Genomic DNA, 72,089 nt, shown 5'->3' on the forward strand with positions numbered 1-72,089 from the left:
GTGGTTGATAGTGTTTCTGTGGCCCATTGTGCTTGGGTTGTGGATTGCTCTGTTCAGGTATTTCTGTCATAATATTTCCTGTCTTTCTGTCATGGTCTTGACTCCAGATATGTGGTGGACATTTTGAATGTTGATGAAGCATGGTTTTCTGAATGGCAGTTTTATTGCTTTGTTCTGTATTCTTTGTAGTCTGTTCATTTGATGTGTGGAAGTTGTAATCCAGGCAGGGACATATTCAAGGATTGATCTGATCTAACTGGTGTAAACTTTTTAAATGGTTTCAGGTGCTGCTCTGTGTTTCCTTTCACAAAGTGCTTTTAAGCGATTGATCCTCCTTCGGTTCTCAATATGGGTCCTCCATAACATGTTTCTTAGAAATGTTAACCCCAGGAACTTGGCATCTTTTTCCATTTCTTGGGTTTCTTTGGTTTTAGGTTTGCGTTTCTGGTTAATTAAGATGCACTGTTTCTTTTTCAGTGTTTAGTTTCACTCGCCACAAGTTTGACCACTTTAAAAAAAAAAATTGTAAGCACTTGATGTGTTTTGTGGAAGCTAGTTGTTGTGGACATTTGGAGCTGGTTCAGTAGCAGAAGTCGTCAGCAAATTGTGATTCCTGTCCGACGTAGGGTGAAGTGGGGGGGTAGTAAATGCCTGAGATGTAGATGTTTCATAGAAGTGGGCTGAGGACTGAACCTTGAGGGACTCCAGCTTTTGGGGTGAATGGTGGCTGTGGAAACTTGGCTGTTTTGGAGGAAGCTTGGGATGATATTTCTGATTGAGTGCGGGAGTTGGAGGTTGTCTGCTAGTTTGTGGCACAAAATTATCCTTTTGACCAGTGTGATTTATATACTTCAATGGGCAGGACCAGCAGCTGCTGTGGGAGGATATGCAAATAAAATATGAACTGTCATTGGTCTATTATAATCAGATCAGATTAGTACATAATGGTCTGGGCCAAAACTCGACCCACCCAAAACGAGCAGAAATTCCAGCCGTTTATTTTTATTTCTTTAAACAGCTCTTACACAAATTAGAGCGTTATCACAATTTCAAAGTGTAATTTCGAGCCTCTGCACAGCCCTTTTACAAATAACTCAAAGCCATATCAGACGCAATGATTGTTCAGTTGGAAGTGCAAAGAAACATTTGCTGCCTTGCAGCCAGCTACTGCACAATCTCTCTTGCTTTTGCTTGTCATTGCCTAAAGTGAAACCACAGATGAACGGGTAAGCTCTCATGCCATGTTCAAGACAACTCAGAAATTTTTGTATTGTAGAAAGATTGTAGAAAGATCAGGTCCACGTTTCCCACTTGGAAAGTATCAGAATCAACTAATAGGAAGCTCAGCGCAGAAAAACAAATGCAAATTTTAACTGAGGCTTTGCAGATGGGTGTACCTAATAAACTGGCCACAGTGTATATCTGGTGTCATTTCATGGGGACTGAGGAATACGGAGTGTTGCTGGCCCATTCAATTGGCCTCAATGCAATACACTGTATTTGAATTACATATTGGTTTCTAGAGAAAACGATTATTTGTGCCGAGGTAAAAGTGGCGTTAGAAGTACTCGGTAGGGTCTGTAGAATCTATATATGGTTTTATTTCATGGGGGACTGGGGTCTAGATGGCACATCTAGGGCCACCGTGACGTCATTCATCTCTACTTCATTTCTGAGTGTTATTTCCTTTCTTTGGTGGAAAAATTTCCATGCCTTACATTTTCCAGTTGTTTCGGTCTTCTACTCAGACTACTGCAGCAATGGCACGCCCAGGCCCAACGCAGCGCCAGAGAGCAGAGTGCCATCATAGCCATGAAGACGCAGAGGCACAGAAGAACTCTGCTTGCGGCTTTTACTTCCTGGAAGGAGCGTTTGCTCTACCAGCAGAGCTTAGCCAGGGCAGCAGCACGCCACTGGAGACAGAGGGCACTCGAAAGCAAGGCAGCCAGCCACCGCGTCACCTGTCTGACCTGGTATTCCTTCACCCGGTGGAGATGGGCACTGCACAGACGGAGAGACAGGTATTAAGTATATCAAATAAGTAGACAAATAAATTCTGTTTTAAGGTGCAGAAGATAACTAATGTACCATACACTGTATAATACAATTTGAACATCCAACATACTAATTTGTAGCAGGAAGACTCAGTTTGAGCTGTTAGCGCACCTTTCATATTCCGACTTGAAAAGTATCAGAATCAACCAATACGAAGCTCTAAGCAAAAAACGGTTGACTACATAGTGTTAAATACTTTTTCATGATTGGCTGCTTCATGTCATATAATCATATTGACGTCCATGTTGTGCTCCCTAGGTGGCAGCGGGCGAGGGTGCTGGGTAGGGAGTGGGCGCGGCGCGCCAAACAGAGCGTGGATGACCAGGAGAGGGCGATGGAGCTCCTTCAGCAGAGACAGAGGAGAGACGTCACAGAGAGGTTCTACTACTGGATCACAGCCCATCAGTCCTCACTGACCAGTTTGGTATTCCACAACCAGACTCTGTGCAAGAGGTGTGATGATGGAGAAATGTGTGTGCTGTGTTGCTGTGTTGCCTGACTCAAACTGAATTCTTCCACTGCTCTATGTTCGCTACATATTTCAGTCTGAGAAAGCCATTGTTGAAGTCGTTTGTGTTGACGTCAAAATGAGGGGTGTTGTGCAAAACAATGGAACATTATAGCCACTTGGTTCTCAAACAATGGCAACATCACATATTAAACAGTCCCTCTGTTCAACGTGTTAGAGAATGAATGTATCAAAGCCAATGATGCTATACCCAAGTGTGTTCTGGCTCTGGCCCAACCCATCGGTTTCTGGGACCAATCAGAATGGTTAGAATGTGTTTGCGTTCTAGAAATCGTCAGGTAGGTACTCAGTTCCAGACTCATTGCGGAGACTAAACTAAAGTCCGTGGGCGTGGCATAGCGTTTGGCCGGAGCAAGGGTCAGAGAAAATGTAACTAATCGTTCGTTCTTGAATATGAAAAGGAACATTTGCCCGACAATAACAAAGCAGTGTGCCATGCATTTGCAGTACCAGTTTGCTACTTGATTTTTCTCAGAATTCCATGTACTATATTTCACAAAGGGACATTCCTCCAATAACTTTTGAGTGGATTGGACAAGTAATTATGTGTAGCATTCAGATTTATTCTCACCTCTTTTCACTTCTCTCTCTCCCACGCAGGGTTTTCCAGAGCTGGCAAGCCTACACCGGCCCTGCCCTAGCACGTAGGCACAAAGGTGCCAGGTTCCATCTTGGCAGAGCCAGGAGGCTGGTGGCCCTGTGTTTTACCCACTGGAGGAGTGAGCTGGAGCAGGCTCGAAACAGACTGAAGGTCCTGGAGCAGAGACTGAAACACATACACTTCAAACTCACTGCTGTCACCATGAACCACTGGAGAACAGCCACTAGAGGGTGCATAGTGCTCAAACACTTCAACAGAGGGACAATACGTCAGGTGCAGCATCCCTTCCCTTTATACACACAGGTCCCATCTAGACACAACCCTAAGGGTTTAACCCTTTTTGCACATGCACATTTGAGAGGACTGCTGAAAAACATAGAATTAGATGATTGTCAAATAATTCAATATCAATGATTTGCATTCTATTTCTATGGGCGAAAACAACCAGCCACACCAAGCCAATCCGAGAAAAAGGAGCTAGGAAAGAATTTACAATACTACTATATTTCTAATCCTAATCAAATTCTTTCAATTTCAAACAACTTCTCACTGGATAGGCAGGGGTAGAGGTTGTTTCTGGACAGAGTCGTATTCACATATTTAGCAGGAACTAAAGGAAGGTGACATCTTCATGAATCAAAATCAAAATGACTTTGGTGTCAACCTAACAAGACTCATTCAATCTGTATTGTGCTTTCCCATCAGTAAGTAGCCAGTGTGTGTTTGTTTTAGTGTTTTGATCACTGGAGGGAGAGGACACGCACATCCAGAGCAGTCACTATACTGTGTGTACAGAGAGAGAGGAGAGGGGCACGTGAAGTTCTGCTATGCTGGTGGAAGTGGACCAAAGGTAGCGACATGATTTGTAATGTATCATTCTCTAACACGTTGAACAGAGGGACTGTTTAATATGTTGCCTTTGTTTGAGAGCCAAGTGGCTATAAGGTTCCATATTTCAGCGTTTCTCAATCCATTTCTGATGATCCCCAGGATGTATACATTTTTGTTCTAACCTGCACTAGCAAACCTGATTCAAGGGAATCAGCTTGGTTATTGATGAATTAGTTAGGCGTTTGGGTGTGCTAATGCAGGGCTGAAATAAAAAGGTCCACATCCGGGTGTGCAACCAAGGAATGGATGTAGAAATGCTGCCATATTTCAATGTGTCGCATTCACATGGGTGAAGTATGGCAGCCATTTTGTGCTGAAGCGCTCCCAGGTCCCCACCCACACACGGCCTGTTTGTGTTGGTCAGAGTCTAGATGCCAGAGGCAGATGGAGGAGGCAGTGTGGCTGTGGCTGGAGGGTCGCAGAGTGACCAGAGCCTTCCAACTGTGGCTCAGAGTCCACCATCGCCACCAAGAGGCCTCACGGCTGGGCCGGGCTCAACTAATGCGCAGGTAGGCTGTTGGTTTTAAGTATTCACCCCACTTGGATTTTGGGGATTTAATTAAATTTAGATTTTTTTGTCAATGAATTACACAAAATATTCTGTAATGTCAAAGTAGAAGAAATTCAAAAATAGAAAAAAATAACAATTAATGAAAAATATAACAAGTATTCACCCCCGAGTCAATACAGGTTAGAAACACCTTTAGCAGATTACAGCTGTGAGTTTTCTTGGGTAAGTTTCAGGCAGGTAGCCTAGTGGTTAAGTGTTGGGCCAGTAATCGAAAGGTCGCTGGTTTGAATCCCTGAGTTGATTAGGTGAAACATTTGCCGATATGCCCTTGAGCAAGGTATTTAACCCTAATTGCTCTTGTAAGTCGCTCTGGATAAGTGCGTTTGCCAAATGACTCAAATGTAAATGTAATAGCTTTACACACCTGGATTGCGCAATATTTGCCCATTTAGTATTTGCAAAAGTCTTCAAGCTCTGTCAAGGTGTTGGGGTCATGGCTAGACTGCAATTTTCAAGTCTTGCCATAGATTTTTAAGCAGATTTAAGTCAAAAGTGTAACTTGGTCACTCAGGAACATTCACTGTCTTCTTGGTAAGCAACTCGTGTAGATTTGGTCTTGGGTTTTTGTCCTGCTGAAAGGTTAATTCCTCTCCCAGATTCTGGTGTAAAGCAGACTGAAGCAGGTTTTCCTCTAGGATTTTGCCTGTGCTTAGCTGCATCCCGTTTCTTTTTATCCTGAAAAACTCCAGTCCTTGCCGAGGTTAAGCATACTCATACCATGATGTAGCCACCACCATGCTTAAAAGTAAGGAGGCAGGTACTCAGAGATATTGTATTGGATTTGCCCCAAACATAATGGATTTAGGCCCAAAAGTTTATTAATTTGCCATGTTTTGGGATATTTTCCGTTTGTGTATTTGTGTTATTTTCACTCCGTCATTTAGGTCATTATTGTGGAGTAACAACAATGTTGTTGATCCATCATCAGTTTTCTCCCATCACAGCCGTTGAACTCTGTAGCTGTTTTAAATCACCAATGGCCTCATGGTGACATCCCTGAGCAGTTTCTTTCCTGTCCTGCAGCTCAGTTCAGAATGACTGTATCTTTGTTGTGTCTGGGTGGTTTAATACATCATCCACAGCATAATTATTAACTTGACCATGCTTAAAGATATATTCCATGTCTGATTTGAAAAGCTCCCTGGTCTTTGTAGTAAAATCTGTGCTTGAAATTCAGTACTTGACTTTGGGACCTTATGGTATGTATGTATGGGGGACAGAGGAAGGGATAGTCATTAAAAAAATCATGTCAACCTCTATTATTTCACACAGATTTAGTCCATGTAACTTAATATGTGATTTTTTAAGCCAAATTGTACACCTGAACTAATTTAGGTTTACCAAAACAAAAGGGGTGAATACTTTTGCAACAACTGTTTTAGTTATTTAATTTGTTAACATTTTAGGATTTTTCTTATCACTTTGACATTATGGGATATTTTGTATAGATCAAGGACAAATAAAATCACAACTAAATCCATTTCAATCCCACTTTGTATGCAACATTTTTTGAAAAATTCCAACTAAAATGTCATTTGAAATGTAATCCCAAAAGTAATTATTTATCATGAGGGCCATAAACAATAACTAGTAATTCTGCATAATCCCAAGAAATGTAATGACGATTTGCGGGCAGTGGGTTTAGAACAAGTTCAGAGCGTCTACTAGATGACTAAAATGTATCGGATGCCAAGCAGTGATGCAGCCAGTCAAGATGCTCTCATGATAATTCCTTAGTGATGTGGACACCAAGGAACTTGAAGTTCTCCACCCGCTCCACTACAGCCCCGTTCATGTGGATGGGGGCGTGCTTGGCCTTCCGTTTCCTGTAGTTCACGATCAGCTCCTGTCGTTGAGGGAGAGGTTGTTGTCCTGGCACCACACTGCCAGGTCACTGACCTCCTCCCTATAGTCGGTCTCAACAGTGCCTAAAATTAACATCTGCCAAATGCAGGTAGATTTTAGCATTGGCGGGTATTGTCTATTTCATCAGCCATGTTGGCAGGTGGTCAGGGCTCCACAGTGCGAGCATTTCACTCGCATTTGTGAATAAAAATAGTAAAGTATGATCACATTTCGAGTAAAATAAATGCTTCAGTAGCTGTTTTCAAAGTATTTCTGTCATTTTGTTTCATAGCTGGTAAATTAATCGCACAAAGTAAAATAACTACAAATCCTATGACCTATCCCACCTCTGCCTGGCTTGGTGCTGTGCGCACATGAAGAGCTGAGTGAAAGATTCATTTTTAGAAGCGCTGCGCACAGGCATAAAAGTTGGTCTAATTTACTTGAAATGAAAGTCTACAAAAGTGGGACTTTGTCCTTGTGTTTGTCTATTTCCATTGTTTTGTCAGGAAGTCCAGGATCCAGTTGCAGAGAGAGGTGTACAGTCCGAGGTTCCTGAGCTTAGTGATAAGCTTGGAGGGCACTATGGTGTTGAATGTTGAACTGTAGTCAATGAACAGTATTCTCACACACTACAGCAGTGGTTCCAAAACTTTTTATAGTCCTGTACCCCTTCAAACATTCAACCTCCAGCTGCGTACCCCCTCTAGCACCAGGGTCAGCGCACTCTGAAAATGTTGTTTTTTGCAATCATTGTAAGCCTGCCACACACACACTATACGATACATTTATTAAACATAAGAATGAGTGTGAGTTTTTGTCACAACCCGGCTCGAGGGAAGTGACAGAGCTCTTATAGGACCAGGGCACAAATAATAATAATAATAATCAATCATTTTGCTCTTTATTTAGCCATCTTACATATAAAACCTTATTTGTTCATCGAAAATTGTGAATAACTCACCACTGGTTAATGGGAAGGGTGTGCTTGAAAGGATGCACATAACTCTGCAATGTTGGGTTGTATTGGAGAGAGTCTGTCTTAAATAATTTTCCACACACAGTCTGTACCTGTATTTAGTTTTCATGCTAGTGAGGGCCGAAAATCCACTCTCACATAGGTACGTGGTTGCAAAGGTCATCAGTGTCTTAGCGCGATTTGCCAAGGCAAGAAACTCTGAGCTCAGCCCAATCCAGAAATCCGGCAGTGGCTTCTGATTAAATTACATTTTCACAGAACCCCTTGTTGCAGTTTCGATGAGGCTCTCTTGTTCAGAAATTGGTAAGTGGACTGGAGGCAGGGCATGAAAGGGATAAGGAATCCAGTTGTTTGTGTCATCCGCTTCGGGAAAGTACCTGCGTAATTGCGCACCCAACTCACTCAGGTGCTTTGCTATATCACATTTGACATTGTCCATAAGCTAGAGTTAATTTGCACACAAAATAATAATACAAGGATGGAAAGACCTGTGTGTTGTCCTTCTTAATGCAGATAGAAAAGAGCTCCAACTTCTTAATCATAGCCTCAATTTTGTCCCGCACATTCAATATAGTTGCGCAGAGTCCCTGTAATCCTAGATTCAGATCATTCAGGCGAGAAAAAACATCACCCAGATAGGTGTCACGCCCTGACCTTAGAGAGACCTTTTTACGTCTCTATTTTGGTTTGGTCAGGGTGTGATTTGGGGTGGGCATTCTATGTTTTTGTTTTCTATGATTTTGTATTTCTATGTTTTGGCCGGGTATGGTTCTCAATCAGGGACAGCTGTCTATCGTTGTCTCTGATTGGGAACCATACTTAGGTAGCCCTTTCCCTCCTTTCAGTGTGGGAAGTTAACTTTGTTTGTGGCACATAGCCCTTAAGCTTCACGGTTGTTTTGTATTGTTTATTGTTTTTGTTCGCGTCACCTTTATAAAAGGAATATGTACGCTCACCACTCTGCGCTTTGGTCCTCTTCATTTGACGGCCGTGACAATCCGACTTGAGTCCAAGTCATGTGACGCGTGCCCACACCTCTGGGTTATAGCCCCCATCTCACCTAATCTGCATCGGATGTGCTCATAAATGCACTGCTACTCACTGAATGTTTCAGAGATAAAGTTATGGTAGACTACTGCCTGCATTTCATCAAATGCTCGCAGTCAAACAACCATTAATAGGCCTACTGCACACCTCTGGTTATTTTCCTCTGTTTGGTCGGGAATGTGTTCACACCATTATGATTGAACCATGGTGCATTGTTTAGTGCGCTCCCGAATGCGGATAGTGTTCACACCAGTCCAAACGAACCGAACGAAGGGGGAAAACCGCTCCAAAACAATTTGGTGTGAAAGCCCAAATGGTTTGAAGGCGTGTGCTTTGTCAGTGGCTGTGATGTAGCATTCAGCCAGGAGTTGATGGACAGTCGGAAGATTGAATGAAATGGTAGTGTAGGCGGGACATCCCAGCTTCAAGTGGTGTCAGATTTCAGAGTTCGCTTTCCCCTGCTTAGATGTCGCATGCATCAAGCAATGGTTGCGTGCCACGTCATTGACTGTGCCATCGACTGACAGATTTATATAACATGTAGAACCACGCTAGTCCCCTCTTTAGGGGACTTAACATCTAAGAAGTTTTAATAATAAGTATTTATTGAATCTGCTTCCATTGTCCTCCAAGTGGCCAAATGTCATATGTAACTTTTTAGTCCCATTACAGTTGAAGTTGTAAAACGGCATCACATTGCTTGCCCCTGGATTCTTTGATTATGGGCATGGCAAGACCTTTACTTCCCAATTGGTAATCTCGATGCTGTCTTTTTTGTCCCGTATAGGTCTTTTCAGGTCTGGCGAGGGGTAGTGAGGGAGAGCCGGTCAACTTTTCAGACGACAGAGTCACGGCTACGCACCCACCAGACCCAATCAGCTTTCTGTGTCTGGAGGAGGCGCACCGTGTCCCATAATCTCTTAAGTGACCTGGTCCAGAGAACAAAATCCAGGCAGAGGAGGAGTCTGCTGAGATCATCACTCCACACCTGGCACCAAGAGGTATCTTTTGGGAAGAATCATAATGGAGTTGATAACGTGATTTGGATTCTTTCATTAGACCAGTCATTATTGGGTTAAGTCCAGAGGAAGCTGATGAATGACAGTATACCATGTGTTTGATAAGGTTTCATTAATTCCATTCCAACCATTCCTATGAGCCTGTCCTCTAAATGAAAGTGACACCAGCCACCACTGGTTGAGCCCTTCTGTCTTTGCATGGTTATGCTACTGCACAGAGATGCATATAATATCAATAGTCCTATTTCTATGACCTGCTGTCACCTTTATGATGTGTAGCAGGTAAGTAGGTAATGTCCAATTTGTCTTTGTTTTCCACCTGCATCAGGTCCAGTTGTGTAAAAGACGATCTCTACACCTCTCACAGAAGTACTTTGCCTGTTGGGTGAACAGAATTGGCATCAGACGCATTGAAAGGAAGAATCAGTTGGAGGCTAGACTGAGGTACGTCTCATGGCTGTGTGTATATGTATCTGAATGGAGACAAATGTTACTTTTAGTCTGTATACAAAAGTAGTTGGTGTAAGCAAGGTAAATTAATGTTTATTAAATCATTAATATAATTGAACCTTTGATAACACCTCTCTCTCTCACTTCCAAAGGGAGTGTCTACTGCGGTGGCGTTTATGTGTGCTGCTGAAAAGAGCTCGGAGGAGACTCGCCCAGGTGTTGTGGGTCAGCTGGAGAGACCAGACCGCTGCTGCACTCCTACTCACGACCCTGGTAAGAAAGCAAAGTGCTGTCCCGCACATTGGGACACTTATAGAAGTGGACTTATTAGGAATCACCTTAGGTTACAGTGACACTTTTTAATGAGCCACCTGTTTTGTAATGTATTCGCTTCACTTAATGGTTATTATTTATGCATTTAAAGTTGTCATGAGCTGTTATGAATGCTTACTGCATATGTTATAGTGCATATAATGCCTTACACCTGCCTTACACCTGTGTGTAAGGCATTGTAATTCAGTTTCCTTTGTTTGTTTGTGTGACCACTCCTCTCTGCAGCACACTGACCGACTGCAGCAGGGGGCGTGGCTGACTTGGAGGAAGAGACGCATCAGAACCCGGGTGTCTGAGACCTTTGCTGCGCAACTGGACCACGCCCTCATTGCGCAGGTGAGACAGAGCAAGTTCCCATGTGTTTTTGTATAGAGGACTAGCCATTCTCTTATTCTATAATTATACCGGAGTCAGCATTATTTAAAATCTCCCTGGTTAGCCTATAACTTTACCAAAGGTCTTTTTTTTTTCTTGTTAAAGGAGTAGTTCACTATTTAAAATCTTGTTAACTTTGTTCCTCACCCTGAAAGTAGTCCATGGTTCAGTTCTTTTAAACATCCATTACAAACGTCAACAAACCTTATCCTCCACAAGCTAACAATCAATGGAAGTGCTGGGGGCATGTGAGCATGTTTAAAAAAAGAATGTCCAAATCACCTGAAGTCACTTCAAATCAACTCCATATTTGGTTTGATGTTACTTAAAGGTGATTTGGCCATAAAAAAATAAAGAACATTCCCCCATCACTTCCATTGATTGTTAGCTTGTGGTGGCTGAAGTTTTGTGGCTGTTTAAAGAAAACAACCATGGATTACAGTTTCTCCTGGCCCATAGACTACTTTCAGAGTGAGAAACCATCTAACATCATGCTGTAAAATAGTGAACTACTCCTTTAATAGTTATTACAACAAATATCTGAATTTTTTTATGGTAACTAAAATCTCTAAATGTATAGAGTTCTTTGGTTCTCCTGTCGTTCTACCTAGAGCCTTCTATTTGCAGAGTTGTGACAGGCTCTGATTGTACCTGGTTGATCCATCAGCTACTGCATATCAAACATCACTGTGGTTGAAGCAGGTCAGTGGCAGTGCCCCGCTACAACAGCTAGAGCGTTTGTTTCTGTGTTTCCTACTGTAGGTGTTCAACATGTGGCGGCAGAAGCATGCTCTTCGCTCCACAGCGACCGACACGTGACCTATAGTATAGGGAGAAGTAGCTGTCTACGCCTGTCCTCTGCTCCGTCAACCCTTGACCTCTTACCTCTCCCCCCAACTACTAGCTAATATATGGTAGGGGAGATCACGAGTAGTGTGTGACTTTTCACCATACTACCAGCACAGCACTTTATATTTCAAAATAGAGGTTCACTTTTTGGTTTCTTGGGTGAATGTCATCTGGCAACAGTCATTGCTCACATTTCAAATGTATTGTTTTGAAAGCATGTGCCAACCATTCTCATAGATGTTGGCTTTTACCTCCTTTGACATTGGAGAGCTCCTTTGAATGTTCTTAGAAGTGGGGAAACTACTAACACGAGGGGAAACTAATGAGAACAGCTTCGAGACATAATAGATACACTGTTCATATGTCACACGATTAATCCTGGAAAGCAGCACACTGTGCGTGAGTGACACTATCATAACTAATTTAACTCCAGTATTTGAAATTCTTTCACAATAAATACCATTCTGTGTAGACTTTTGTTTTTGTGTTTCCCAATTGAACTGTGATTGTCTTAATGATATAACTTTGAAATTGTAATCAGAATATGAAACAATCACAATATGTCCCATATGTAGAAATAAGCAGACAAAACACAATACTTAAATGGATAGGTAGGTAGAAGGTGGATATGTAAATAAATGGATGAATGGTTAGGTGGATAGGTAGAGATATTGATAGGTAGGTAGAGGGTGGGTATGTAAATAAATGGATAGGTAAATTGTTAGGTAGAAAAGGGGGGTGGGTATGTAGGAAGGTTTTCAATAGTTTAGGCAGCAGCCACTGAATAAACCTGTAGTTGGAGTTATGATTACGTTTGAATAAGAACATGACTTGTAAACATGGTTGTGGTAAAAAAAAACACTTTAAGGGTGAAAACATACAGTAGAACTACAGTACAGTATAAACCTATTCTCTGGACCACACTGCTGTCTGTCACCATTATCCTCACCATGTCTCTTTTCTTCTAAACATAGTCCCCTCTGTCTGTTCTCACCTTTTCCTCACACTCTTTTTGCCTTTTTCTGAGGAGCCTATTTCTCTTGCTGGCTGTTATTTTCCACTCCCTTTACTAGCTTTTTACCTGCCTTTGCTTCTTTTTCTTGTTGCCTTTCCCTTCCTGAATTAAGTCAGTTTGTATGGCAATTTGCATATACTCCAGAATGTTATGAAGAGTGATCAGATGAATTGCAAAGTCCCTCTTTGCCATGCAAATGAACTTAATCCCCAAACAACATTTCCACTTCATTTCAGCCCTGCCACAAAAGGACCAGCTGACATCATGTCAGTGATTCTCTCGTTAACACAGGTGTGAGTGTTGACGAGGACAAGGCTGGAGATCACTCTGTCATGCTGATTGAGTTCGAATAACAGACCGGAAGCTTCAAAGAAGGGTGGTGCTTGGAATAATTGTTCTTCCTCTGTCAACCATGGTTACCTGCAAGGAAACACGTGCCGTCATCATTGCTTTGCACAAAAAGGGCTTCAGAGGCAAGGATATTGCTGCCAGTAAGATTGCACCTAAATCAACCATTTATCGGATCATCAAGAACTTCAAGGAGAGCGGTTCAATTGTTGTGAAGAAGGCTTCAGGGCGCCCAAGAAAGTCCAGCAAGCACCACGACCGTCTCCTAAAGTTGATTCAGCTGCGGGATCGGGGCAGCAGGCAGGTGTGAGTGCATCTGCACGCACAGTGAGGCGAAGACTTGGAGGATGGCCTGGTGTCAGGAAGGGCAGCAAAGAAGCCACTTCTCTCCAAGAAAAACATCAGGGACAAACTGATATTCTGCAAAAGGTACAGGGATTGGACTGCTGAGGACTGGGGTGAAGTCATTTTCTCTGACGAATCCCCTTTCCGATTGTTTGGGGCATCCGGAAAAGCTTTTCCGGAGAAGACAAGGTGAGCGCTACCATCAGTCCTGTGTCATGCCAACAGTAAAGCATCCTGAGACCATTCATGTGTGGGGTTGCTTCTCAGCCAAGGGAGTAGGCTCCCTCACAATTTTGCCTAAGAACACAGCCATGAATAAAGAATGGTACCAACACATCCTCCAAGAGCAACTTCTCCCAACCATCCAGGAACAGTTTGGTGACGAACAATGCCTTTTCCAGCATGATGGAGCACCTTGCCATAAGGCAAAAGTGATAACTAATCGATATTTTGGGTCCATGGCCAGGAAACTCCCCAGACCTTAATCCCATTGAGAACTTGTGGTCAATCCTCAAGAGGCGGGTGGACAAACAAAAACCCACAAATTCTGACAAACTCCAAGCATTGATTATGCAAGAATGGGCTGCCATCAGTCAGGATGTGGCCCAGAAGTTAATTGACAGCATGCCAGGGCGGATTGCAGAGGTCTTGAAAAAGAAGGGTCAACACTGCAAATGTTGACTCTTTGCATCAACTTCATGTAATTGTCAATAAAAACCTTTGACACTTACGAAATGCTTGTAATTATAGTTCACTATTCCATAGTAACATCTGACAAAAATATTTGAAGACACTGAAGCAGCAAACTTTGGAAATTAATATTTGTGTCATTCTCAAAACTTTTGGCCACACATTGAATAATTGAAGTTAATAATAATAATAACAATTTATTACATTTGTCAAGCAATTTATTAGACAAGAATAATCTCAAAATTCATAAAGGTTTTAAAAAAAGTACAAATAAATAAAATTGAGCCTTTAGAAAGTATTCACACTCCTTGACTGCTTGAATTTTAAATTGATTCAATTGTGATATTTTTCCACTGGCCTACACACAATACCCCATAATGTCAAAGTGGAATTATGTTTTCATACATTTTTAGAAATTAATTAAAAATGAAAAGCTGAAATGTCTTGAGTCAATAAGTATTCAACCCATTTGTATTGGCAAGCCTCAACAGTGGCCTCAACAGAGCAAATGAAACAGCGCCCCTCTGTGTAGCCCATATATTTGATGCTGTCAGGTCAAAAAGAGTATGACATTGTTGCTGCCTGTAGAACCTAATGCAAGGGAAGCCAGCAAGCATTTGGCCTCCCTTGATTAAAAAAATAAACTACAATAATAGACAATCAGTGTTGAGCTAAGTGACCTCAGCTGTGAATGGTCCTGGTGCACCAAAAAAATTTAAAAAAAAAAAAGTGTCAAGGGAAGCCAGTTCGGATTTGGCTTCACACCAATCACATCACATCAGAAGCCAAACTTCATTAACAGAAAATCTTTAATTGTTTCATCTCGTTGTTGTCCTAGATTGCTAACTAAAATCGTCCCTTTCCTAAATTAGCCATTGATGGAGATAGGGGTTTGGACTTGAGGTTTTACTTAATACTCCGTACTGGCCAATAATCATAACGGCGATTCTGATTCAATGATAAATTCATACATTGTGCCCCTGGCCTCAGAGGATGGAAGTTCAACATGAAGCTAGATGTAGTAGGCTTAATGTTAACTAGCTGGCCTGTCATATTTAAGCCAGGTAGCCTAGGACAACAAAAACTAAGAGTGTGTACTGTATGAGATTCATAGACCGTTTAGGCAACATGAAAGAGGAGGATGGCATTTCTCTACAAGTAGGATGAGTCAACATGATTTTTGTACTTGCAAGCACATGTGCACACATCAGTACCGTGGACAGCTACATCGTATTTTGTTTACGTTGATTGGACTACATCGTTTGTGGTATCTTTTAGTCTCTGTATTAGACTAAGCATAGCTGATTAGATGATGTTGAAATGTTATAGTTAAAATGGTGCTGGAATAGTGGAGGCAGGCACTTGTTTTCTTTGTGTCTTGCGGTAACTCTCCGTGTTTCTAAATCGATAGTTGTTTAGTAGTCCGAAGATGTCGGAAACATTAACTTGCTTGACCATGCTGTAGGTCATGTCACTGTTTGTGACATGCAATATGTTTTATGATGAAACAAAGGTGTAGTTGAATTAATTCTGCCACTGTCTTCTTATTGTCTCGGCCTTAGGCCTATATATCACGATGTCAAGGCATATGAACTAACAGGTTATACTGTAGTGCAAACAACGCAATTATCACAACATATTAGGTTGCAATATGGCTTTTATTCCTGGCTTGGCTTCCCCGTTGATTTTACCCACACACTGCTACTGTGCCTCAATAAATTCAGGAGTAAATATTTGCTTAGCAAGTCACATAATAAGTTGCACGGACTCACTCTGTGTGCAATAGTAGTATTTCTCTGTACCCCACAAGTCTCTCAGTCGAGCAGTGAATTTCAAACACAAAGATCAGGAAGGGTTTCCAATGCCTGGCAAAGAAGGGCACCTATTGGTACTGTAGATGGGGGGAAAAAGCTGACATTGAATATCTCTTTGAGCATGGCGAAGTTGTTAATTACACTTTGGCTGGTGTATCAATACACCCAATCGCTACTTAAAATACAGACGCCATTCCTAACTTAGTTGCCGGAGAGGAAGGAAATGGCTCAACGATTTCACCATGAGGCCAATGGTGACTTTAAAACAGTTAAGAGTTTAATGGCTGTGATAGGAGAAAATGGAGGATGGACCAACAACATTGTAGTTACTCCACAATACTAACTTAAATGACAGAGTGAAAAGAAGGAAGCTTGTACAGAAAAAATGTTTTTTTAAACATGCATCCTGGTTGCAATAAGGCACTAAAGTAAAACAGTAAAACATTTGCCAAAGAAATTAACTTTATGTCCTGAAAACAAAGGGGGATTATGTTTGGGGAAAATCCAACACAACACCTCACTGAGTACCATTCTTCATATTTTCTAACATTGTGGTGGGCTGCATCATGTTATGAGTATTCTTGTCATCGGCAAGGGGGTTAAGGATAAAAATAAACAGAATAGAACTAAGCACAGCCAAATCCTAGATGAAAACCTAGTAAAGTCTGCTTTCCTAAAGACACTGGGAGACAAATACTCCAAAAGCAAGAGGCCAAGTAATAATACTAGAGTTGCTTACCAAGATTACTTCCTGAGTGGTCTAGTTACAGTTTCGACTTAAATCGGCTTGAAAATCTATGGCAAGACTTGAAACCAACTTGACAGAGCTTAAAGAATTAAAAAAAATAATGTGTAAGTATTGTACAATCCAGGTGTGCAAAGCTCTTAGAGACTTACCCATAAAGACTCATAGCAGTAATCGCTGCCAAAGGTGATTCTAACATGTATTGACTCAGGGGTGTGAATACTTATGTAAATGAGATCTCTGTATTTAATTTTCAATTTGCAAAAATGTCTAAAAACATGTTTTCACTTTATCATTATGGGGTATTGTGTGTAGATGGGTGAGAAAAAAATACATTTAATCAATTTTGAATTCTGGCTGTAACACAACAAAATGTGGAATAAGTCAAGGGGTATGAAAGCAACAATCAAATTGACTACAAACTCAAACACAATTAGATTTCTAAAAAAGCATTTTTTATATGAACTGAACAAAAATAAATGCAACATGCAACAATTAAAAAGTCAATTGAAATTAATTAAGTAGGGGAAAGTTGTACAACTGAATGTGTCTTCTGCATTTAACCCAACCCCTCTGAAATCAGAGAGGTGTGGGGGGCTGCCGTAATCAACATCTACGTCTTCGGCGCCCGGGGAACATTGGGTTAACTGCCTTGCTCAGGGGCACAAAGACTGATTTTTACCTTGTTAGCTCGGGATTCGATCCAGCAACCTTTCGGTTACTGGCCCAACGCTCTAACCACTAGGCTATCTGCCACCACTCATTAGGCCCTAATCTATGGATTTCACATGACTGGGCAGTGATGCAGCCATGGGTGGGCCTTGGAGGGCATCGGCCCACCCACTTGGCAGCCAGGCCCAGCTAATCAACATTAGTTTCTCCCCGCAAAATGGCTTTATTTACAGACAGAAATACTCCTCAGTTTCATCAGCTGTCCGGACGATCCCGCAGGATGTGGAGGTCCCGGGCTGGCGTGGTTATACGTGGTCTGTGGTTGTGAAGCCAGTTGGACATATTGCCAAATTCTCTATAACAATGTTGGAGGCAGCTTATAGTAGAGACATTAACATTCAATTCTCTGGCAACAGCTCTGGTGGACATTCCTGCAGTCAGTACGCCAATTGCACGGTCTCTCAAAACATCTGTGGCATTGTGTTGTGACACATTTTAAAGTGGCCTTTTAATGTTCCCAGCACAAGGTGCACAAGGTGAGTAAAGGGTCTGAATAGTTATGTAAATGTATGTGTTTTTTATTTTTAATAACCTGTTTTTGCTTTGTCATTATGGGGTATCGTATGTAGATGAGAGTATTATAATTTTTTATCAATTTTACAATAAGGCTGTAACATGTTTTTTGGGGTGAAAATGTCAAAGGGTCTGAATACTTTCCGAATGCACTGTATATAAACCTTCATGCATTTGGTTGTTGGATATATTTGGGGCATTCTTTCTTCCTGCCTAAGTCAAGGTCTGCCTCCCAAATGACACCCAAAACCTAAGTATCCCTCACACTACTTTTGACCAGGACCCACAGGGTGCAAGTTGGGATACTTAGGTTGCCTAATTCGGATTGGTTTTCCACTAGTTGGTATTTTGACCAATCACATCAGATCTTTTCAGAGCTGATCTATTTGTTTATAAAAAATCAATTAGTGAAAAGAAAATCTGAATTGGCCTGCCTGTCTAAACGTAGCCATTGTGGTCTTCAACAATTCAGTACTACTGATCTATAGTGAGAATAATGACCTCTGCAGTCCCATCTGTCTAAAGTCCAAGTTCAAAGATTTAGCGGACATAAGGAACCCGGGAGATGTCACATAGGTAGCCTTCCATTAAAAAAACTTGTGAACGGCAGAGGGTGCTTCCCCTCAAAAGGAGTTTTCTACACATATACTGTGTTATGGCTACCTATAGGGTAGTATAAACCACAAAATATATATCTAATGAAGCCTGTGCTGCTCCCCTCCTCTCTACCTAACGTTCCCTCAGTCCCTCAGTTTCCCTTATGTCCGGTTAGTTTGGCTGCTCAGCCTACCTTAGTTGTCCCTCAAGCCTCATAGCCCTGTCATTCCCAACCAATCAGAGCTCTAGAATGTGCATCTGGACACTGCACCTGCCCACTCAGGTCAGAGTGTTATCGTCGTCTGGAGAGAGAAGACGCACATATTTCTGAGGACTTTTTATTGTCGACAGGAACACGAATGTCTGAAATAATCACAAAATCATTTGGATTACCACAGTTACTATGACACCAAGTCAAGATGATGGTGTGTGCTTAATGTGTGGTGGTGAAGAGGAAAAGGAAACAAAAACCCTGAAATGAGAAGCATCCGCATTGTTCTTATATCCCGTAGGGTCACAACCCAAGTCAGAGTCAGCATAAGTATAATAGCAGTTGAGGGCATTGACAACCGACTGCTCAGACATGTGAGGGCATAATACTAGATAATAATAATACTTTATTCAACTTCTATAGTGCTTTTCATTACTCTCAAAACGCTTGAAAAAAAACGAAACAAGAATCGAATAAAACATCTATGATAAGAGTAGGTGTGGACTACTCATTCTGAACACGGTAAACGTCACCAACTGACACTCATAATCTATGCAACTCCAGACTGGTATTTCCATTTTTAATGGGTTTCAGTGAGTTCTGAAACAAGGTGGAACTGGAACAGGCTCTCTGTAGGCTAATATGCCACCTTCCAGTGGAGTACATGAAACATCCATTAGAGGTGCAGCTGTCTGTGTGTCTAGGTCTATGGCATTTGATATGTAATCGTGCCCGGAGACACATGGATCACAGTTCAGGCTTAATTAAGCCAAAGGGTTCCCCTCTCCACTATCATGTTCCTCTGGTCTCCTACTACCCTGGGACTAAGGGGCTTACCATATCAAATTGTATTTGTCACATGCATACAACAGGTGTAGACCTTACAGTGAAATGTTTACTTACAAGCCCTTAACCAACAATGCAGTTAAGAAAAATACCATAAATAAATAAAAGAACAAATAATTAAAGAACAGCAGTAAAATAGCGAGGCTATATACAGGGGGTACCGGTACAGAGTCAATGTGCGAGGGCACCAGTTAGTCGAGGTAATATGTACATGTAGCAGTGGAGGCTGGTGCCTTGAAAATGTGAGGAGGATGGGAGACCCACAGTATAGGCGCGGAATGCACGGAGATGACAAAGTGTGTTTCAAAAATCGTCAAAGACTAGTTATTTTAACCTAAAGCATTTAATAAAGACATTTTTAGTACAATATTATGGGGAATGGGAATGAGAGGGCTACTTACACAGTGTTGTAAATGGATCACAGCAGTGATTGAATGAAGGAATGAGTTGAGGTGTTCAGAGGCTTGACCAGTGCAGGACAGGATTTGACTGAGAAGACAAAAAACAATGACACAACACAGTTAGACAAAAGAGCTAAGAATGAGTTAGTCCAAGCAAGGAGTAAAATCATTGATGTGTAATAATGTGATTGTGTATGTGATTGACTCTACATACAGTAATGAGAGATTCAATGTGATTCAACATTCAATGTGCCAGTGGATGGGCGGGCACATGAGACCTGGCTTCAGTTCATGTCAGGAGAAAGTTGACAAAGGTAGCGGAGAGGAGTAGTCATTACCTCTTAAATCAGGGAACATGAGGGGACTTCATGTTCAGACACATTCCATTACAGCTGCGCCATCATAGGTTTGGACGAGTTTCACTACGAACTTAAACATCTCAAAGTTCATCAAGTCAAAACACAGATTGCACATCTCGCCCACTTGACACATCAAAGTATCCCAAGAAATGTTCCTGAATAAAGCCCTGATCGTCCACATACCTGACACCATAAGTCCCAGAGCGGTGGGGCAATTTTTACCCCCTGGGGCCTGGAGTTTTTCCTTATGTTAACCCCTAACTAGGAAAACTCTGGACCTTAAGGTATGACAGTGATTCATCAGTTGTAAAAAGGTTTTATATGGGCTATGATGGGACCAGTTCTTCCTAATCAGGTCACATTATGTTTTTTAAACTCCTGAAAAGAACTCCTGGCCCTGGGGGGATGAAAACCCTGTCAAACTGCAGCTGCCTTATATTTCTTCATATAAATTATATTTAGACTAGATTAGGAGGGGGATTTCCTCTACCCAGACACAGACAACAACTGAGACCATAGAACTCACAGGGCTGAGCTTGCTTTATGCATGTTTGCATCATGCAGGCCTATGCAACTGTAGGCCTTACAAAAGATTCACTCACATCTGTCATCACTATTATATTAATTCCAGTTAATAATTTTGGATTAAAAACGTATAGGCAGCCTAGCCAGCACAATTTTGAATATAAACTAAATTTGATCACATTCATATTTTCTCCTGACACACAAATTGACTATAAATGCATAATGTTACCAATTAGTTTATCCTGACCAGATGGAGAGGGCGCATAGGCAGTATGCAGCTGCTCATATTAGTAGCCTACAGTTGATCAGACGGAAAAATTTCCTCGTTTTCTTCCCATACAGCATGTCAGATCTCTAATGTTTAGGTGTAGACTAGGCTGCAGCAATATTTATATAATGAGTTTTTGCTTGCGTCTTTCCGGAGTGATTATGTGTTACGAATCTTTGCTAAATGAATTCCGGTGGAAAGTGGAACGCTTACTTGAGCACAGGCGAAAATGAATGCGCCGCGTCAAACGCTCATCTTTTAATTGATGATGCGATGGAAGCTGTCAAATCAGTCGGAATTGTTTTCGACCATCCCAGAAAAGACAGTCGAAAGTTCGATATGTTCAGCAAGTAAAGCATCGTAACGTGCAATTACCTCTGCAAGTTTCTTGTAGTTAACCCTGTCGGCGGAAATTTCCTTCTCGTCATGTCCATTATTGCATGCCCAAAAACGCATGCAAGGCCAGCAATACAGGCGGCTTGATGAAAGGCTCCCTGTTAACCAGCTATACTTTTGATAGCAGTTGGTCTTGAACACCCTCACCTTTTCGTCCTTCTTCATGAAACTGACCTCAGGCAGAAGTCGACCCTCGCTTTAAATTCGCACATTCTCCGTGTACCCCAGATAGTGAAAGGGGTTATTCAACAAAAAGTCCAACATTTTCGGCAGCATTGGCCAGTCTACCATTCTGGCGCAGAAAACTGCACACTGAAGTACATTGCACTAACTGGACACAAAAATAAAGTTATAAAACCAAGAAAAGTATTTATAATATACCTCCACAGTCTCCTGTAATTTGAAAAAATGTAATGTTTTATTAGTTCAAAACGAACTGTGTCTATGGAAGGGGGTGAGGCCTATGAGCCTCCTAGGTTTTGTATTGAAGTCAATGTAACCAGAGGAGCACGGAAGCAAGCCGTTGCTGAAGTTACTGTAGACCTTCATTGCAAAACAGTTATTTAATCAATTAGTTGGTGACATATGAATATATTTAATATTGTTTTATCTAAAAAAGGATAACTAATGTTTCACTATTTAAATTTTTATGAAATTTCACTGAGGACGTTCGAGTTATGTAGGTAGAGTTATGAAAGTGACTGCATAGATAAACAGAGTAGCAGCAGCATAAAAGTGTGTGTTGGGGGGGATGGCAATGCAAATAGTCTGGGTTGCCATTTGATGGGACATGGCTCAGGTTTCAACGTAGTTCAAGTATGTCGCCCTGCATCATAGATTAGATTGACGAAATTCAGAGCAACTCTTAGGAGAACCATTGGCGCACACATAACAGATCTGAGACTGGCTTTATCGTTCTCAAACCCCCAGAACAGTTGGACATGTCAGTCTCTTTTTAGAATTTAGAAGAGTTCTGCCAAGTAGGCTTCAATGCTGTTATTTTTAGTTTGTTGACTCTGGTGATGACTCATATGTGTTGTTGGCAGGAGAGGGTCAAAGTGACCACATTGGTCAATATTTTGAACCCGTACCACCATGACTAACAGGGTTTGTTGGCATCTACCGATGGCAGCACTACAGTAGGTTAACCTCCTATAGGTACATGTTTTAACATGAGGTTATGTTTGGACTGCAGCCAAGTGCGCTAGGTTTTATGTAGGCTATAGGTCAGCAGAAGAAAAACATTCCAGCTTAGGCAGTGGGATATCATCTGGCTTCGCACTGGCCACCGGGGCAATTAATGATACTTCACCCAATTTCTGACAAATCACAGACTTCTATGTTCCGAGGGGAAATCCCAAATATGTGTCAGAGGGTGACGAGGTCTCATAGCCTTTGTACTGACTGTCATCGCCATGTAGACAACCATGTACACATCAGGCCACAGTTGACCGTTGCAACATTAAGTGTTTTTTTTATTGATCTTAAAATATCATCACGTTGCACAACATAGGTAAATATGAACAAAAAAAGCAGAAAAATAAAGCAGTGTAAGATCACTGCTTAATTCTTGTTAGTTAAGGCCTCGCGTGAAATTTCCAAAACAGTCAGTAGCAGCTCGGTACTGTTACAATTATTGCCTATGGCAGATTACAATTGTAATCACAAATCAAGTTCGTCATTGCTCATGTGTTCTGGTAACCCTGAAGCTTCAGGAGAAAGTCCCTGTATTGCTCAATTTAAACTTTGGTTATGCAATTCTATAGTCTACACATCTCCTCTCTCATTGCTACTGTCAAAGTTGTGAACAGAGTGCCCCATGTGCAGTTAAGACCTTGTGCAGGTCTACAATGTTATCCCTGATGTCCTTACACAGCTCTCTGGTCTTGGCCATTGTGGAGAGGTTGGAGTCTGTTTGATTGAGTGTGTGGACAGGTGTCTTTTATACAGGTAACGAGTTCAAACAGGTGCAGTTAATGAGTGGAGAACAGGAAGGCTTCTTAAAGAAAAACTAACAGGTCTGTGAGAGCCGGAATTCTTACTGGTTGGTAAGTGATCAAATACTTATGTCATGCAATAAAATGCAAATTACTTAAAAATCATACAATGTGATTTTCTGGATTTTTGTTTTAGATTCCGTCTCTCACAGTTATAGTGTACCTATGATAAAAATTACAGACCTCTACATGCTTTGTAAGTAGGAAAACCTGCAAAATCGGCAGTGTATCAAATACGTGTTCTCCCTACTGTACATGTTTATATGAATACACCAAACATACAATTAAAAGGTTTATAAAGTCCAAAATGTTTCCCTGTGTCATTAATCATAATATTCATTCAGTCAAGTGCCTCTCGATTAAGATTGATCATCCAGATAGTAGCTCAGTTTGCTACCGTCATATTTTATATTACACAAGATAAACATCTGGTGTTGGACTAATTTAGTTCCTTTCATGGCACATTTTCTCACCATTTATCGCTCAAATGAAATCCATATTCTTAAAATGGTTTTTAAACAAATTTTGAAGTACACTGAACAAAAATAAACGTTGTTTAAATGTTTAAAATAAATGTTCCATGCACACAGAGCTTATTCCTCTCAAATGTTTGCACAAATTTGTTTACATTCCCGTTAGTGAGTGTTTCTCCTTTGCCAAGAGAATCCATTCACCTGATAGATGTGGCATATCAAGAAGCTGATGAAATAGCATGATCATTACACAGGTGCACCTTGTACTGGGGACAATAAAAGGCCACTCTAAAATGTGCAGTTTTGTCATACAACATAATGCCACAGATGTCTCAAGTTGAGGGAGCATGCCAATTGCATGCTGACTACAGGAATCTCCACCATTGCCGTTGCCAGAATGGAATGTTTATTTCTCTACCATAAGCAGCCTCCGATGTTTTATCAAATTTGGCAGTACGTCCAACCGGCCTCACAACCGCAGAACACATGTATGGCGTTGTGTGGGCAAGCGGGTTGCTACTGTCAACGTTGTGAACAGAGTGCCCCATGGTGGCGGTGGGGTTATGGTGTGGGCAGGCATAAGCTATGGACAACGAATACAAATGCATTTTATCGATGGCAATTTGAATGCACGAAAATACCATGAGGAGATCCTGAGGCCCATTTTTTTAAAGGTATCTGTGACCAACAGATGAATATCTGTATTCCTAGTCATGTGAACTCCATATATTATACATTTTTATTAGGGCCAAGTTCATTTATTTCAATTGACTGATTTCCTCATGAACTGTAACAGTAAAATCAATTAAAATTGTTGCATGTAGCATTTATATTTTTGTTCAGTATATATACTGTATAGTGTTAGTTTTTAGTGAAAAGTTCTCGATAGCAGCACCGGGGAGAAAAAGTAAAAAAGTCAGTCAGTGGCTGTCGCCACAGTTACTTTGGGGGTTGATCTTCCACGGGTGACTCCTTGGCAGGCTGTTCTACAGGTTGCTCCGTGGGTTGCTCTTCTGGGGGGTTGTCAAGCAGCTCAAACATGTCGTCGATGACCTGCCACAGGCAGTTGTCCAATGGGAAGTCGTTGTCCACCAGGTTGACTAGGAAGTAGTTGTCATGGATGTACTTGATGATCATGCGTGATGGCGACTCGTCCTCATACAGCTTGGCCCACTGCTCAATCCACAGGGCAAAGGCCTCATCCTATTAAAAGAAGGCGAAAACAATTAACTCTACGCATTTCTGAAAGGTGGGAATTTCAAGTGTTTCGACATCGATTTAGCTTTACAGCTCTGATAAAACTTTAAAAGGCTTCACGGGAGGTTTTTGTGCCATGGGACTTTCCAAACGCTCCAGCTCAAAGAGATGATGTAGAGGGTTAAAAATTCCATACTCAACTAAAATCTCAGAAAATGTTCATAGAGAACCAATGACAAGCATTTCACAAACTCACCCGAGTCAAGGGAACGTTCCAGAACCAGAAACAACCCCTAGCACACTCCATCATTCCTTCTGATAGATGGTTTCACCTAATTGCTTACACCTATCCAGTCCTCTCATTTCTACACAAGTGCATAGGGGGTAATGTTCCTGGAAGGGGCCAGTAGGATAATGAGATGACCTTACCTTCCAGTACATGAAGCTGACTGGATCCACCACCGTGGGCTGGACAATCTCCCTGCCGGGGAAGATGCCCCACGTCACAGCGTTGGGTTGCATGTCATGGGCGTTCGTCGTATTCTGACCCTGTAAACGGAAACAATCGACCAGTAGATCAATCCAACAATCCATTCAATTCACAAAACAGGTGTAAATGTAGGCAAATATATGTAGATGAACTTACATGAACATTGACAATGTGGTAGTTGACGCGAGGTTCGTACTTCTTCAGCACTTTGAGGAGAACGGTGACGTTTTCACTTGAGGTGAAAAATTCCAGATAGGCCTGTTGAATTTGCAAACGTCGCAAAGCGTTAGGTTCATGTCATTACATGAGTATGCGTGTAATACAATAACTGTTACTAAGTTTGAGAAACCTTTCATTTATTCACTCTTCCTCATTTCTAGGAAAGATTGTGAATCACCCTACTCTCAACATCGTGACAAGAAAGAAAAGGGGACAGCCTTCATTTTCCTCAACAGTTATTTTACCTTATTTTAATACTTGATCATTTGAATGACTTTATGGGTGTTTAAATTGTGTTATAAATTCAAATGTTTAAATCTCCCCCTCCCTTTAGTAGGCCTACCTTCTTTCGAGCATTATTTTGGTAAAACTTTACTTTAAGCCTGCAGGTACAGTACGATGATTTATAACTTGTTATAAAGTATGTATGAGCCTTTATCATGTTATATAATCTTATAATTGGTAATCCCCAAAACCAAACCACGGATGCCTAACTTCACCTTCTGGAAGACGTAGCCCCCCGGTGGGCCCCAGCCCACGATGGGGTCGTCAGAGGGCTTGCCATTGATGGTGGGCTGCGAGTTGATGGTGAGGACCCCCCGGCGGTTCACCTTGTCGAGCTCGTCCATCATTAAGTTGGTCTCCGGAGCCAGCGGCTCGTCATTCCATGGCAGACACATCACCTAGGAGATAACAGCCGGTCATTGATGTCAGTTGAGCAAAGCGGAAATCAAAGGGTTTAGGCTTTTGTTTTAAGTGGTAGTCATAATGGCCACGTGGGTCGAATTCATGAGGCTCCAAACGGAAGAAAGGTGACTGAAACATTTCAGTCTGAAGTGTCTAGGGCCAGGCGTCACCTTGTGTCCGGCGCAGTTGGGCTGGGCCTTGATGTAGCTGGTGAAAACCTCGTAGACACTCTGCTCACTGGTCAGCTCCTCGCCCCACATCTTCAGCAGGGCGTCCTTTGACGACTTACTCTTCAGGTAGAACAAGTAGTAATCGTTGAGTTCACCAAAGGCTGGAGATGACGAGTTGCCCCTGAAATAACACAGAGCCAAGATGATAAGTCCTGGGAACATTGCCTTTTCACTGATTATACAGTAATTATTCACATGGAAAAGTCACAGAATAGGTTGAGAAAACAAACGTACTGTATATCATGCATTCCCTTAACTATTAGACCAATGACAGCTACAAAAACATTGGAAATGTAACAATGTCTAACCACAAACTAGCCAAGGTGCAAGGGGATTTCTCTAGAGTTTTTGTCCAGTGTGTGGCTTGCTCACCATCGTCCGTTGGGGAAGTCGTCCCAGTCCTGTGTTCTGTATATGTAGCTCTTGGGTCTGGAGGCCCAGAAGATGGGTCGCACGTCCTCCACTTTGCGTTTGGGGTGAGCACTCACCGCCCAGGGGAGTGGACGCCTGGCAACCCAAGAAGACAACCAGAAGGCATCAGTACTAGTAGAAAAGGGTGCGACAGCAGCTATTCCATTCTAATACATAGGCAGTTAAATTTCATGTGAACTGGTTTGTTTGGTTTTATTAAGTGTTCCAGGACAGAGTGTGCATGTACCAATCAAATTTAATCTGATTATTGTGCAATAGACAATTAAACCTTACAAAGTATACCCATTTGGTTCTCTTTCAAATACTTCTTTCGATGTATCACATATAATATCAAAAGTTTGTTGGAGACAGACCAGTAGTGGTGAATGAGGTGAAAAGGAGCCACTCTCTGCCCTCTGGTTATTCTTGCTTCTCTGCCTCACAAAGAGCAATACTACTCTAGCTTTCCTCATATCGACTGGATACCCGTTTTCCTGTTTAACTTCACTAGGGTAGGGGGAAGCATTCGGAATTTTGGATGAAATGCATGCCCAATTTAAACTGCCTGCTTCTCGGGCCCAGAAGATATGACATGCATATAACTGGTAGATTTGGATAGAAAACACTCTAAAGTTTCCAAAACTGTTAAAATAGTGTCTGAGTATAACAGAACTGATTTGGCAGGCAAAAACCTGAGAAACCTATTCAGGAAGTCTTTTTTTTTTTTTTTTTTAAGTTTTCTATTCAATGCCATTACAGTATCCATTGACTTAGGACTCAAACTGCAGTTTCTATGCCTTCCACTAGATGTCAACAGTCTTTAGAAATAGTTTCTGGCTTGTATTCTGAAAAATGAGGGAATAAGAGCATTTGGAATGACTGGACGCTAAAGTGTCGCAGAGCTTTTTCATGCGCTCGACAGAGAGAGAGCAATTCTTGTTTACCTTTTAAATTGACAACGTTTTTGTCCGGTTGAAATATTATCGATTATTTAGGCTAAAAATAACCTGAGGATTGAATATAAACATCGTTTGACATGTTTCTATGAACTTTACGGATACAATTTGGATTATTTTGTCTTCCTGTTTTGACTGCGTTTGAGCCTGTGGATTACTGAAGAAAATGTGCGAACAAAACAGAGTTTTTGTATATAAAGAGACTTTATCGAACAAAATAAACATTTATTGAGTAAATGAATGTCTGCTGAGTGCAACCATATGAAGATCATCAAAGGTAAGGGATTCATTTTATCTCTATTTCTGACTGACTGTTCTACCTGGCTGGCTACTGTTTGTAATGATTTGTCTAGTGGGCTATGTTCTCAAATAATCGTAAGGTATGCTTTCGCCATAAAGCATTTTTTAAATCTGACACCGTGGTTGGATTCACAAGACGTTCATCTTTAAACCTATGTAAAATATGTTTTGTTTTCTGAATTTTTATAATGAGTATTTCTGTATTTGAATTTGGCGCCCAGCAGTTTCACTGGCTGTTGAAGAGGTGGGACGCTAACGTCCCACATACCCAATAGAGGTTAACTGCTCACAAGTGAACCATGAAGGATATCGCTGCCGTGCGAAAGGTCTTCAGACCCTGTCGAGAGGTTGAGTACTAAGGTTTAATTTTTGTATCGAAATTCCTTATCTACTCCTCAGTCTGTTGCTTCACGGCTAGCTTTTGATACTCGGTTAGGCTAACTTGGCTAGCTCACTGAGGCGCAATCTATCCGCACTAGCATACCCTACCTGCAACATGGTAGCATTGTCATCTCACCTCTCGTGTAGTTTAACCTACGTTCACCCGTTCTGTTAACTACACCGACCAGCTCAGCCTCATGGCGCCCTTGTTTACGGGAGCACTCTGAAAGTTAACTCTGCCACCACGTGGTTTCCTTCAGTCAGCACTGAGCTAGCCATGGCGTACCACGAGGTAGCTGTTAGCTAGCTAACGCCCAACTAGCCTCACGGCTATATTATTGCTAGCTGTTAGTATCAAGGCTTTTAACTAGCTAACTTCGTACACCGTTTACACTTTGTTCCTATTACAGACGCTGCTCGGTCCCCCTAGCAAGCCTCATTCCTCACAATGTCCACTGCTACCCTGTCCAGGGACGAGCCTAGCACTCAAACCCCCACGTTCATGTGCCTGTAGGTCCATGATTGCAGGGAAAGATTCCCACCCTCTATGCATCAAATACTTGGGTAAGGGACATCCAAGAGGCGCTCGAGGACCCGTAGTCTTGCAAGCACTGCAGATGAGGGCTGGTCTGAAGAAGAGGCTTAAATGTGCTTCGATCTCGATATCCTCTCTTGCCTCCAAGCAAACAGCGACACCTGAGGGTAGGCTCTCTGCAACCGAGCCCAGTTAGGGAGAGGTCACGGATAGCCTTGACTCCCTCCCGTCACGGTCTGATGATGTAACAAGTTAGGGGACAACAAGGAAGAGGATGAGAATAATCTCACGGATATCCACCAGATTGCTCAGGAGGTGCGGACTGACAACCCCGTTCTCCCCCTTTCTCAAGCCTGCAGGCCTCACGGCCCCGAGAGCAGTGGAGCTGCCTCTCCTCTAGTGGAGTTTGGGATCCTTCACGTCTGCAAGCGGGCTGCGGCCAGACACTGAATCGAGTAGCCGTCTCCTACAGGGGTTTAGAGCCCGTCAAGGGACCTATACAATGGGAAGAGACTCCCGTCCCAAAGATTCTTGCCAGGTGTACCCCTAGCCTGGATATGCACAATATGGAGGAATTACAGACCTGAACCTCTGTGCCTCCCAAGGCTGTGATCGTACCATCAGCCTAGCGGTTGTGGGAGGAATGGCGCTTTGGCTGAGCTTATACTACATCTTGGAAGCCCCAGTGTCACCCAAGGAGTTGTTTGGCCCCACTGTCGCCGCCATGCAGCAGAAGTGTGACATGCACAAGAAATAAGGCAAAACCTTCAACTTTTGCTTGCCCCGCAGACCAGATCCCCGTGGCCGGCCGCTGGTTCCTGCATCTCGCCCCAGCATCACAGCTGGGAGGGGGCAACAAGCTGGCCTTGGGAGACTGAGGTCCCCAGTGACGCAGCAGCCTGCCAAGACTCAGGCTAGGCCATTGAACCAGGCGGAACCTGTAGTAAAGCTGTCTTACGCTGCAGCAAGTATCCACCCCTCTAACCTTCCTAAGGGAGATGAGAAGGGTCGGCCAAGATAGGGCGCAGCCGTGGCAAATGAGGAGCATAGTGTGCAGGGCCGACGGCTCTCTGCCCTACCCTCACTCTTCGGGTTTAATGTTTGATAGGGGAAGGAGTAGCGGTTTACTGATGTCAACGTTGTGAAGAGTGCTCCATGCTGGTGATGGGATTATGGTATGGGCAGGCATAAACTACGGCTAACGAACACAATTGCATTTTAAATCGATGGCAATTTGAATGCACAGAGATACTGTGACAACATGCAGAGGCCTATTGTCGTGCCATTCATCTGCCACCTCATGTTTCAGCATGATAATGCACGGCCCCATATAGCAAAGATCTGTACACAATTCCTGAAAGCTGAAAATGTCCCAGTTCTTCAATGGCCTACATACATGTCACCCATTGAGCTGTTTGGGATGCTCTGGATTGACGTGTACGACAGATTTTGTTAGCAAGAAATGCGGCAAAAGGTACAGTAAATGTAAAATACACATAATCAACAGTGTAATGTTCAGATTCAGTCGTGTCAGGTGAATCAAATGTATTTATAAAGCCCTTTTTATATCACCAGATGTCAAAGAGCTATACAGAAACCTAGCCAATAACCCCAAACAGCAAGCAATGCAGATGAAGAACTGTTGTGTCATCATCTTTTATCTAATAATTTCCCATAATCTCCTAACTGTTCCCTTGTAATTGCTACCATGGTCATGCATTCCATATTTCTATAAGAAACATTTCAATTAAGCGCTATCCATATTGGCCAATTCCAACGAGTGAAGGGTTAATGACCTTTTATTTTATTTATTTCAGCTTTATTTAACCAGGTAGGCTAGTTGAGAACAAGTTCTCATTTACAACTGCGACCTGGCCAAGATAAAGCAAAGCAGTTCGACACATACAACACAGAGCTACACATGGAATAAACAAACATACAGTCAATAATACAGTAGAACAAGTATATATACAGTGTGTGCAAATGAGGTAGGATAAGGGAGGTAAGGCAATAAATAGGCCATGGTGGCGAAGTAATTACAATATAGCAATGAAACACTGGAATGGTAGATGTGCAGAAGATGAATGTGCAAGTAGAGATACTGGGGTGCAAAGGAGGAAGAAATAAATAAATACAGTATCTGGATGAGGTAGTTGTTTGGGCTATTTACAGATGGGCTATGTACAGCTGCAGTGATCTGTGAGCTGCTCTGACAGCTGGTGCTTAAAGCTAGTGGGGGAGATATGAGTCTCCAGCTTCAGTGATTTTTGCAGTTCGTTCCAGTCATTGGCAGCAGAGAACTGGAAGGAAAGGCGGCCAAAGGAGGAATAGGCTTTGGGGGTGACCAGTGAAATATACCTGCTGGAGCGTGTGCTACAGGTGGGTGCTGCTATGGTGACCAGTGAGCTGAGGTAAGGCGGGGCTTTACCTAGCAGAGACTTGTAGATGACCTGGAGCCACAGTGGGTTTGGCGGCGAGTATGAAGCGAGGGCCAGCCAACGAGAGCGTACAGGTCGCAGTGGTAGGTAGTATATGGGGCCTTGGTGACAAAACAGATGGCACTGTGATGTACTGCATCCAATTTGTTGAGTAGAGTGTTGGAGGCTATTTTGTAAATGACATTGCCGAAGTCGAGGATCGGTAGGATGGTCAGTTTTACGAGGGTAACCCAATCATTGGCCCAGGTCAACTTTTTTTCCATTGTCACACCTTGGAGCCTATAGCTTTTCGTCTGTCGCTTCCCCTGAAGGGCGTTGTCCAGTACACACAGTGCACATGGACTTGGATTGTAGTAGGGCTTGGGCAAGCGTGTCATGCTCTTCGCTCATCAGGCAACCGCCCTTCAGAAGTGGGTGGGGACCCCCTTTTTCTCTTTGACTATGTCCTAACGGTTCAGGGGGACTATTATATGTTTTTATAATGCTAGGGTGGTAGCCTTTGGATTGGTCTGGAAGTGTCCTCTCCTAGCGTTTACCTCTTGGGCACTGTTTTTGGGACATACACTACATGACCAAAAGTATGTGGACACCTGTCGAACATCTCATTCAAAATCATGGAAATTATTATGGAGTTGGTTCCCCCTTTGCTGCTATAACAGGATTCCACTCTTCTGGGAAGGCTTTCCACTAGATGTTGGAACATTGCTGCAGGGACTTGCGTCTATTCAGCCAATTGAGCATTAATGAGGTTGAGCACTGATTTTGGGCGATTAAGCCTGGCTCGCAGTTGGCGTTCCAATTGTCCCAAAGATGTTCGATAGAGTTGAGGTCAGGGCTCTGTGCAGGCCAGTCAAGTTCTTCCACACCTATCTCGACAAACCATTTCTGTACGGACCTCACTTTGTGCACAGGGCCATTGTCATGCTGAAACAAGAAAGGGCCTTCCCCAAACTGTTCGTCTAGATCAGGGGTCGGGAACCTATGGCTCCCGAGCCAGGTGTGGCTCTTTTGATGATTGCATCTGGCTCGCAGATATTTTCATTAAATGATACTGGCCTACGTTGGCCATTGCTAGGTAAAACAGGTAAACGCCTCCTTTTGAATCAGTCTGCTCGGTCATTAGCTCAAAGCTAACCCTTCGACGAAGAAGATGGCGAAAAGAAAAAAAGATGACGAGTATCGTACATTTCAGGACGAATGGACCGAAGAATTCGCCTTTGTGGAGAGAGCAGGTTCTGCGGTGTGTCTAATTTGCAATGACAAAATTACATCGATGAAACGGTCGAATGTAAAGCGGCACTTCGACACGCGCCATGCTACCTTTGCATCAAAATACCCTGCGGGAGACAGCAGAAAGAAAGCGTGCCAAGAGCTACTGAGCAGGGTGCAAGCTAGCCAGCAGCAACTCCGCGTATGGACCCGGCAAGGTGACTATAATTCCGCTAGCTTTGCTGGATCTTTAGCAATAGTGAGGAACGGAAAACCATTCACAGATGGCGAGTATGCTAAAACGTTCATGCTGGATGTAGCCAATGAACTTTTTGATGATCTTCCAAACAAAGACAAGATAATTAAACGGATACAAGACATGCCTCTGTCGGCAAGAACTGTTCATGATTGTACCATCGTGATGGCAAACAAAGTGGAGGAAACGCAAGTGAAGGACATAAATGCAGCGCCGTTCTTTTCCCTGGCTTTGGATGAGTCAACAGACGTGAGCCATTTGTCGCAGTTCAGCGTGATTGCAAGATATGCTGTTGGTGACACACTGCGCGAAGAAAGTCTTGCAGTTCTGCCATTAAAAGGGTCCACAAGAGGTGAGGATTTATTTAAGTCTTTCATGGAGTTTGCTCAAGAAAAAAATCTACCTATGGATAAACTTCTCTCAGTGTGTACTGATGGTGCTCCGTGTATGGTGGGGAATAAAAAAGGATTTGTGGCGCTTCTCCGTGAACATGAAAATAGACCCATCCTAAGTTTCCATTGCATTCTACACCAGGAGGCACTTTGTGCTCAGATGTGTGACAGGCAGTTTGGGGAAGTGATGTCGCTGGTCATTCGTGTGATCAACTTTATTGTTGCTCGAGCCTTAAATGACCGCCAGTTTAAAACACTGCTGGATGAAGTTGGAAATAACTATCCTGGTCTGCTTTTGCACAGCAATGTGCGTTGGTTATGCGTTGGTTGTCAAGAGGGAAGGTGCTTAGCCGTTTTGCGGCTTGCCTGAAAGAAATAAAATATATTATATGGCTCTCACTGAAATAAATTTCCAAATGTTTTGCTTTCATGGCTCTCTTAGTCAAAAAGGTTCCCGACCCCTGGTCTAGATTGTCATTGTATTCTGTAGCGTTAAGATTTCCCTTCACTGGAACTAAGGGGCCGAGCCCAAACCATGAAAAACATCCCCAGACCATTGTTCCTCCTCCACCAAAATGTATAGTTGGCACTATGCATTGGGGCAGGTAGCGTTCTACTGGCATCCGCCAAACACAGATTTTTCCGTCGGACTGCCAGATGGTGAAGTGTGATTCATCACTCCAGAGAACACGTTTCCACTGCTCCAGAGAACAATGTCGGCTAGCTTTACACAACTCCAGCCGACGCTTGGCATTGCGCATGGTGATCTTAGGCTTGTGTGCGGCTGCTCGGCCATGGAAACCCATTTCATGAAGCTCCTGATGAACAGTTCTTGTGCGGACGTTGCTTCCAGAGGCCGTTTGGAACTCGGTAGTGAGTGTTGCACTTTTTACCCGCTATGTGCTTCAGCACTCGGCGGTCCCGTTCTGTGAGCTTGTGTTGGCTACCACTTCACGGCTGAGCCGTTGTTGCTCCTTGACGTTTCCACTTCACAATAACAACACTTACAGTTGACCAGGGCAGCTCTAGCAGGGCAGAAATTTGATCAACTTACTTGTTGGCAAGGTGGCATCCTATGACAGTGGTACGTTGAAAATCACTGAGCTCTTCAGTAAGGCCATTCTACTGCCAATGTCTTGATTTTATACACCCAATGGGTTGTTTCTGCACCTTCTTGGTGTGTACTCTCAGTAACGGGACCTCTTGAGGGTTGGTGATGTTGGGCCTACCTTGGCTTCGTACAGTATGTTTTTTGCGATATGAGAGTTGCCCATATCCCCATATGTGATACATGGAAATTAGTATTTGAAAGAGAACTTAAGGTTACTTGCGTAACCTGGTCCTCTGATAATATGAGTAAGATGTATCACCGCATTCCCCTGCTCGCAAGGGCGTGAGGAAGAGAAGCATGCTTGAGAATAAGTAGAGGGCGGGAGTGGCTCCTTTTAAAGAGCAACTGCAGCCAAAAACCAACTTCACATTTAGAAAACAGCTTATGGTCGGTGAGTCAGAAACATTTGATTATACTGTCAAAATTGACTAGAGTGTAAATAGGATCATTCTTGTCATAAAGTCTGTCTCGTCAGAAACAGAGTTTTATGACTGCATCACAAAGTAAATGAAGGTTGGGTTTGTTTCAATCCTGCCCACATGCCCACAGCTGGCAGTAATCATCAATTTGGAGTACAGGTGCACGTGACCCAAACGCAATGTCCGTGGTAAATTTGGGTCGACTTTGGAATCCCTATGGGGCTAGTTAGGGACCATTGGTAAATTCCACAATGTACAAGGGACAATATATAAAACTTCCTCCAAATTGACTTAAAAACCTCAAATCAATTACAAACTGTAGAATTTCATATACAAATATTGAAAGCATTTAATGAGAAAATGAATGAAGCAAATTTGAAAAACGAGGCCAAATCAGGAAGTGCAGTCGTCCTTTAAGAAAGGTGAGGGTCTCGCCTCATTCAAGTAGGCGATCCTAAACGAATCCCCATATGTGATATATCTCACTCATATTGTCAGAGAACCGGGATTACGGTAGTAACTTTACATTTCATTATTCTTCAAATACCATGTCAGCTAAATCAAGCAAACAACCTGAAGTGTTTGAAAGAAAAAACAATCCTATTTGGACCCAGGTATGGTGTGGTGGGCGGTCCGAGTTTAGACAACCAACCTGGGGTCCTCGATCCAGAGGCCCAGCTGCCGCAGAACCTCTATGGTGGCCACCTCGCGGTTCAGGGTGTAGAAGTGGAGGCCCGGCACCTCGCCGCTCTCCAGGAGCACGCGGCACATGCCCACAGTCTGCTCAATGCCGTAGTTGCGGATGGCTGCGTCGTTGTCCTTGATGGGCTCGATGACCCGCATGATCTCCTCAGGCACCTCCAGCTTAGACAACTTCACCAGCTGCCTTAGAGATTGGTAGCCCTGGAGGAAAGGAGGAATGATAACACACAAAACAAAACATACAAATACTTTAGAAAATCATTTCAAATACTTTAGCTGTGCTTGGTTGAGATTGCCTTTTTAAAATTAAGCAAACCCCGCCCACCAGGCACTCCAAACATATACTGCCCCTTATGGGAAAATGTCCCCTTGTCCGATGAATAATGTCTCGTTTTGGTATCGTCCCGGCCTTAGTACCTGGATAGGGAAGATGCCTGGTAGGATGGGGCAGGTGATTCCTATGGCCCTGCAATCTCTGACAAACTTGAGGAAGGTGTCGGCCCGGAAGAAGAGCTGGGTGATGATGAAGTCTGCACCGGCGTCCACTTTCTCCTTCAGGTGTCTCAGGTCCTCATCGTAGCCCTCTGCCTCTGGGTGGCCAGTAGGGTAGCCTGCCACAATAAATGAGTTTTAATGTGCAGTGTGTGTGTGTACAGGTCACATTTTACCAACAACTTGAAGGACTAAATGGCTTTACGGGAGATAAAATGCTCACATCGTATAAGTAGGTACAACAGCCTACTTTAAAGTCCTCCACAAATAACCTGATGAAAGGATATCATTACTATAAAATGACAAAATGCTGAAGCTTTGTAAAAAGAGAAAAAGAAAAGACAAATACGTAATTTTGCATCAATCATACCAGCCACACAGATGTCGAAGTAGTCATCAAACTCGCAGCGGATGTGTTTGACCAGGTCTGTGGCGTAGTTGAAGCCCCCTTCTTCCTCTTCCCAGTCAGCCCCTACGGGATCTATAAAGAGATCAGGTAAAACATGGTGTTCAAAGGGAATTTGTCACAATAAGACGTAGCTACACTTAAAAATATAAAAACGCAAGATGCAACAATTTCAAAGATTTTACTAAGTTACAGTTCGGTGAAATCAGTCAATTGAAATACATTCATTAGGCCCTAATCTATGATTTCACATGACTGGGAATACAGATATGCATCTGTTGGTCAAAGTTATACCTTAAAAGAGTATATTTTTTGGATCAGAAAACCAGTCCATCTGGTGTGACCACCATTTGCCTCGTTATGGTATGGTTATGGTAAGGTGGCGCCGACAGACATGGCAGCTCTGCTTCTAGCTCGTAAGCAACTTCGCAGTATTTCGGTTTTTGTGTGTTATTTCTTACATTATTAGCCCAGAATGTTTGTGTTATTACATACAACCAGAAATAACGTTTGAATATCAGAGTGGTGGTAACTCACCAGCATTACGACGAGGAATACAACTTTGCTGAATTGGATCCTTTGTTCAGACCCCCCAGGGCAATTAACTTTTCCCAGAAGCTGCTCCAAGACGCCGCCAGCGGAGAAGAAGTATTCGGAGTGGACTTCTAGTCCCACTCAGGAGGCGGGCACACCATCCACCGCTTCCGAGTATATTACTCGCTAATGTTCAGTCTCTGGACAATAAAGTAGACAAGCTCAGGGCGAGGATCTCCTTCCAGAGAGACTTCAGGGACCGTAACAGCCAGCTGGGTTCTCAGTTCACCGCGCAGACAGGAATAAAGAACTCTCCGGGAAGAAGAAGGGCGGGGATGTATGTTTCATGATTAACCACTCATAGTGTGATTGTGATAACATACAGACCCTCAAGTCCTTTTGCTCACCCGACCTAGAATACCTCACAATTAAATTCCGACTGCATTTCCTCCCAAAATAATTATCTTCGGTTAGTTAAAGCTGTGTATATTCCCCCTTAAGCCGATACTCCAACGGCCCTCAAGGAACTACACTGGACTTTATGCAAACCACATATTCTGAGGCTGCATTTATTGTATCTGGGGATTTTAACAAAGCAAATTTGAGGAAAACACTACCGAAGTTCTATCAAACACATGGACTGCAGTACTCACTTAGGAAAAACCCTCGAGATGCCTACAAGGCCCTCCCCCGCCCTCCCTTCGGTAAATCAGATCACGACTATTTTGCTCCTCCCTTCCTATAGGCAGAAACTCAAACAGGAAGTACCCGTGCTAAGGTCTATTCAACGCTGGTTTGACCAATTGGAATCAATGCTTTAAGATTATATTGATCACGCGGACTGGGATATGTTCCGGGTAGCCTCAGAGAATAATATTGACATTTACACAGACACAGTGACTGAGTTCATAAGCAACTGTATAGGGGATGTTGCTCCCATGGTGTCTATTAAAACCTACCCAAACCAGACACGGTGGATAGATGGCAGCATTCGCGCAAAACTGAAAGGGAAAACCAGCCACGTCGCGGACACCAACGTGTCCGCTCCCGGACACCAACGTGTCCGCTCCCAAACACCTTCTTCGCCCACTTCGAGGATAACACAGTGCCACCGACGCAACTGCTACCAAGGACTGTGGGCTCTCATTATCTGTGGCTGACGTGAGTAAGACATTTAAGCGGGTTAACCTTCGCAAGGCTGCCGGCCCAGACGGCATCCCTAGCTGCGTCCCCAGAGCATGCGCAGACCAGCTAGATCGAGTGTTAACGGACATATTCAATCTCTCCCTATACCAGTCTGCTGTCTGTCCCCACTTGCTTCAAGATGTCCATCTTAGTTCCTGTACCCAAGAAAGCAAAGGTAACTAAATGACCATCACCCTGTAGCACTCACTTCTGTCATCATGAAGTGCATTGAGAGGCTAGTTAAGGATCATATCACCTCTACCTTACCTGATACCCTAGACCCACTTCAATTTGCTTACCGCCCCAATAGATCCACAGACGATGGAATCGCTATTAGACTGCCCTATCCCATCTGGACAAGATGAATACCGACGTCAGAATCCTGTTCATTGACTATAGCTAAGCATTCAATACCATAGTATCCTCCAAGCTCATCATTAAGCGCAGGGCCCTGGGTCTGAACCCCGCCCTTTGCAACTGGGTCCTAGAACTCCTGACGGGCTGCCCCCAGGTGGTGAAAGTAGGAAACAACACCTCCACTTTGCTGATACTCAACACAGGGGCGTGCTCATCCCCCTCCTGTACCCCCTGCTCACCCATGACTGTGTGGCCACGCACATCTCCAACTCAATCTTCAAGTTTGCAGATGACACAACAGTAGCATAATTGAAAACCAACAATGACGAGACAGCCTACAGGGACGAGGTGAGGGCCCTAGCGGAGAGGCGCCAGGAAAATAACCTCTCCCTCAACGTCAACAAAACAAACAAGCTGATCGTGGACTTCAGGATACAGCAGAGGGAGCACACCCCTATTCACACCGACGGGACCGCAGGGGAGAAGGTTCCTCAGCGTACATATCACTGACAATCTGAAATGGTCCACCCACACAGACAGTGTGGTGAAGAAGGCACAACAGGGCTCTCCAGAGGGTGGTACAGTCTGCCCAACACATCACTGGGGCCACACTGACTGCCCTCGAGGACACCTACAGCACCCGATGTCACAGGAAGGCCAAACATTATCCAGAACACGAGGTCAGTAGAGGTGCATCAAAGCTGGGACAGAGAGACTGAAAAACAGCTTCTATCTCAAGGCCATCAGACTCTTAACTAGCCATCACTAACCGGCTACCACCCGGCTACTCAACCCTGCACCTTAGAGGCTGCTTCCTTATATACATAGACATGGAATCAATGGCCACTTTAATAATGTTAACAAACTGCTTTACTCATCTCATATGTACAGTGGGGAGAACAAGTATTTGATACACTGCCAATTTTGCAGGTTTTCCTACTTACAAAGCATGTAGAGGTCTGTAATTTTTATCATAGGTACACTTCAACTGTGAGAGATGGAATCTAAAACAAAAATCCAGAAAATCACATTGTATGATTTTTAAGTAATTAATTTGCATTTTATTGCATGACATAAGTATTTGATACATCAGAAAAGCAGAACTTAATATTTGGTACAGAAACCTTTGTTTGCAATTACAGAGATCATACGTTTCCTGTAGTTCTTGACCAGGTTTGCACACACTGCAGCAGGGATTTTGGCCCACTCCTCCATACAGACCTTCTCCAGATCCTTCAGGTTTCGGGGCTGTCGCTGGACAATACGGACTTTCAGCTCCCTCCAAAGATTTTCTTTTGGGTTCAGGTCTGGAGACTGGCTAGGCCACTCCAGGACCTTGAGATGCTTCTTACGGAGCCACTCCTTAGTTGCCCTGGCTGTGTGTTTCGGGTCGTTGTCATGCTGGAAGACCCAGCCACGACCCATCTTCAATGCTCTTACTGAGGGAAGGAGGTTGTTGGCTAAGATCTCGCAATACATGGCCCCATCCATCCTCCCCTCAATACGGTGCAGTCGTCCTGTCCCCTTTGCAGAAAAGCATCCCCAAAGAATGATGTTTCCACCTCCATGCTTCACGGTTGGGATGGTGTTCTTGGGGTTGTACTCATCCTTCTTCTTCCTCCAAACACGGCGAGTGGAGTTTAGACCAAAAAGCTCTATTTTTGAATCATCAGACCACATGACCTTCTCCCATTCCTCCTCTGGATCATCCAGATGGTCATTGGCAAGCTTCAGACGGGCCTGGACATGCGCCTGCTTGAGCAGGGGGACCTTGTGTGCGCTGCAGGATTTTAATCCATGACGGCGTAGTGTGTTACTAATGGTTTTCTTTGAGACTGTGGTCCCAGCTCTCTTCAGGTCATTGACCAGGTCCTGCCGTGTAGTTCTGGGCTGATCCCTCACCTTCCTCATGATCATTGATGCCCCACGAGGTGAGATCTTGCATGGAGCCCCAGACCGAGGGTGATTGACCATCATCTTGAACTTCTTCTATTTTCTTCTATTTTCTAATAATTGCGCCAACAGTTGTTGCCTTCTCACCAAGCTGCTTGCCTATTGTCCTGTAGCCCATCCCAGCCTTGTGCAGGTCTACAATTTTATCCCTGATGTCCTTACACAGCTCTCTGGTCTTGGCCATTGTGGAGAGGTTGGAGTCTGTTTGATTGAGTGTGTGGACAGGTGTCTTTTATACAGGTAACGAGTTCAAACAGGTGCAGTTAATACAGGTAATGAGTGGAGAACAGGAGGGCTTCTTAAAGAAAAACTAACAGGTCTGTGAGAGCCGGAATTCTTACTGGTTGGTAGGTGATCAAATACTTATGTCATGCAATAAAATGCAAATGAATTACTTAAAAATCATATAATGTGATTTTCTGGATTTTTGTTTTAGATTCCGTCTCTCACAGTTGAAGTGTACCTATGATAAAAATTACAGACCTCTACATGCTTTGTAAGTAGGAAAACCTGCAAAATCGGCAGTGTATCAAATACTTGTTCTCCCCACTGTATATACTGTAATCTACTCTATTTCAGTCAATGCCACTTTAAATGTGCGTTGTTGTGAACTGTTAGATACTACTGCATTGTTTATGATACCAAGATGGCATAGCAGTCAGACGTCCTTTGTCCTCGTCTTGTCGTGTCCCGTGTATATATATATATATTTACGTCTTTCTTCGCATATCTTTTATATATTTTATTTTCCAAAAACTCAACTTCAAAACACTCTCCTGCAACCCGCCTCACCAATTTAAATTTAAAAAGTATTATTTACCTCAAATCTGAAATCCACAATAGAAGCTAGCCAGAAGCTAACCAGAAGCTAGCAAGTTTACTGGCTAACGTTAGTATTCAGCTAACCACGGTTTGTGGTCATCAGCTATCCTTTAGCTCGAAAAGCTATCGGCAGTTTTGTACAACGCGACTCAGACCAGAGCATACCGGACCTATTTTCTCTTCATATCCCCGGATTTCAACCGCAAGCTCTGGACATTTACACCTGGATCTCGCAGCTAGCTAGCTGCTATCCGAGTGGCTATTGGCTTACGTCGGTCCCGGAGCAAACATCAATTATTCCGGAGCTAGCCAGCTGAAGAGTTCCATTCAGCCACTCCTGGGCTACAATCACCTATCCGGACCCGTTTTACTGCCAATGCGGAGCCCCACCGGGCCTTCACGACTGGACTACCGACGTTATCTGCCCGAGGGAGTTATCCAACTGGCCCCTCTGTTGCGACGTTACCTGAACGCCCATCTGCAACCCGCTAATCGTTAGCTGTCTTATCGGCTGCTATCTGAATAGGTCTATCGTACAATTTTTTCTTGGGTCATTATAACTATATCTATTTTACCAATTGGATTGATCCACTCTACCACACGGAACCCCACTAATCTTTCGACGGAAACGCACGAGGTGGCTAAAAACAGACCTCCATCCTATGCTAGCTTGCTACCGATGGCCTGGCTAGCTGTCTGAATCACCGTTACCCCAACCAACCTCACTACTCACTGGACCCTTATGATCACTCGACTAAATATGCCTCGCCTTAATGTTAATATACCTTGGCCATTGCTGTTTATTGGATTATTTCACTGTAGAGCCTCTAGCCTTGCTCATTATACCTTATCCAACCTTTCAGTTCCACCACCCACACATGCGATGACATCACCTGGTTTCAATGATGTTTCTAGAGACAATATCTCTCTCATCACTCAATACCTAGGTTTACCTCCACTGTAAACCACCATACCTTTGTCTGTACTTATCCTACTCCTCCTCTGGTGATGTAGAGGTGAATCCAGGCCCTGCAGTGCCTAGCTCCACTCCTATTCCCCAGGCGCTCTCTTTTGATGACTTCTGTAACCGTAATAGCCTTGGCTTCATGCATGTTAACATTAGAAGCCTCCTCCCTAAGTTTGTTTTATTCACTGCTTTAGCACACTCTGCCAACCCGGATGTTCTAGCCGAGTCTGAATCCTGGCTTAGGAAGACCACCAAAAATTCTGAAATCTCCATCCCCAACTACAACATTTTCAGACAAGATAGAACAGCCAAAGGGGGCGGTGTTGCAATCTACTGCAGAGATAGCCTGGAGAGTTCTGTCCTACTATCCAGGTCTGTACCCAAACAATTTGAACTTCTACTTTTAAAAATCCACCTCTAAAAACAAGTCTCTCACCGTTGCCACCTGCTATAGACCACCCTCTACCCCCAGCTGTGCTCTGGACACCATATGTAAACTGATTGCCCCCCATCTATCTTCAGAGCTTGTGCTGCTAGGCAACCTAAACTGGAACATGCTTAACACCCCAGCCACCCTACAATCTAAGCTTGATGCCTTCAATCTCACACAAATTATCAATTAACCTACCAGGTACCACCCCAAAGCCGTAAACACGGGCACCCTCATAGATATCATCCTAACCAACTTGTCCTCTAAATACACCTCTGCTGTTTTCAACCAAGATCTCAGCGATCACTGCCTCATTGCCTGCATCAGTAATGGTTCAGCGGTCAAACGACCTCCACTCATCACTGTCAAACGCTCCCTAAAACACTTCAGCGAGCAGGCCTTTCTAATCAACCTGGCCGGGGTATCCTGAAGGATATTGATCTCATCCCATCAGTAGAGGATGCCTGGTTATTTTTTTTTGAATGCCTCCCTCACCATATTAAATAAGCATGCCCCAATCAAGAAATGTAGAACCAGGAACAGATATAACCCTTGGTTCTCTCCAGACCTGACTGCCCTTAACCAACACAAAAACATCCTATGGCGTTCTGCATTAGCATCGAACAGCCCCCGTGATATGCAACTTTTCAGGGAAGCTAAAAACCAATATACACAGGCAGTTAGAAAAGCCAAGGCTAACTTTTTCAAGCAGAAATTTGCTTCCTGCAACAAACTCAAAAAAGTTCTGGGACACTGTAAAGTTCATGGAGAATAAGAACACCTCTTCCCAGCTGCCCACTGCACTGAGGATAGGAAACACTGTCACCACGATAAACCCACTATAATTGACAATTTCGATAAGCATTTTTCTACAGCTGGCCATGCTTTCCACCTGACTACCCTTACCCCGGTCAACAGCACTGCACCCCCCACAGCAACTCGCCCAAGCCTTCCCCATTTCTCCTTCTCCCAAATCGAGTCAGCTGATGTTCTGAAAGAGATGCAAAATCTGGAACCCTACAAATCAGCCGGGCTAGACGATCTGGACCCTTTCTTTCTAAAATTATCTGCCGAAATTGTTGCAACCCAAAGATTGCCAAAGATTGGAAAGCAGCTGCGGTCATCCCCCTCTTCAAGGGGGGACACACTCTTGACCCAAACTGCTACAGACCTATATCTATCCTACCCTGCCTTTCTACGGTCTTCGAAAGCCAAGTAAACAAACAGATAACAGACAATTTCGAATCCCACCATACCTTCTCCGCTATGCAATCTGGTTTCAGAGCTGGTCATGGGTGCACCTCAGCCACGCTCAAGGTCCTAAACGATATCTTAACCTCCATCGATAAGAAACAATACTGTGCACCCGTATTCATTGACCTGGCCATGTCTGTCGACTCTGTCAATCACCACATCCTCATCGGCAGACTCGATAGCCTTGGTTTCTCAAATGATTGCCTTGCCTGGTTCACCAACTACTTCTCTGATAGAGTTCAGTGTGTCAAATCGGAAGACCTGTTGTCCGGGCCTCTGGCAGTCTCTATGGGGGTGCCACAGGGTTCAATTCTTGGACCGACTCTCTCTGTATACATCAATGATGTCGCTCTTGCTGCTGGTGAGTCTCTGATCCACCTCTACGCAGACGACACCATTCTGTATACTTCTGGCCCTTCTTTGGACACTGTGTTAACAACCCTCCAGACGAGCTTCAATGCCATACAACTCTCCTTCCGTGGCCTCCAATTGCTCTTAAATACAAGTAAAACTAAATGCACGCTCTTCATCCGATCGCTGCCTGCACCTGCCCGCCCGTCCAGCATCACTACTCTGGATGGTTCTGACTTAGGTAATTGTAGTTGTCCACATATTCTAGGTGTCTGGTTAGACTGTAAACTCTCCTTCCAGACTCACATCAAACATCTCCAATCCAAAGTTAAATATAGAATTGGCTTCCTATTTCGCAACAAAGCATCCTTCACTCATGCTGCCAAACATACCCTTGTAAAACTGACCATCCTACCTATCCTCGACTTCGGCGATGTCATTTACAAAATAGCCTCCAATACCCTACTCAATCAATTGGATGCAGTCTATCACTGTGCCATCCGTTTTGTCACCAAAGCCCTATATACTACCCACCACTGCGACCTGTACGCTCTCGTTGGCTGGCACTCGCTTCATACTCGTCGCCAAACCCACTGGCTCCAGGTCATCTACAAAACCCTGCTAGGTAAAGTCCCCCCTTATCTCAGCTCGCTGGTCACCATAGCAGCACCCACCTGTAGCACACGCTCCAGCAGGTATATCTCTCTGGTCACCACTAAAACCAATTCTTCCTTTGGCCGCCTCTCCTTCCAGTTCTCTGCTGCCAATGACTGGAACGAACTACAAAAATCTCTGAAACTGGAAACACTTATCTCCCTCACTAGCTTTAAGCACCAGCTGTCAGAGCAGCTCATAGATTACTGCACCTGTACATAGCCCATCTATAATTTAGCCCAAACAACTACCTCTCCCTCTACTGTATTTATTTATTTTGCTCCTTTGCACCCCATTATTTCTCTCTCTACTTTGCACATTCTTCCACTGCAAATCTACCATTCCACTGTTTTACTTGCTATATTGTATTTACCTCACCACCATGGCCTTTTTTTGCCTTTACCTCCCTTATCTCACCTCATTTGCTCACATTGTATATAGACTTATATTTCTACTGTATGTTTGTTTTACTCCATGTGTAACTCTGTGTTGTTGTGTGTCGAACTGCTTTGCTTTATCTTGGCCAGGTCGCAATTGTAAATGAGAACTTGTTCTCAACTTTCCTACCTGGTTAAATAAAGGTGAAATAAATAAAAATGCTGGAGCTAGGAACACCAGCATTTCGCTACACCCGCAATTTAATCTGATAAATATCATTCATCATCATGGTATCTCTGTGCATGCAAATCGCCATCGACAAAATCAATTGTTTCCGTAGCTTATGCCTACCCATACCATAACCCGACCTCCACCATGGGGCACTCTGTTCACAGCGGTGACATCAGCAAACCGCTCGCCCACACAACGCAATACACGCTGTCTGCCATCTGCCCGGTACAGTTGAAACCGGGATTTATCCGTGAAGAGCACACTTCTCCAGCGTACCAGTGTCCATCGAAGGTGAGCATTTGCCCACTGAAGTCGGTTACGATGCTGAACTGCAGTCAGGTCAAGACCCTGGTGAGGACGACAAGCTTCTCTGAGATTGTATAGAAATTCTTTGGTTGTGCAAACCCAGTTTCATCAGCTGTCCAGGTGGCTGGTCTCAGACGATCCTGCAGGTAAAGAAGCCAGATGTGGAGGTCCTGAGATGGAGTGGTTACACGTGGTCTGCGCTTGTGAGGCCAGTTGGACATTATGCCAAATTCTCTAAAACAACATTTATGGTAGAGGAATGAACATTCAATTCTCTGGCAACAGCTCTGGTGGACATTTCTGCAGTCAGCTTGCCAATTGCACACTCCCTCAAAACTTGATACGTGACAAAACTGTACATTGTAGAGGGGCCTTTTATTGTCCCCAGCACAAGGTGCATCTGTGTAATGACCATGTTGTTTAAATCAGCTTCTTAAAATATGTCAACCCTGTCAGGTGGATAGATTATCTTGGAAAATGAGAAACGCTCACTCACAGGGACTTAAACTAATTTGTGCATAAAGTTTGAGCAAAATAAGTTTTTTGTGCATACGGAACATTTCTGGGATCTTTTACTTCACCTCATAAAACATGTGACGAACACTTTACATGTTGCGTTTATATTTTTGCTCAGTATACACTACCGGTCAAAAGTTTTATTACACCTACTCATTCAAGGGTTTTTCATTTATTTGTACTATTTTCTACATTGTAGAATAATAGTGAAGACATCAAAACGATGAAATAACACATATGGAATCATGTAGTAACCAAAGAAAGTGTTAGACAAATCAAAATATATTTTATATTTCAGATCCTTCAAAGTAGCCACCCTTTGCCTTGATGACAGCTTTGCACACTCTTGACATTCTCACAACCAGCTTCATGAGGTTGTCACCTGGAATGCATTTCAATGAACAGTTGTTTCCATCTCATTTCTTTCCATCTTAATGCGTTTGAGCCAATCAGTTGTGTTGTGACAAGGTAGGGGGGGTATACAGAAGATAGCCATATTTGGTTAAAGAACAAGTCCATATTATGGCGAGAACAGCTCAAATAAGCAATGAGAAACGACAGTCCATCATTACTTTAAGACATGTCAGTCGATGAGGAAAATTTGAAATACTTTGAAAGTTTCTTCAAGTGCAGTCACAAAAACCATCAAGCGCGATGATGAAACTGGCGCTCATGGGGACCGCCATAGGAAAGGAAGAACCAGAGTTACCTCTGCTGCAGAGGATAAGTTCATTAGACTTTCCAGCCTCAGAAATTGCAGCCCAAATAAATGCTTCAGAGTTCAAGTAACAGACACATCTGAACATCAACTGTTCAGAGGTAACTGTGTGAATCAGTCCTTCATGGTCGATTTGCTGCAAAGAAACCACTACTAAAGGACACCAATAAGAAGAAGAGACTTGCTTGGGCCAAGAAACACGAGCAATGGACATTAGACTGGTGGAAATCTGTCCTTTGGTCTGATGAGTACAAATTGGAGATTTTTGGTTCCAACCGCCGTGTCTTTGTGAGACGCGGTGTGGGTGAACACGTGTATTTCCCACCGTAAAGCATGGAGGAGGTGGTGTTATGGTGTGGAGGTGCTTTGCTGGTGACACTGTCTGTGATTTATTTAGAATTCAAGGCACACAACCAGCATGGCTACCACAGCATTCTGCAGCGATACGCCATCCCATCTGGTTTGGGCTTAGTGGGCCTATCATTTGCGATGGTTTGGGATGAGTCGGAACGCAGAGTGAAGGAAAAGCAGCCAACAAGTGCTCAGCAAATGTGAGAACTCCTTCAAGACTGTTGGAAAAGCATTCCAGGTGAATGTGGTTGAGAGAATGCCAAGAGTGTGCAAAGCTGTCATCAAGGCAAAGGGTGGCTATTTGAAGAATCTCAAATATATTTTGATTTGTGTAACACTTTTTTGGTTACTACATGATTCCATGTGTTATTTCATCGTTTTGATATCTTCACTATTATTCTACAATGTAGAAAATAGTAAAAATAAAGAAAAACCCTTGAATGAGCGGGTGTTCTAAAACTTTTGACGGGTAGTGTAGTTTCCATGTCCCTCTTGAAAAACGCTTCTTCTCAATGAGAAAAATCTGGATAAATAAGGGTTAAACTGAGACTCAACGATATGATTTTAGCACAAGCCACAATGTGAACCAAAAAAATTGCAGTGAGAGCGATGCATGAGGCTGTAATTGTGAGCGATATGACATGGCCATGAGCAGCAATATGAACAAACATTTTTGCACATGTGCACAGGAATTCACTTCATTAAAAAAAATATCAGGCAGACCCTCAGGCTATTGGAATACAATACCAAAGCGCACACACAAACACTCCTACAATAGACTAACCATGCTCTGGGTAGAAGAGCAGGGTTGTCCCTAAGATCTAGGATCAGCTCACCCTACCCAAATTCTAACCTTAACCGTTAAGAGGAAAATATGACAACTGCCCTTAGACCTGTGCCTATGTGCAACGTAGGCACAGGTCTACTACTCGATGTGGCCCTACCTCCTCTTAGAGCCATGATATTCTTCAGGCCAAGGTGTTTGGCTTTGCTCAGGTACCCAGTGATCTTTTCTTTGGTCTGGTTGCAGCAGGTCAGGTGCAGGACGCTCTCCAGGCCACAGTAGTTGACCGCTGTGCTGGCAATCATCATAGAGGAGGTCTCCTTGTCCGAACCTGGGTCCCCCGCCGGATGCCAGGTAATATCTATGAACAGGGGCCCCCCAGAGCCCATGCGATCAAATCTGAATGGGAAAAATGGGAGAGAGAAGATGTGGTTAGTTAGTAGCTGCTTTTAGCAACTAGTATTTACACGTCACTAGCGTTGCTGGGAATTGGCTGGCAAAAAAACAGAATAGTCCACCGGAAGTTCAATACATTTCCATTTCAAATGTCGATTGTCTGTAGGCTTGGTCCTTATGTGTTGGTCCCGTGTGGCTCAGTTGGTAGAGCATGGCGCTTGCAACGCCAGGGTTGTGGGTTCATTCCACACGGGGGGACCAGGATGAATATGTATGAACTTGTATGAACTTTCCAATTTGTAAGTCGCTCTGGATAAGAGCGTCAGCTAAAAAATGACTTAAATGTTATGCATGAATTTGAGAAGAAAAAAAACATGTATTTTTAGCATATAATTAAACAGAATTTCCAAACGTGGATCTGTTGTAGATGCATGCAGCAACTCCTCAACTAGGTCAAATCCTCTCTGCTTACCTCATGTCAAAATAAAGTCCCTCACAAGTCCTTGCTTTTTTTGTGCATGTATGGCACACATTCATGATGTAAGTGTAGAGAAATTGGGTCAACAACAGACCAACGTTTGGAAAGTCTGTTTAATGTATGTTCTATTAGATGTTTTTTCTCAATTTCCCTCCTGCATAAGGACCAATCCTACAGACAATCGGGAGAGTAAGTAAACTATTCCGGCAGACTATTCCGTTTTTTTGCAAGCTAATTCCTAGTAATGCTAGTGTGTAAATACTAGTGTTGCTAAAAGTAAGTAGTTAGTTAGCAGTATAGCGAGCAGATCCAAACCACTTGCTTACAGCTGCACTAGGAACGGACAGGCTTCCTGTGTAGATTAAGACAACGTGGAGCCGGCGCAAGATATGGCTCGGAAAACGTACCTCAATCCAGGAATGAGAAATACGGTGTACTCCGAAATTGTCCGATTATCCCAACTGTTACAGAGAATATTGAACAACTGCTAAAAACTATCAGTTATACAATCTTCTCGGTGTAACAGTTGGGATAATGGGACAATTCGCAGTACAATGCATTTCTCATCCCTGGATCGAGGTACATTTTCCAAGCCATATCTCGCGCGGGCTCCGCTGTGTCTTAATCTACACGGGAACCCTGTCCGTTCCTAGTGCAGCTAGCTGCTAATGTCAAACTCTGACCTCGTTTTGAGTTACTAGCTAGAACAAGCCAACGGCGAATGAGTTTTAGCTACAGACCTAGAGACGAGATTGACAGCCCCACTGGCAGTACGAGGGGGGAAGAACTCTAGGGAAAACCAGTGGTCGCCTGACTCTGTCCGCCGGCGCATCTTGTCCCATAGCCTTTCCGTGCGATAGGCAGCCAACACAGGCGTCGAGGAGCGAGAGCTCTCCTTGGAACTCTCGCCGCCGCTGTTGCTCGTGCCACTCGAGTCGCTTTTGGTGCATGTTCGCCAGGTGTCGTCGACTCTCTGCACATCATTCACCATGCTGCTGCAGAATAAAAACAATGTTTGACTCCCAAACTGTCCTGAGTGTGCTTAAACAGAGAGAGAGATCTTCACTCTCACACACACAAATGGGCATTCCTGGTGAAAACGTGAAAGACATGCTAGCCAGCATGCAACACTGCTTGCTAGCTAGCTGTTGTTGAACAGAATGTATGTAGGTAAATTAGAGACAAGTGTACAAGAATATATGATTTGCACATGTAAAATATGAGTATAATCAGTTTTGTAGTGGCAAAAAATATTTGCAAACATGTAACTTATTTTGAGAATAAATGCTGATCTTAATTTTCTTTGTACATAAAGTTTCCACCATTGTTTCCTATGACCAAAAATAGTTTCTGGACATCAGAACAGCTATCACTAACCCCATTTGGACGAGGACTTCTACTTCAATGAGTCGGAGGCGAAAGACATATTGATTATCCCGGACCAGGCCCGAATCCCAGACACTCGTAGAAGGCGCTGTAGAGGCTGGCATGTGGGCACCCCGGTGCGACTATGACGGCGAAATAATAAAATCGCTTCTACCCTCTGTTCTATTGGTGAAAGTGAAATCGCTGGAGACTAAACTGGACAAGCTCCGAATGAGACCATCCTATCAACAGGACATTAAGAACTGTAATATACTTATATGTTTCTCTGAGTCATGGCTGAACAAGCATATGGATAATATACAGTTGAAGTCGGAAGTTTACATACACCTTAGCCAAATACATTTAAACTCAGTTTTTCACACTTCCTGACATTTAATCCCAGTAAAAATTCCCTGTCTTAGGTCAGTTAGGATCACCACTTTATTTTAAGAATGTGAAATGTCAGAATAATAGTATAGAGAATGATTTATTTCAGCTTTTATTTATTTCATCACAATCCCAGTGGGTCAGAAGTTTACATACACTCAATTAGTATTTGGTAGCATTGCCTTTAAATTGTTTAACTTCGGTCAAACGTTTTGGGTAGCCTCCCACAAGGTTCCCACAATAAGTTCGGTGAATTTTGGCCCATTCCTCCTGACAGCGCTGGTGTAACAGTCAGGTTTGTAGGCCTCCTTGCTCGCACACGCTTTTTTTCAGTTCTGCCCACAATTATTCTATAGGATTGAGGTCAGGGCTTTGTGATGGCCACGCCAATACCTTGACTTTGTTGTCCTTAAGCCATTTTGCCACAACTTTGGAAGTATGCTTGGGGTCATTGTCCATTTGCACCCAAGCTTTAACTTCCTAACTGATGTCTTGAGATGTTGCTTCAATATATCCACATAATTTTCACTCCTCATGATGCCATTATTTTGTTAAGTGCACCAGTCCCTCCTGCAGCAAAGAAATCCCACTACGCCCTACGCCCACTATAAGAAATCCCACTACGCCCTACAACGAACCATCAAACAGGCAAAGCGTAAATACAGGACTATGATCGAAACTTACTACATTGGCTCTCACGCTCGTCGGAGGTGGCAAGGCTTGGAAACTTTCACAGATTACAAAAGGGAAACCCAGCCAAGAGCTGCCCAGTGACGAGTCTACCAGCAGAGTTCAATGCCTTCTTTGCTCACTTCGAGGCAAGCAACACTGAACCATGCGTGAGAGCACCAGCTGTTCCGGGCGACTGTATGATCGCGCACTCCGTAGCCGATGTGAGTAAGACCTTTCAAACAGGTTCAACATTCACAAGGCTGCAGGGCCAGATGGATTACCAGGACGCATTCGCAGTGCATGTGCTGACCAGATGGCAAGTATTTTCACTGACATTTTCAACCTCTTTCTGACCCATTCTGGAATACCCACATGTTTCAAGCAAACCACCATAGCCCTTAGAAAGAAAGCCACGGGGCGGTAGTCTAAATGACTACCGCCCCATAGCACTCACATCTGTACCCATGAAATGATTTGAAAGGCTGGTCATGGCTCACACCATCATCCCAGACACACTTTCCCACCTGGACAAAAGGAACACCTACGTGAGAGTACTGTTCATTGACTATAGCTCAGCGTTCAACACCATAGTGCCCTCCAAGCTCCTCACTAAGCTTAGGACACCTCCCTCTGCAACTGGATCCTTGACATCCTGATGGCCACCCCCAGGTGGTGAGGGTAGGCAACAACACATCTGCCACGCTGACCCTCAACACAAGAGCCACTCAGGAGTGTGTGCTCAGTCCCCTCCTGTACTCCCTACCATGACTGTGTGGCCACGCACAACTCCAACGCCATCATTAAGTTTGGCGACAAAACAACGGTGGCAGGCCTGATCACCGACGATGATGACAGCCTATTAGGGAGGTGGTCAGAGACTTGGTAGTCTGGCACCAGGACAACAACAACTCCCTCAGCATGGGCAAGACAAAAGGTGTTTATCATGGACTACAGGAAATGGAGGGTCGAACATGCCGAAATTCACTTCGACAGGGCTGTAGTAGAGAAGGTCAAGAGCTTCATGTTCCTTGGTGTCCACATCACTAAGGAACTATTATGATCTAAACACCAACACAGCTGACAATGCCCCTACCCCCCCAGGAGGCTGAACATATTTGGCATGGGCCCTCTTATCCTCAAAAAGTTCTACAGCTGCACCATTGAGAGCATCTTGACTGGCTGCATCACCGCTTGGTATGGCAATTGCTCAGCATTCGACTGCAAGGCACTACAGAGGGTAGTGCGTACTGCCCAGTACATCACTGGGGCCATACTCCTTGCCATCCAGGACCTCTATACCAGGCGGTGTCAGACAAAGGCCCTAAAAATATTCAAAGACTCAAACCACCAAGCACAAATGCAATGATATACATTTTATTGGCTTGCTATATGAGCTGCTTTTCCTGAAAATGTCTATCTGACATAGCTAGCTGGTTGTTGTTGTAGTGCAATGTCCATTAAATGTTACAGCCCCAACATGACCATGTAGTCATGCATCTGCAGACCGGCGAGGAGGAGAAAAGCCTGCTTTGGGTGAGATAGCTAGCTAGTTGATGTTGTTCTAGCTATAATATTAGATCACATTTACAGGAAATGCAGCTCAAATAGCAAGCCAATTACAATGATAGACATTTTTTGGTTTGACATCTAGGTATCTAATCATTTTTTTTTATATAGCTGTAGCAGTTTGCTCTCATCTCGTCTGGGCAACAGCCAAATCGTCTAATCTCCTAATCTTCTTTCCCATCCCCTCGTCTTGATTCTACAGGGAGCAAGCCTTTTCTCTTCAAAACATCATTAGCAAGCTAGCTAATGTTAGCCAACTTGAGCATAGATCTCAGCTTGCTAACTAGCAAAGCCAACCAACTGTCTACAAACCAAATATACACAGAGCAAACAATTATTTCCTAAACTAATGTTAGTCTCAAGCATTTGAAAAGTACATAGCTAGACCTATTGCTCTGTTACACAATGTAAGAACCACTGGATACAGGCTAGCCAGAACGCTGTAATGCTAGCTAGCTAACCAGCCATGTTATTTCGATTAAGAGGAGGCAATGCCTTTCTGTAGCTTTCAAATTCAGTTAATATCATTTAGTAATTTTAACACATTTGATCCATATTAGCACAGTGGAAAACGTGCTTCCAGACCAGAACCCTAGCACCCTGTTTGAAAGCACATTCCAGAATGACAACACCTCACCTTATTGGTCAGGAGAATATGCCCGCCCACCAGAGCTCTCTTATTCTTCTCTGCGTTACATTTTTATTGGCAGATCGCAACCAACTGACAGGTGCATACACCGCCACCTACTGTACTGGAGTGAGAGGCCGGTCACAACCTAACTAACCCTGAATAAAAGAATTCCCTACAAACCTCACTACTACCATCATCCCCATCCAAAATACCACATAATTCCCATTCCATCCAACCTCTGACCCTATCAAACAACCTCTCCCTTTCTGTTCCCATTATATGACACCATCTCCCGTACAGATTTCCTTGTACTATAGAAATGTCAGCCCTTACTACTTTTATCCCATTATCTCTGCCAGCAATCTAATACATTTTTCCAAATCAATGTTTTAATTTCCCCAACTGCACCTGTATATCCACAATATTATTTCCCCAGTTTTTTTTGCTATTATATCTACTATATAATTTCCATAAACTGTATTCGCCAGAATCCAACAGAACTTAATTGTTATACCATTTATTTGTAAGCCCAACAGCATCATTATTTTTTAACCATAAATCCTCACGTTCTGACTTTCCAGATCTTAAACTACAGGAACTGACGCAGAATCCCAACATATTACTACTCTTCCTGGTTGCACCTCCTATTGCAATCCAACAATTATTGCAACCATTTCTGTTGAATATACAGATAGATAATTTGATAGTCTCCAGCATAGATTAACATCCAACTCAGGAATAAACACACCTGCGGTCTTCCAGTTCACGGGATCCTTTGAACCATCTGTACACACATCAAGGCAAGAATCAAACTGAATACTAACATATTGATCCACTACTGTTCCTACACTATCTTCTTCACACCACTGTTTCTTTTCTTCGATCAGGCTTACAGTAGATTAACATGTGGTCTTGTATAAAACCACAGTGGCACATTTCCTATTGCTACATGTAACCGATGTGAAATGGCTAGCTAGTTAGCGGTGGTGCGCGCTAATAGCGTTTCAATCGGTGACGTCACTCGCTTTGAGACCTTGAAGTAGTGGTTCCCCTTGCTCTGCAAGGGCCACGGCTTTTGTGGCACGATGGGTAACGATGCTTTGTGGGTGACTGTTGTTGATGTGTGCAGAGGGTCCCTGGCTCGCGCCCGGGTCGGGGCGAGGGGACGGACTAAAGTTAAACTGTTACATACAGATGGCCCTATAACAAGGTCCCTGAGTCCATATTCATCAACCCTTTTCCCAATCTCTGGGCCAAAACACCTCTTTAGATATCGTTCATTATTCCCAGCAGTCTTCCAATACTGTCAGTGCAGCATGATCTACCGTACTACACTTCAGTCTTGCCCAGTATGCCAGAGCTAGCTTAACTCATCTAAGGGATAGAGGCATTTCCCCAGTATCTACTTGTAAAGCCTCAAACGGTGTAGTTCTAAAATGTACCAGTGCACATCCTGAGTGCCCTTGCTTGCATCCTATCAAGGCACAACAGCGATGTAAAAGCAGCAGAACCATATTCAAAGCGCCCATAATCTACGGACGATCTCATCAAAGTACAATAAATATTCAGTAAAGATTGCCTATCTGCCCCCCAATCAAGCCCAACTATTGTCCTCATAAGATGTAATACCTTCTTACCTTTAGTCTCAATACAGGTAATATAACGTCTCCATGTAAGCTTTTCATCAAACCATAGCCCCAAATACTTCAATTCTGTTACCCTTTCCATTCGTTCTCCATATTATCGAACACTGACATCTTCCTTCATCTTTTTGTTAGCAAACAACATGTGGAAAGATATAGATACACAGATAACTTGAAACACCATGATAAGGACCATTATTTTACTGCTACAACAGCACCTTGCATTTTCTCTATTACATAAGGAATATTTCTCCCTCTTTTCCAAATGGCACCACCATCTGCATATAAGGCCGCCCCTATACCCTGTCCGATATCCCCAAAGATACAGTATCATCAATCATCCATGTGAATAAGATAGGACTAATAGCACTACCTTGTGGAGTTCCATTTTCCACCTCGTATTCTCTTGATAACTCTGATCCCATCCTGACATGGAAGGTTCAGTCAAATAAGAAATCCATAATCCAGTTGTGCATTCACCCACTAATACCCTTTCCATTTCATCAGTAGGCCTTCCCATAACATTGTATAATATGCTTTTTCAATGTCAAAATATACTATTGATATCACTTCCTTCCTTGCCAAAGCTTTGGTCAACTCAGTACTAACTGTAACCAATGCATTAAGGGTAGTCCTTCCTTTTCTGAATCCACTCGGGTATAGACTTAGAACCTTTTGTTCCAGAAAATACAACAATCTGCCTTCAACTTTTCCATTAATTGACTGGTGTTCAACCTTCCCAAGTTCTCTCACGTCACCCCGCTCCTCCGCTCTCTCCACTGGCTTCCAGTTGAAGCTCGCATCCGCTACAAGACCATGGTGCTTGCCTACGGAGCTGTGAGGGGAACGGCACCTCCGTACCTTCAGGCTCTGATCAGGCCCTACACCCAAACAAGGGCACTGCGTTCATCTACCTCTGGCCTGCTCGCCTCCCTACCTCTGAGGAAGTACAGTTCCCGCTCAGCCCAGTCAAAACTGTTCGCTGCTCTGGCACCCCAATGGTGGAACAAACTCCCTCACGACGCCAGGTCAGCGGAGTCAATCACCACCTTCCGGAGACACCTGAAACCCCACCTCTTTAAGGAATACCTAGGATAGGATAAAGTATTCCTTCTAACCCCCCCCTCCCCCTTAAAAGAGTTAGATGCACTATTGTAAAGTGGTTGTTCCACTGGATATCATAAGGTGAATGCACCAATTTGTAAGTCGCTCTGGATAAGAGCGTCTGCTAAATGACTTAAATGTAAATGTAAACTTACATCAAATTTGCTGCTTGCATATTATTATTTTTTTTACCACTACAAAACTTTCGCCACAGGTTAGTCGCTAAATTAGTGCCAAAACAGATTTGACATCGGCAAATGTAGTTTTGATTCAGCCCATACTCTACACAGACCGGTCAGCATTACCAATCTGCAGTAGACCTATATGCAAATAGACCATTGCCATATATGGATCTGTGCCCTTTACTTTGAACTTACAACTGTGGTTCTTAGTAGATGTGCTTGTTTTGAGATCAAAACAAGAGCAGCATGTAGTCACGTGTGCACATTTTGTTCTTATCCTTTGCTAGTGAGTTATTAGCCCAGTTATAGTATATTTGTAGTCAGTAATAGGGGAGTGATTGCTGCCTACAAGACCACAACACGTGTACATTTTTAGACATTTTTGAATAGCCAGTCAAGTAAAGAGCTTTTGTCTTAAAGGGGCAATGTTGTATTTTGAGACAGGCTATTAGCTACTTAGCTTATTCAAGCCTAAGGGTAGCACCATTTGTCTGATTCTCTGTAATTGTATTGGAATAATAATGTATTTTATTTTGAAAAAGTGGCTTCTTGAATCAAACATCCTTTTCTGTCACCTCCTTGTCTGAAGGACAAGTTGATAAACAGGTTAATGTTAAACCCTGCATGTTTTTTTTTCTCAAATGTCTTATGGAATGTAGACCTACATCGAACGCCACACATTGACGACTACTGTAGGCTGAATGATTGAACAGCCATTTACATTTTAAAATGCTATGGGATGCATTTTCATCATTTTTTTTATTTTTATGGTAGGCCACTCTGGTAGGCCTATATTATGATCAATTAGCCACAGTAGCCTACTTGGCCACTGTTAAAACTAACTTAAAGCGGGTACAGCCTCTGCGCTCACAGTAAACGCGCGCAGGAAGTTTCACAGAATTTTCACAAGGTTCAAGTTTGTGCTCAGCAGATCTGAAAATTGCTTAACGTTACTGCAGAAAAAAAAGTAGTGACCATTGCTTGAAAGTGTTGTTGCATTTATTCTCAAAATAAGTTAAATGTTTGCTAATATTTTTTGCCACTACAAAACTGATTATATAGGTGCAACTCATATTTTACATGTGCAAATCATACTTTACATGCTTGTACACTTAACGTTATGTCTCTAATTTACCTTAATAAGAACTATCTTGCTAGCTTGCCACTGAACAGAATAAACAAATCAGCTACAAAGAGAAGGTTGGATAGCTATCCTGGGCAAAAATGCAAACAAAAAAATACAGAAAATGCATAGCTACCGTTAGCCTACCTGTTTCTCTCAATTCTTTCGCAAATTCAATGTAGCTATTCCCCCAGGTTCGCCTCCGCGATGTGAGTAGCTACAACGTGGAACTGCTCATTTATGTCCGTCCCGTCCCCAGAATGAATTTTTCAACAGTATTGCCAAATATTTTTCAGTGAGATCTACTATTGGCTCCTTGATTTGTCGCTAGATTACGTTTAGCCGTTTCCGCGACGACGTAACAGCACCAATTTGCCTTGCTGCGGTCCCCGGCAAAGCGTTTTCTCCCCTCTCCCGCCGCACACCCCTCCGGAATGTGCTTCTACGCCTATATGTTGCTGGCCCAGTGCTATTTGGGATCCTTGGGACGTCCATACCCTAACCCTAGCCTTAACTATGGTATGTATTTTTACTGGTTGAATTTTAGCTATAATGCAGTTGATTGGTGTTATTGGCACAAACATTCTAATAAAGAAAGGACATTCATAAAAGCCTTACATTCCAGTAATAATCTGAACGTAGATTAGATTATAACATTTTGTCCGTTCAATTTGCACAGAGTGGAAATGTGCATAATGCAGCGTGTAAAACTACTTTCTTTTGCCTGCCCCCAGTGTTTTCCCCCACGGTGATGGATTTGTGAATAGAGATTCGAAGAATACAGTATTAGCAGGATAATTCCATATCTCTGTTGAAACTTGCAGTGACATCAGAAGGCACACATCAAGGATATAATTAATATAGTTAGGGTCAATGGAGATGTCCATGTACAGAATAAGTCATATTTTCTATGCAACCAAGCCTACATTTTTAGATTAAAAAGGTAGATATTTGATGACACTGAATATGTTTTATTTAATCAGAATTTTGCTTTATTCCATTGGACCCCATTCATTTTCTTCTTAATTGATGCCCTCTACTGACAGTCTTTGGTACCTCAATGTTGTTGCTCCTGGCACATGTGGATTAATTCCTCTCAAACAGTGCTCTTCCTGCACATAAGGGTTGTGTTTACTAATTAACCAAATCTTATTGTCTATGTTCCCTACAGGAGTTGTTACGTCACCACACAATAGAAAGATTAGAGACATGCCTAGCCCATTTCCTTGAAAGAACACCCCTGGATATTGGACTATTTGCAGTTCACCTGCAGCCAGGAGTTGGCATTAGTCAATGTGTTTTCTCATCATCTATCGATGCCCCAGGACATTACAGATTCTCTGACTGAGCTGCAAAACATCATAGTTCTGCAGAAAGAAAGTCAGGTGCCGTCCTCAGCGGTGGTTGTTCAAGTTAAATTTAAAAAAACATGCAATGGTATTGTTAACATATATTTTCTGCAAATATCCTAATTTTTGTATTGTGTTATTTAACAGCTACAACATGGTCATTTTTGGCGGAATTGACGTATTTTAAACCAACTAAATATATATTTATCGAAAAAATTCATAAAAATGAAAAATATAAAATAATAACAAAATGTATCACTAAGTTTGGTACTTACTTCTCAGGTGAATCATTGGCTCTTGAAATGAATCAAAGTAGATCAAGCTTGTGTTTATGTGACATTTGGCCCATAACATTTGACATACTGTCTCTGAAAATAGTCCACCTTTCCCAGTCGGTCAAGGTCCCTTTTAGCAAGCCAGGCATACTTTTGCTTGAATTAAAACTCTGAGAGAGACTATGCTCAAGCTCTGAGAGATACTATTCTCTTTTCAGCTCTCACACTATTACAAATGCTTTCATCTAGGACTAGAAGGATGGCTTTGTCATCCTTGGATATCCAACCACCCCTTTTTAAAACTCCACCCCTTTTTTAAAACTCAACCACCCCTTTTGTAATCGTCTGTGACAGCCATAGACTGTCAGGGATGGGTGAAAATCTGTGCAGCTCTTGAGAACCAACAACGGCACGGTGAACTTCTATCTGGCTTGAAATGGCAATAAGGAAAACAAACTCCTGTCAGAATAAGGGAATAGTTATTGTAGGATGGGGGTAGGGGTGCTTCAAATCAAATGTTCTCGGTCACATACACATATTTAGCAGATGTTATTGCGGGTGTAGCGAAATGCTTGTGTTCCCAGCTCCAACGGTGCAGTAATATCTAACAAACCACAACAATACACAAATCTAAAAGTAAAATTATGAAAATAAGAAATATATAAATATTAGGACGAGCAATGTCGGAGTGGCATTGACTAAAATACAGTAGAAAGGAATACAGTATATACATATGAAATGAGTAAAGCAGTATATAAACACTATTAAAGTGACCAGTGATTCCATGTCTATGTATATAGGGCAGCAAACTCTAAGGAGCAGGGTTAGGTAATCGGGTGGTAGCCGGCTAGTGATGGCTATTTAACAGTCTCTCGGTCCCAGCTTTGATGCACCTGTATGGACCTCGCTTTCTGGATGATAACGGGGTGAACAGGCCGTGAATCGGGTGGTTGATGTCCTTGATGATCTTTTTGCCCTTCCTGTGACATCGGGTGCTGTAGGTGTCCTGAAGGGCAGGCTGTGTGCCTGCGGTGATGCGTTGGGCAGACCGCACAACGCTCTGGAGAGCCCTGCGGTTGCGGGCAGCGCAGTTGCCATACCATGCGGTGATACAGCCCGACAGGATGCTCTCAATTGTGCATCTGTAAAAGTTTGTGAGTGTTTTAGATGACAAGCCAAATTTCTGTTGGGCCTTCTTCACCACACTGTCTGTGTCGGTGGACCATTTCAGTTCGTCCGTGACGTGTACGCTGAGGATCTTAAAACTTTCCACCTTCTCCACTACTGTCCCATCGATGTGGATGGGGGGGGGGGGGGGGGGGGGTGCTCCCTCTGCTATCATCCTCTTTGTTTTGTTGACGTGGAGTGAGAGGTTATTGTCCTGACACCACGACACCACACTCCGAGGGCCCTCACCTCCTCCCTGTAGGCTGTCTCGTCGTTGTTGGTAATCAGGACTACCACTGTAGTGTCGTCTGCAAACTTGATTGAGTTGGAAGCGTGCATGGCCACGCAGTCATGGGTGAACAGGGATTACAGGAGAGGGCTGAGAACGCACCCTTGTGGGGCCCCAGTGTTGAGGATCAACGGGGTGGAGATGTTGTTTCTTACTGCTTTTAATCATGGCTTGTTTCCTCCTGCTTTTAATCATGGCAAGGCGACTGGAAACACGACCGAATACAAATGTTGCAGCTATTCCCTCCGCAAGGCAATCAAACAAGCAAAGCGTCAGTATAGAGACGTAATTCAACGCAATTCAGCGTCAGTATAAGTAAAGTCGCAATTCAACGGTTCAAACACGAGACGTGTGGGGCAGGGTCTACAGTCATTCACAGATTACAAAAAGAAAACCAGCCCCGTCGAGGACATCGACGTCTTGCTCCCAGACAAATTAAACAACTTTTTTGCTCGCTCTGAGGACAATACAGTGCTGCTGATATGGCCCGCTACCAAAGCCTGTGGGCTCTCCTTCTCCGTGGCCAACGTGAGTAAAACATTTAAAAGTGTTAACCCTCGCAAGGCTGCCAGCCCAGACGGCATCCCTAGCCACATCCTCAGAGCATGTGCAGACCGGCTGGCTGGTGTGTTTACAGACATGTTCAATCTCTCCCTATCCCAGTCTGCTGTCCCCACATGCTTCAAGATGGCCACCATTGTTCCTGTACCCAAGAATGCAAAGGTAACTAAACGACTATTGCCCATCAGCACTCACTTCTGTCATCATGAAGTGCTTTGAGAGACTAGTCAAGGATCATATCACCTCCACCTTACCTGTCACCCTAGACGCACTTCAATTTGCTTACCACCCCAATAAGTCCTGTGGGAGACAAGGGGGTTGGGTTCTAAAATGTTGGTATCATAAGTATCATGACGTTTTGGTACCGTCATATTACCAGTGCATGACCTGGATAGGAACTCACCGGAGCTGAGTACCGGCACCTCAACATTTATACTGTTTGAGCTCCTGCACCTCTTATAGAATATCAGCGCAAACGTATTGTGGAGCTCTTGCACGTAAATATAAACAGCTCCAGCACCCAAAACCATTTCAGTCCCAAGTCAAGCACTGGATATTACCGTAGTTCCGGTATACTCGCAAAAACTACCAGACAGTGTCAGAGGAAGGCCCAAGCCACAGCCACAGCCACCCAAGCCACAGACTGTTCTCTCTGCTACCCCATGGCAAGCCGTACCAATGCACCAAGTCTGGAACCAACAGGATCCTGAACAGCTTCTAACCCCAAGCCATAATACTTCTTAACAAGACTGCTGTGCGTGCGTGCGTGTGTGTGCGCGGGTGTGTGCGTGCATGTGTGCGCGCGTGTGTGTGCGTGCGAGTAGAAAAAACATGTTGACTCACCCTACTTGTAGAGAAATGCCATCCTCCTCTTTCATGTTGCCTAAATGGTCTATAAATCTGTCGTTAACATTAGCATACTACATCTAGCTACATGTTGAACTTCCATCCACTGAGGCCAGAGGCACAATGTATGAATTTATGGTTGGATCAGTCTGTGGACCAATGAATAGGGAACTCATGCATATCGGTTAATATTTACATCCCTACTAAATATGTTCTGTAAAATTCACCATCGGCTGTTTTAATTTGCACACTATACACTGTACTTTGAAACAACACTGTACATAATTAAACCAACACTATACTTTGAAACCACACTTGACACAATTCCTGAACTATTCTGGGATCCTGTGTCTGCTGTACTGATAGATGCCATCAAGTCATCATAGAATGTTGAATATTGCTGGTGGTGCCCTGGTAGGCGGAGGGTCTGGAAGCATGTAGTCTGGAAGCACTTTTGGCAAGGGCCGTCGACCACTGTCACCTTCATTGTCTGCATCTCCCATTTGACCCAGAATTTCACCAGCATTTTCAGCATATGGTTGGAGGCTAAAAATGAACAAAACAAAATCACTGGGTACTTTTTGTAAATATGTAACGGTTGCAGCAAAACTGAATTTCAGTTTGTCAGAGTCAGCATTCTCAAGTGTTGGTTTAATTTTATCAGGCATATGGTCTCATGAGTCTTGTCAAGTACTCCCTGTGGATAGGCCAAGTACCCTCAGGGGTCCTAGTACCCCTGGTTTAGAACTGGCCTATGCAATTGAAATTCTACCATAGAGTACATGTTGGCTGCCTAATTACAGTAATTGATGTTACTGTTTCATCAGGGAGCCACAAAGATTAAGTAAACAAATGTAATCGCTGAATTCACGTTATGTTTGCCATTTCAAACAGTCACAGACTAGAAAGTAGCTAAACAAATTATTTTGTATTTGACTTTAGCATTGTTTAAAGTTCAGAAATATAATACTCACATGCCTCCAGGATAATATGGTAAAGTTGGCCTCATATACAGTGCCTTCAGAAAGTATTCAGACCCCTTAACTTTTTCCACATTTTGTTACGTTGCAACCTTATTCTAAAATGTATTAAAAACAAATAATTCCTCAGTAATCTACACACAATACCCCATAATGAAAGTGAAAACAGGTTTAGATTTTTTTTTGCAAATGTACTGGAAAAACTTATTTACATAACTATTCAGACCCTTTGCTATGAGACTCGAAATTGAGGTAAGGCGCATCCTGTTTCCATTGATCATCCTTGAGATGTTTCTACAACTTGATTGGAGTCCACCTGTCGTAAATTCAGTTTATGTCAGAGCAAAAACCAAGACATGAGGTCAAAGGAATTGTCCCTAGAGCTCCGAGACAGGATTGTGTCAAGGCACAGATCTGGGGAAGGGTACCAAAAAATTTCTGCAGCATTGAAGGTCCCGAAGAACACAGTAGCCTCCATAATTCTTAGATGGAAGAAGTTTGGAACCACCAACTTCTTAGAGCTAGCCGCCCGGCCAAACTGAGCAATTTGGGGAGAAGGGCCTTGGTCAGGGGGGTGACCAAGAACCCGATGTTCACTCTGACAGAGCTCTAGATTCCTCTGTGGAGATGGGAGAACCTTCCAGAAGGACAACCATCTCTGCAGCACTCCACCAATCAGGCCTTTATGGTAGAGGGGCCAGACGGAAGCCACTCCTCAGTAAAAGGCACATGACAGCCCGCTTGGAGTTTACCAAAAGGCACCTAAAGACTCTCAGACCATGAGAAACAAGATTCTCTGGTCTGATGAAACCAAGATTGAACTCTTTGGCCTGAATGCCAAGTGTCACGTCTGGAGTAAACCTGGCACCATCCCTACGGTGAAGCATGGTAGGGGCAGCATCATGCTGTGGGGTTTTTCCAGCGGCAGGGACTGGGAGACTAGTCAGGATCGAGGCAAAGATGAACGGAGCTAAGTACAGATAGATCCTTGATGAAAATCTGCTCCAGAGCACGCAGGACCTCAGACTGGGGCAAAGGTTCACCTTTCATCAGGACAACGACCCTAAGCACGCAGCCAAGACAACGCAGGAGTGGCTTCAGGACAAGGCTCTGAATGTCCTTGAGTGGCCCAGCCAGAGCCCGGACTTGAACCCGATCGAACATCTCTGGAGAGACCGGAAAATAGCTGTGCAGCAACGCTCCCCATCCAACCTGACAGAGCTTGAGAGGATCTGCAGAGAAGAATTGGAGAAACTCCCCAAATGCAGGTGTGCCAAGCTTGTAGCGTCATACCCAAGAAGAGTCAAGGCTGTAATCGCTGCCAAAGGTGCTTCAACAAAGTAATGAGTAAAGGGCCTAAATACTTACAGTACCAGTCAAAAGTTTGGACACACCTACTCATTCAAGGGTTTTTCTTTATTATCAAAATTATAAAATAACACAAATGGGATCATGTAGTAACCAAAAAAAAGTGTTAAACAAATCAAAATATTTTATATTTGAGATTCTTCAAAGTAGCCACCCTTTGCCTTGATGACAGCTTTGCACACTAATAACAGTTTACCCATTAAAACAAGTTTAAACACTTTACTTCAAAGAATCAACACTTCATCACTTCTAAATGTACAAATAATATAACTTGTATGTAAAGATTCGACATCTTAGTCGAAACAACAATAGATAATCGAGTAGTAACAAGGTAGGATATTATTACGAAAGCATAATTTCAGGTGAAAAGAAAAATGCATAACAGCTGTGGCCAACCTTGCTCCACTGATCCTTGATCTACTGAGTGAGCAGACGTCTATTCCAGCCCAGCAATAGCACATTTGATTATCAACTCGTTAGATTTGATAAGTTGAATCAGGTGTGCTATTGCTGGGTTAAAACAGAACCCTGTAAACCCAGCAGACCTCCAGCAGGGTTGGCCTTCTCCAATTGTAATAGGTTTATACATTGTGTGTGATGTTTAACTATATATTTTTTTAACATTTGCTAACATTGGCCTGCACATATAACTCATGGCATTTAGGATATACCCTTTGTCTCTTGGGACATTCATTGGGACCTCTCTTCATCTGCAAACAGGCTTTCACAGCTTTCCATATCTGAGAACAGATTACATCACAAAGAAACATACTTCATTATACTCAAATTAGACAGCAGTGGCTTTTATCTCTCTGTCCTCAAAGTTTTCCTCTCTAGGGACTGGAACTGGAGAATATTTACATAAGGGTGTCACACCCTGATCTGTTTCACCTGTCCTTGTGCTTGTCTCCACCCCCTCCAGGTGTCGCTTATTATTCCCTAATGTATTTATCCCTGTGTTTCCTGTCTCTGTGCCAGTTCGTCTTGTTTGTAAAGTCAACCAGCGGTTTTGTGTCTCAGCGCCTGCTTTTCCCAGTCTCTCTTTTCTCACCCTCCTGGTTTTGACCCATGCCTGTCCTGACTCTGAGCCCACCTGCCTGACCACTCTGCCTGCCACTGACCTAGAGCCTGCCAATCGTCTTGTACTGTCTGGACTCTGACCTGGTTATTGAACCCCTGCCTGTCCTGACCTCGAGCCTGCCTATCGCCTGGCACTGTTTGGACTCTGACTTGGTTTATGAACTCTCGCCTGTACCCGACCTGCCTTTTGCCTACCCCTTTTGTTATAATAAATATCGGAGCTCAACCATCTGCCTCCTGTGTCTGCATTTGGGCCTCGTCTGGTGCCCTTATAAAGGGAGTGAACTTTATTTATTATAAAGGTTACATGGAGAAATTTGGACCTCTCTGAAATGAAAATGGATGGCCCTCCCTTCAGCAAAATATATTAGACCTAAGCCCTCCCTGAACGCTTGGGGGAAGAAAAAAAAAAGTGACCCTCCCCTTTAGCCAAAATAATAATTAAAACAAAGTGGATAGCAGAGAACATGTCTACCGTTTACCCTCACTTCTTGGACAGACCAGAGCCTTAGATATGCAGTTTTAGAAACTGTTCTTTGTCCTGTAAGAATTACATGGCAATGCAGGAATATTGATAGAGCACAGGGCTGCGGGTCAGAAGATTGTGGGTTGGCAGAGCACCGTGGACAAGAGTAGGGGTGGAAATAGTAAAAGCATTTCATGAATCCATCATTGTATTTACAGGTCCGAGGAAAAATGCCTTTTATAAACATTTCATGCAATTATACGTAATTTTACATATTAGCGGATTTTCTTTTCATACCACACAAATTACAGGCTATGAATGGACATAGAGAGAGGCCTATGTGTTCATCTTATTATATTTTGCCAGTGCCAAATCAGTGTCTTGTTTGCATCGAAACTGTCTCTGTTTGCAAATAATTACATCTGAGACATCATTAGGAATCTGAACATGGTACTTTCAAAAATTAGGCCTACCCTGTCTGGGTAAAATTAGGCCTAATTTTTTAAAGTACCATGTTCAGATTCCTAATGATGTCTCAGATGTAAACAGGACACAGAAAAACGTAAACTTTAACGGCTGGCTACTCTACTTCCGTGGCTTAACTCAACGAGAGAAGGTCACAAGTGTTTTCCTAAAAGCTGTCTGGGTTTAAACATCTTATATTGTACAGAAAGTGAATAGCGTAATTCATTGACAGTGACAGAATTAGATTACCTCCTAAGCAAAGTGAATTTGAACGAAACAAAACAATATCCCCATATGCATCGGAGTCACGTCTTTCCAGGGTATTTTACAGGTTGTTTCTAGCATAAAGCATTGCGGACCAAATCCCTGTTATAGATCACTTTATATAATCGGATCCATTTTATTTTATTTTAGCCATTTTCTTTAAAGGGTAGCCATATGGAATACCCTCTCATACCCCCCTCAATTCGAGTCTTGATTTTAACTTAACAGCCCTTCACTGACACAGAGGTAGACTATTTAAAGAGTGCATGATGGGTGGAGGTATATACCGACAAATCTATGGATATAGTAGCCTATTTCGTCTGTCAAACAGGTAGGCCTACCTCTTATTTCTTAAACAGGAAAAAAATAGGCTCCAACACAAAGCCCTCTTGTTGTTAAAGTCTAATTAAAATGATGACGGTTGGAATGAATTATGCCTACTTGAATTTGCCTACTTTCAGCACCATGAGCTGTCCATTTCCGATTGATTGTGCCGCGGCTACTGCTTCAAGTTTCAGCACCACAATGTAAGTTAGTTGAATCTGTCTTCAATAACTCTGATAAATACATCATGGGCAATAAACAGTTTAAAATACATTAAATTATAGTAGTAGCAAGCTATCAAACCGCCACCATAGCCCTACACAGAACAGCTATTGGTTAGGCAGCACACGGTTTTGGATTAGCAAGGCCAGAGCAGGCTGGGGCTCAGGGTTGGAATATCCATTGCAGTTTGAAGTGATTACGTTAGCTGTGTTGTTGGCTAGCTCCTCTGAACAACAGTGTCTTGACAGGAGACCACATTTTCTATGCCAGGTAAAATCGAGCATTATTGTGGATGTATCCAAATAAATGTCACTAGAAAACAGCTTAAACAAATGCAAATGCAGCTACTTTGTAGGATTTTTGAAAAACATTAGACCAGTATCTTTGTAATTTGGAACATGACCATAAACAGGGTACCTGTATCAGTTTTACATTTAAGACACTGAGGAGAGGAGGTGGAGGAGCTAAAAGCATGTCTGCAAATTGTTTTTTTTGAACCTTTATTTAACTAGGCAAGTCAGTTAAGAACAAATTCTTATTTTCAATGACAGCCTAGGAACAGTGGGTTAACTGCCTTGTTCAGGGGCAGAACAACAGAACAACAACCTTGTCAGCTCAGGGATTCGATCTTGCAACCCTTCGGTTACTAGTCCAACGCTCTAACCACTAGGCTACCTGCCGCCCCAGGAAAATATGTATTCTGTGTATTATTCTTAATTGGATTGCTCTAGTACGATTACAGATAGATATTGTTTTTGCATATCTCCAAATGTCCTCCCACATCCCCTCGTCAATAACAACAGACTATTCTTTCTGCCACACTCGCTTGACCCCCTGTGTGTCAACAGTAGAAAAGGACCTTAAAGCATCATAAAATAAATGTAGACCTTTTCCTTTGTGAGAAAAAAAGCATTATTTAAATGACAGACACATCAGGGTTACCAATCAAGGTTGTGCTCTTCAAAATAGTCCTGCTTTGGGAGTTGATATTTCTCAAACTTCTTCTCAAATGACAATAAATCTTATCAGCGAATAAATCATTTAGTCTGCCTATGCCCTTATTAAGCCAAATGTTAAAGCCAGCATCCAGCAATCCTGGTACAAAATCTGGGTTGTTAAGAATCAGGGTAAGAGCAGAGGTTAGTTTGGACCTTCCCAAAACCGTTAAACTGACCTCCATGCTTTGAGTGTATTAGGATTATTGCAGTAATCTTTTACATATTTGAAACTTCTGAAAAATAAAAGATGTTGCAAGGGGTATTTTGAAAAAGAAGTGTCAATGTCTAACCAAATAGAGGATTCTGTCACACCCTGATCTGTTTCACCTGTCTTTGTGATTATCTCCACCCCCTCCAGGTGTCGCCCATCTTCCCCATTATCCCCTGTGTATTTATACCTGTGTTCTCTGTTTGTCTGTTGCCATTTCGTTTCGTCAAGCCTACCAGCGTTTTCCCCTCTGTTCCTGTCTCTCGATTGTTCCTGTTTTCTAGTTTTCCCAGTGTTGACTTCTTCTGCCTGCCCTGACCCTGCCGTCCTGTACCTTTGTCCCACCTATCTGGGTTACTGACCCCTGCCTGCCCTTCACCTGTCTTTTGCCTGCCCCTGTTGGATTAATTAACTGTTGTTACTTCAACTTTGTCTGCATCTGGGTCTTACCTGAAACGTGATAGTCATCATTTGTGATCCAGTCAGAAACATAAGTGGGCACACCACTGATAAAACCTAATATTGGGCAGATCCAAGCTCCCCATAGAACTTGGCAGATTCAATATTGCCATATTAAGTCTTGGCTTGCATTTACTCCATATGAAGGAATTTAACCAGCCATTTAAATATTTTATGACCTTATTTGAAAGGGATCATTTGGATTGGGTAAAGTAGTCTAGGTAAAATGTTCATTTTCAAGAGGGATATTCTACCCAACCATGAAATCGGAAGAGAGTTCCAACGCTCCAGATCCTGTCTTATTGTGTCAAATAAGGGAACAAAATTGGCTTTGTACATTTGCTGGAATATAGGATTTAGGAATATACCCAGATACATAAAACCTGAGGGAGACCATTTAAAAGGAAAGGGGCAGAGGTAGTAGGTACAGAGCTAAGACTACCAAGTGGCATAGCCTCTGATTTAGCTAAATTCACCTTGTAGCCTGAGAATTCACTGAATAATTCAATACTATTTAACAAGAGATGTAATGGAAGTCTCAATCTAGAGATGAATACCAAAAGATAATCAGCATACAAGCTTAATTTATGATGAACGTCACCAATGAGCAGACCCTGTATAGCAGGTGTTACTCTGCCAGTGGCTCCATAGCGACCGCAAATAGGAGATGGGACAAAGGACAGCCCTGTTTGGTACCTCTGTGTGTGGAGAAGCTATTTGACCTTAGCCAATTAGTAAGGACAGCAGTCTGAGGGTCATCATATAAAACCTTAACCCATTTTATAAAGTTGTCACCTGGACCAAATTTAGTCAGAGCAAAGAATAGGTAGGACCACCACACAGTCAAATGCTTTTTCAGCATCTAGGGAGAGCACAAGACCATCCACAGCACAGAATGGTAGGCTTGAATAACATGAAGAAGCCGCCTGACATTATTATATGAGTTACAGCCCTTAATAAAGCCAGTTTGGTCCCCTTTCACAATTAGTGGAAATAAATCCTCTAGTCGTGTGGCTAGGATTTTAGAAAGCAATTTTCAATCCACGTTCAGAAGGGCAATAGGTCTGTACGAGGAACAAGACTCTGGTCATTTTCCCTTTTGAGAATAAGTGATATGTTAGCTCCCCTCAGCGTTTGAGGGATGCTGTCATTTGAAAATGAGTGGTTAAACATATCAAGCAATGGCTCAAGGATCAGGCCATGGAACTCCTTATAGAACTCACTACAAAACCCATCTGGTCCTGGGGCCCTACCATTTTGCAGATTCTCAATTGCAAACATGATCTCTTCCTTGGTAATAGGGGCATTAAGGAGAGACCTCTGTTCTTCAGAAATAGTAGGGAGCTCAATCATTTATCCATTTATTTGCATATAAATGGTTGCCATCAGAATCAGTAATAGTAGCAATTGACTGGGAGTCTGCTCTCTTTTTAACTAGGTACGTCAAATATTTTCCTGGATTTTATTGACCATAATCTTCATTGCGGCCGGGTACAGCAATTCGTAGTCCATCTTAATTATCGAGTCGAGCGTTCACCTCAAACGCCTTGCGTCTTCGTACAACCGCCGTGGAGTAGTCAATGAAGAATGAGACCCTTGGACCTTGGTGTTGAATACCGTCAGATCCGATGCGTCAATGACGTGCTGCTTGTCAGTGAACTTTCTAACCACTGGTCGTGGGCGCTGGTTGGGACCGGGCAGGGGCGCCGCCAGGGATTTTGGGCCCTATGAAATTATGTCACATTGGGCCTCACGACCACAGGCCACACCAACCCTACGCAATTGCTGTAACCACACACCTCCAGAACCCAATCGACCCATTCAAAGGTTTAAATAACTCTACCTTTGCAGGCTTGCAACTCTCTTGTAGTCCAATATTTACTGTACGATATTTGCTGACAGTGAGCTGTGAAAATATAACACTGTGCAGACATGCATGCAACATTCTGCATACAAGAGTAGTGCATAGTGGAATTCACTATTTGATGCAAGACTGATACCCTCTATAAGAAATGTGCAAAAGGCCATCTTTACAGTCTAAATGTAATTTAAATGGTAAAACTCTTGAATGGAAAATTCTCTTAACGTTAATGAATAACTTATAATAAATATAACTTAAATATACATTAACCTCTTCAATTAAAATAAATTAACATTACCATCTATAGAATGATATAACAAACAAAATAATAAAATCAGAAGCAGATTTTTGAACTAAGTATACATAACTAGAAAAGAATCAACTGTAAAAGTGGAAATGGAAAACAAAATGGAAATGAAAAGGCCTGATGGTGGCGCTAGAGGAAAGGTCAAGAGGTCACCAAATCAACAGGTTGGGGTCTTGATTGTGGACAAATTTCCACTGGTCTAATGTCCATTGCTCATGTTTCTTGGCCCAAGCAAGTCTCTTCTTATTGGTGTCATTTAGGTGTGGTTTCTTTGCAGCAATTCGACCATGAAGGACTGATTCACAGTCTCCTCTGAACACTTGATGTTGAGATGTGTCTGTGTACTTAAACTCCGTGAACTATTTATTTTGGATGCAATTTCTGAGGCTGGTAATTCTAATAAACGTATCCTCTGCAGCAGAGGTAACTCTGGGTCTTCCATTCCTGTGGCGGTTGTAATGACTGGGCGGTGAGTCGGAAGCAGGTGCAACGTTTTAATAACAGCACCAAGCACACGCCACTAGCATAAGGCAGTATTGCCGATACACAAGAACAACACCAACTGGTGAGTGAACATGGGAGAGTGACATATAAAGGGGAGGAATTGATGAA

The 72,089-nt window shown here is 43.1% G+C and overlaps 2 protein-coding genes across 3 annotated transcripts; one reads left to right on the forward strand and one right to left on the reverse strand.

The window, feature by feature from the left end:
• Positions 1-1,218: 1,218 nt before the first annotated feature.
• Positions 1,219-12,015, forward strand: LOC139543219 (uncharacterized). Its single transcript, XM_071349479.1, has 11 exons — positions 1,219-1,226; positions 1,749-1,973; positions 2,314-2,508; positions 3,185-3,458; positions 3,918-4,035; positions 4,441-4,585; positions 9,306-9,519; positions 9,866-9,981; positions 10,140-10,260; positions 10,546-10,656; positions 11,458-12,015. The coding sequence occupies exons 1-11, from the start codon at positions 1,219-1,221 to the stop codon at positions 11,512-11,514; spliced, it is 1,584 nt and encodes a 527-aa protein (XP_071205580.1). The 3' UTR covers positions 11,515-12,015.
• A 10,781-nt stretch (positions 12,016-22,796) lies between these two features.
• On the reverse strand, positions 22,797-58,416 carry LOC139542088 (methylenetetrahydrofolate reductase (NADPH)-like). Of its 2 annotated transcripts, none has more exons than XM_071347119.1 (12): positions 58,136-58,416; positions 50,056-50,310; positions 48,602-48,840; positions 36,615-36,725; positions 36,170-36,363; positions 35,703-35,953; positions 27,015-27,149; positions 26,583-26,763; positions 26,226-26,408; positions 25,663-25,764; positions 25,446-25,565; positions 22,797-25,022 (listed from the first exon to the last, which is right to left on the reverse strand). In XM_071347119.1, the coding sequence occupies exons 2-12, from the start codon at positions 50,304-50,306 to the stop codon at positions 24,759-24,761; spliced, it is 2,031 nt and encodes a 676-aa protein (XP_071203220.1). In that variant the 5' UTR covers positions 50,307-50,310; positions 58,136-58,416; the 3' UTR covers positions 22,797-24,758. The 2 variants fall into 2 exon arrangements, with proteins under 2 accessions (XP_071203220.1, XP_071203222.1); XM_071347121.1 differs by having other exon boundaries at positions 24,556-25,022; positions 50,056-50,307; positions 58,136-58,258.
• Positions 58,417-72,089: the final 13,673 nt, after the last annotated feature.

Source organism: Salvelinus alpinus, chromosome 17, assembly GCF_045679555.1.
Source record: "Salvelinus alpinus chromosome 17, SLU_Salpinus.1, whole genome shotgun sequence".
NCBI classification, from domain to species: Eukaryota; Metazoa; Chordata; class Actinopteri; order Salmoniformes; family Salmonidae; genus Salvelinus; species Salvelinus alpinus.

Excerpts from the sequence above, each read along its gene's own strand:
- LOC139543219 (XM_071349479.1), top strand. Across the intron at positions 4,036-4,440 it reads CTGGTGGAAGTGGACCAAAG|AGTCTAGATGCCAGAGGCAG; the intron begins GTAGCGACATGA and ends TGTGTTGGTCAG. Across the intron at positions 10,657-11,457 it reads ACCACGCCCTCATTGCGCAG|GTGTTCAACATGTGGCGGCA; the intron begins GTGAGACAGAGC and ends TTCCTACTGTAG.
- LOC139542088 (XM_071347119.1), bottom strand. The coding sequence starts at position 50,306 with ATGGTGAATGATGTGCAGAGAGTCGACGACACCTGGCGAACATGCACC. Across the intron at positions 26,764-27,014 it reads GACTTCCCCAACGGACGATG|GGGCAACTCGTCATCTCCAG; the intron begins GTGAGCAAGCCA and ends GTGTTATTTCAG. Across the intron at positions 26,409-26,582 it reads CCAACTGCGCCGGACACAAG|GTGATGTGTCTGCCATGGAA; the intron begins GTGACGCCTGGC and ends GTTATCTCCTAG.